The 71,137-nt window shown below is 43.0% G+C and overlaps 3 protein-coding genes across 3 annotated transcripts; 2 read left to right on the top strand and 1 right to left on the bottom strand.

The window, feature by feature from the left end:
- The first annotated feature begins 8,676 nt into the window (after positions 1–8,676).
- On the top strand, positions 8,677–16,177 carry Fga (fibrinogen alpha chain). Its single transcript, XM_021158178.3, has 6 exons — positions 8,677–8,819; positions 11,071–11,199; positions 11,844–12,027; positions 12,940–13,085; positions 13,571–14,705; positions 15,393–16,177. The coding sequence occupies exons 1-6, from the start codon at positions 8,766–8,768 to the stop codon at positions 16,100–16,102; spliced, it is 2,358 nt and encodes a 785-aa protein (XP_021013837.1). The 5' UTR covers positions 8,677–8,765; the 3' UTR covers positions 16,103–16,177.
- Positions 16,178–24,429: 8,252 nt separating this feature from the next.
- Fgb (fibrinogen beta chain) lies at positions 24,430–32,033 on the bottom strand. The gene is made up of 8 exons (XM_021158119.2): positions 31,882–32,033; positions 28,826–29,020; positions 28,175–28,358; positions 27,052–27,279; positions 26,397–26,510; positions 25,960–26,085; positions 25,415–25,700; positions 24,430–24,817 (listed from the first exon to the last, which is right to left on the bottom strand). The coding sequence occupies exons 1-8, from the start codon at positions 31,960–31,962 to the stop codon at positions 24,586–24,588; spliced, it is 1,446 nt and encodes a 481-aa protein (XP_021013778.1). The 5' UTR covers positions 31,963–32,033; the 3' UTR covers positions 24,430–24,585.
- Positions 32,034–37,744: 5,711 nt separating this feature from the next.
- Positions 37,745–54,412, top strand: Plrg1 (pleiotropic regulator 1). Its single transcript, XM_021157623.3, has 15 exons — positions 37,745–37,870; positions 38,986–39,092; positions 40,862–41,004; positions 41,531–41,584; positions 42,039–42,129; positions 43,209–43,296; positions 48,016–48,114; positions 48,818–48,910; positions 50,135–50,284; positions 50,392–50,493; positions 51,097–51,199; positions 51,860–51,968; positions 52,759–52,898; positions 53,305–53,498; positions 54,230–54,412. The coding sequence occupies exons 1-15, from the start codon at positions 37,862–37,864 to the stop codon at positions 54,287–54,289; spliced, it is 1,542 nt and encodes a 513-aa protein (XP_021013282.1). The 5' UTR covers positions 37,745–37,861; the 3' UTR covers positions 54,290–54,412.
- The last annotated feature ends 16,725 nt before the right edge of the window (positions 54,413–71,137 follow it).

Raw genomic sequence — 71,137 nt, 5'->3', positions numbered from 1 at the left:
CCACAATTTCTTTTCAAACTCCCTCATTTCCTGATTCTTATGACCCCTCATTTAAAAATAAAAATTTCTGTAGAGACATCACTGCAATGCTTGACTCACTAAAATGAGTTCATATTCATTTTATCATTCATTTTGAAACCCATTGAGTTACAAAAAGTGGGTCAACTTCCAATGTATACTTGTTTGGTTATTAACTTCTACAGGTAAATCTTGAAAGTTACAGCTTCAGAAATAAGGCATAAGAAATACTTCTAGATACAGTTAGACCACGTCTCTGTAAGTAATAGACAAGATTAAACACTTTTCTCGATAAATCAACAAAGCTTTTGAAGAGGAGCTCAGAGCTTGGGACCCTCTACAGATGTGCCGGTTCCCTCGCTGGCTCAGAATCACTGGCAGTTATTGCTCTGCTGTCTCATTTATTGTGCTGGACACTGGAAAGCTTCAAAATAGAAAGGCTAAATGCCAATTGTGCACCCAAGGTTCCACCCCTTAGCTACAGCGGGAAGCTTCCAAAAAGGAAAGTAGACTACATACAGGACAGTGATGGAACTCTCAGTAGCCTGTATGACAACCTGGGCTCATTCCCCAGCACCCCACCCACCAAAAGAAGTTCTAGTTTCATGACCTCAAGTCATACAACTGTAAGGAAGATGTCTTGCATTCACGGGCAAGAATAGTGACTTATTGACCAAATGGGAGAGTTTTGAATATACCTCTGAGATGCTGTACCATTTGCCAGTCCCTTAATGTGACTGTAATTTATGGGCAGTTTCAGGACTGTGCATGTGAACTGAAAAGTTATAACTAGCCAGGTGTGGTGACCCATATTTATAATCTTAGCACTTGGGGCGATGGGTCTAATACAAACAGATCATGAGTTCAAGACCAGACTAGGCTATAAGACAGAACAGTATCTCAAGGGAAGAAGGAATGGAGCGGGGGGGGGGAGAGAGAGAGAGAGAGAGAGAGAGAGAGAGAGAGAGAGAGAGAGAGAGAGAGAGAGAGAGAGAGAGAGAGTTTATTAGGACATATCTGTAGGGCTATGATGAGGTGAAAGGCACAGAAAGAAGAATCTCAGGATGCTCACTGCCCAGGCAGCCTGGAGTATGAGATTCTGTCTCAAATAATGTGGGAAGTGAGGATGAGAACCAGAGGTTGTCCTGTGATTGCCATACATACACCACAGCACATGAACATTACCCTCACTTATATGGCCTTATATGAAAGACAAAGACAGGAAGACAGACAGACAGAGACAAGAAGACAGACAGACAGACAGAAACAGATGACAGAAAGACAGAAACAAGAAGACAGACAGACAGACAGACAGACAGAAGCAGATGACAGACAGAAAGAGACAAGAAGACAGACAGACAGACAGAAACAGATGATAGACAGACAGAGACAGATGGAAAGACACAGACAGACAGAAAGGCACAGACAGAGACAGACAGATAGACAGACAGACAGAGACAGAAAGAGGAGAGAAACAGAAGAGCCAAGGATTTAAAAATAGAGGAGAGTGAAGTGACAAGGGTAAAGATAGTAAGATAGTTGAAGTAATGAGGAGCACTGAGTGAGAGGACTCCACTTCATTCCCCTCTTTCTAAAACATACTCTCACACTGTGTGAGGCAGAAGCTGAAGACACTTGCATCCCAAGCACACCATTCCATTTGGTCTATGCTGGGTCCATCTCTAGAATTACTGATTCTTACTTATTCAGATTCCCTTTTCCACCTTCCTCTTAATGAGCAGTCGTTATAGTAAGTTTAACAAATGATACATTATTTGCTTTTCTGCTTGTCATAAATTATATGTGTATATTGTTTTAAGTTAACAATGAAAATTTTCTATAAATCAGTGGTACTGAAGAGACTGGGCCTCAGCTTATCTGTTACTAGTCTGTATTAAATGCAAAAATTGAAGACTACCATTTTAAAACTTCTGTCTATATCATGTTTGTTTAGCTGAGATATATTGAAGTGAAACATTTTGTATTTTGAATCTAACAAAAATTGGGGCCTGTGTTTTATGTGGCTTGTTTGTTTGGTTGCTTGGTTGGTTGGTTGGTTGGTTTTTGTGTTTCGTTTGCTATTTGTTTGTTACAGACAGGGTTACTCTGTGTTGCGCTGGCTGTCCTGAAACTCACATCATAGACCAGGCTGGCCTCAAACTCAGAGATCCACCTGCCTCTGCCCACCGAGTGCTGGGATGTAAGGCATGTGCCACCACACCCAACTGTTTTGTGTAGTTTTGTTTTTAATTTTACTTATCTAGTAATTTATTTCACTGTATTTTATAAGACATCTATAACTGAGTAGAACTTTAATAAGAAATGGTTCTTCATCACAAACAGTTTGAGAGTCTCTGAGATTTTCATTTCTGATACTTTCCCTTTCCTCCCCCTGCCCTTTCTCTTCCCCTTTTCTATTTAGTGGTGTAATCATTCAGCCCAGGGCCTCACCCATTCTAAAAGAGCTCAAGCTTTTCCAGTAACTTTATCATTGTTTGAAGACTCTTCTCCAATTTGAAATCTTTATAATTTCCCTCTTTGTGTCTAAGAGTTATAACGTGGATGTTATTTATTTCCAAACATAATTTTTCAAATAGTTTAAATTTAATTGAGTATATAAATGCCACAGTATGATCTGAGAACATAGCCTTCATGATCTTGATTTGGAGGAAGGCAAAGTTCTGCAGATTCTTTTGGGGTGGGCACTGACACTGAATTAGTCTATCCCACAGAACGAGCACAGCTTGTAATCACTCTCCAGCATGGTCTATACAGCAGAGGCCTGTTGATTGCTATTTCCTTTAAGAAGGGCAGAAAACAGGCCAAATACAGATAAATACTTACTGGCTTTTTACCATGAGCTTTGGTTCAATGGTACTGCACCTATGATTGGATTGCTGTAGAATGTCATGGACCCACCCACCCATCGGAGCGATCAGGACAGCCTTCTGGGAAGGCTGCTGGCACAGGGTGAAACTTGCTCACCTAAGTTTCATTGGGAAACACCAAAGGCAGAGGGCGAGTTAAGTTCAGGCTTATGGCACTCACTCAAATCTAATTGGGTCACAGTTGTGTCTCTCAAAGCTAGACACCAGGTCTATGGCACTGGCTCCTACCCAGCAGGTCAACACTAGATTTTCTCTTACTGGCAAGTGGAGGGGACTCCTCATCAGTCTGGGTATTGACTCTCCTTAAATAAACATGGCAGGGCAGATTCCACTCTGGGAATGATCAGGACACATAGTTAAACTGTTACAAGAAAAAAAGAAGGGAGCTAACATTGGGGAGACTTTGGACTGGAACTATTTTTCTTCATGTTTGTTTTCTTTACATTGCAAAGCTGTGGTGAGGGTCACATGACATGAGAGAATGTAGAAAATTGTTCCAACAATGACAACAAAAATTGAGTTGATTCTTGCTGGGAAGACGAATAATCCTGCATAGCTTTGAATCTGATAGTCTGGAAGTATGAATTTAAAGCATTAAATTTTCTGAGTCATTTGCATATGATACTCATGTATCCTAGGCTGGCTTCAAACTTACTATGTGGCCAAGGATAACCAACTCTTCCCGCCTCCACCCTACCTGTGTGAGCCACCAGACCTGCGGATGGCATGGATGCCATAGGGCAGCACGCTTGCTTCTTCACTTTTGCTCTTCAGTCTTTAGACTTTTGTTTTTAATTTAGAGGAATCTATTTTTGTGCCCTGGCCAGGAATTTTAGAAAATGTCCTTCCATATGCATTCCTCTCTCTGTTGTTTTTCTCAGTGCTTTTGTTGCAGCTGCTAAATATTTATCTAAATACATCATTTTTACAGTGGTGAATCCAAGTCAAGTGGCCTTTAAAACTGGATCCCTGACCGGGGCCATATTTTCACAGTAGGACTTGTATTTTGAGTATGCTAAGCTGTCCCCAGTACCATTGAACAAGCAGAACTCGATGGACCTTGGCAACTAGCCACATTGCTCTCTCATGTAATTCCTTGCTTGAAAAATGCTAAGTGCCTTGTAGATATCAATTCTCCAAATTTCAATGGAACATGTTCACAGCGGGTAGACTTTCTGTGTTCATTTTTATCCCGGTGAAACTAGCAGAAGACTGTGCTGACAAGTAGACACTTAGGATAAGCGCTAAGAATGGAGCCATGTTGTCTGAATAAATACACCAATGTTCAGATGGGTGGCTGTACTTTTTATCTTTATTTTTATGTATATGATGTTTTGCATGAATTCAGTGTTCATGGAGGCCTTAAGAGGGCATCAGATCTTAGGGGACTAGAGTTTAAAACTCATGTGAACCACCATGGGAATGCTTGGAATCAAACCCAGGTCCTCTGGAGGAGCAACCAATGAGTGCTTTTAATCACTGGGCCATCTCTCCCGCTAGGTGGTTGTATTTATGCTTTCATACATATCAGGCGTAAAAGAGTGGTAATTCTGAAGAAAGCATATTATAGCTAAATATTTCATTAATAATGCAGTTAAACAAAAAACTCAGAGGCTCCATTTTTGCATATCCCCTCCAACCCCGTGTAGTACACACACACACACACACACACACACACACACACACACACACACTGTACTCATAACTACTCAGTGGGGAGTTTATTGAAAGTGTAAGAGACCATTGACAGTAGTCTGAGTGGAGTGTGTGTGAGAGGATATGAATGAATATTCATCAATGATGCAAATCTGTAAACCCATAGTTTCCCATTTAGGAAGGTTAATGCAGGAAGATCCTGAATTCAAGAGCAGCCCAAACCTAGGCTACACATTGAGAACCTGTCTCAAAATACCGAGCCAGAAGACACAGTCAACCAGGTGTGGTGACACACACCTTTGGTCTCAGCTCTCAGAAGGCAGAAAAGTAGATTCTCTATGAGTTCAAGGCCAGCCTGGTCTACATAGTGAAGTCCGGGACAATCAGGGCTACATAGACACTAACTCAAAAAAGCAAACAAAACAACAGCAAAAGCAAGTGAACCAAAGGCCTAGATTCAATCCACAGCAGCGCCCTCCTCCTCCTTCTTATGCTACTAAGTTCTAAAACCACCAAATATTATTCATGCCAACGCCCATTAATCTGGAGAAAGTTCCATTAAAAAATATAGTAGAGTTATTTCCTAATTAAGAATATTAAAAACAAATGTAGGGCAAGAGAATCTAGCAATATTATGACAAACAAGTGAAAACCACCCATTAGGTCCCCTCTCACTTTCCTAAGTGTGATTCATAATTATCTCTGTGGTTGAGAAAGCCCTACTTTCTCATTATAGTTGTAACTTCCAAGAAAATCATCAGAAGCCAGAGCACTGACAGATTCTAAAACAAATGTCTGGTTATCCCTCCTAAGGGGATCATCGTAACCTCATTGGCCTTCCTTAGTAAGTAGCTAGGCAAAAACTAAACATCTGTACTAGCTGGGGAATACAGGAGGCAGCGGGTCAAACAAAGACATGAAGCTAGGCACTGCTGACAGTGTAAATCCTTAAGCTAAATCCTTACCAGAGTGAATTTAAAGTGAATCCTTACTAGACACCAACCGCTATTGCAAAACTCAGGCAAAGGTCCTGTGATCTTAGTCACAAAGCCACAGTCTACTGTCTGTGGCCAGTCCAAAAATTAGAAAGTGTTTTGTACTTCCCAGTTGTGTGTTTGATTGTTGTTTTAACCAAGTATCTCCTGGTATAGTGCCAATGCTTATTATTAGGAACAAGTAAATGCACACGTTTATATAAGTTTTGTGATGCTGGATATAAACTCCTGCCAAATGTGTGAATTCTTGGTTGTGATTATTTTAACTGGTAGAATGATGTCAGTTGCCAAAGGACAATATCTAAGTCAAATATCCCCTTCAGAGCTAAGGAAAACGGTATACATTTCTAGGAGAAAAGCCATTAGTTGGCAAGTTATAAATTATGCCACAGAAAATTTCTTAACATTTTATTGATTTACACATTTGCTGTTGGAAAACCATCCTTTCTGTCATATACCCCTAGAAAGTGATGCTTATTGTGTTATTTGTAGCCTATGAGGCTTTATGGAATACAGAAAGTGTCTCAGGGTGAACGGGGACACACACACACACACACACACACACACACACCCCACCATTGGCACACAATAAAGAACCTGGTCAAGGATGCCTACCCAGGTGCTTATTTGAGGAATCCTAGCACTAGAAAGAAAATGGGGAGCTTTGGGTTACAGGCCATCTAGGACAATGAAAGGTGCCATTTCTGAGGATCCTGTTGTAACTGTCCTGGATCGCTCTCCCCTGCTGCTCTGTGGTCTAGTATGATAAAGTACCATGAAGAAAAGCAATGCAGGGCTGCTGATCTTAGGTGATGTGGTCATGAGAAGCCCTCATGGAGAAAGAGGAAAAGGAGGAGACAGAGGAGGAGGAGGAGGAGGAGGAAGAGGAGGAAGAGGAAGTGCTCCTTTTGGACAAATGCTGGGGTGAAATTAGGAAATAAAATAAATAGACACTCCAGGGAACAATGGAACAGCAAGGGCACAGTCCTCAGATGACGTCCCTGGAAATGATGGCTTTCAAATTATCTCTGTTAGCTAAATAACCTTCAGGGAGATTAAAGGTCCATTTACCCGAAGCCTACCTGGTTACTCTCTGGGAATGTCTTGGCTCTACCATGTTCAGTTCCTAAAATGAACTTCTTGTGGGCCTAGGAAAATATTTGAGGGGGTTTCCTGTCCATGCCTGGCATTTTGCTGATATAGCATCTGTGGGTGAATAGTTACCAGCTTCTCCAGGAGTCGCTGCAATCTGGACTCTCAGTGGACTCTAGGGTTTTCTCTGAGCTCTGAAGCTATTGTTAGAAAGCTGAGGAACCGGCCTCAATGAGCTTGGGTCTGTCTGCAGCAAGCTTCGAATGCCTGAGCTGCTCAGTTTGCCACAAAGGAGGATACTCATGCTAGCTCGTTCAATGAGGATCTGTTCCTTTTAGAGAGACTATAAAAACAAGTAAAATATTTCAATTTTTAGTTTCTTATCTAGTAGAAGAGACAGATAGTGCCCCATACAAACGATAAATGCCACAAGTGATACCTGATCTAAGACAGGACAGAGGAACAAGGGGCCACATTCATTTCAGGTATCAAACCAGGAACATGCAGAATGTCCAGCAAATATTTGGGTGCTCAGTAAGCACTCAGTAAAGGTTAGTAGTGACAGCTGTTACCAGGAGTGGTTTCACATAGGAAGCAGAATTACAAAGCAGGACTGGTTGCCAGCTAACAGAATACCCTGTTAAGTTTGAATTTCAAGTGTACAACTACATTCTAGTATAAGTATACTCCAAACATTGCAGAAGACATGCATACACTAAGATATATTGGTTGTCTGTCTGAGATTCAGATTTAACTGCTCATCCTCAGTTTCTATTACTAAACACAGCACACTTAAGTCAAAGGTGTTTTTTTATTATTTTATTGAATCGTGACTGATATGTAAAAGTTCTATATGTTTGATGTGAAATAACCACCCCTTTGAGCTCATTAGCATATGCATCACCTCATTTGATCATCTTTCCCTTTTCCTCTTTTTTTCTTCCTTTGTTTCCCTCATTTCACATCTCCTGGAGACCACTACTGTGTCCCAGTCTCTTGAGTTGCATGTTAAAGGTTTCACATGGAAGTGAAGTCACATCTTTTGCTTAGTGTGATATCCTCAAGGCTCCCATACCTTTCCCCAAATGCATGGATTTTTTCTTTTCACAGGCTGAACAATAATCTCTTGTATCCACCCCTTTTCTTTATCTCTTCATCCATTGATCCATTGTCTGAGGCTGCTTCCATAGTGTGGAATTGTGAACAATGAATATTCTGTTCAAAATCCAGCTGTTGTTTTTTTTGGGGGGAGGGATATTAGTGGGTGGGTGGGTCACACAGAAGTTTCACTGAGTCCAGAAGAATTGTACATGGAAATGAAGAGCAGATGAAGAGAGATCAAGCCCAAAGGCAGAAAGTACAGTAAATTTTCCATGCACTTCTCCAATCATGGCTAGCACTTCCTCCCAGGCCATGGTGACAACTCAGAAGGCCTTGAAATAATTTACCCATTTGTTTACTAACAGGTGTAGGATGTTGCCTTTGCCCCTGGTCTTTAAATGAAGAGACTGATTCCCAAGCATGAACAGTTGACCTTCATAAGTGCTCAGAGCCTGGAAGCTGGAGCTAGGATTGTGGATGCTGGCATTGGGCGCCAGCAGCTACTATCTTGACCTTTGGGTGGAGGAAAACAACCTGTTTAACTTAAGTTTATTGTACGTTTTCAGGTCATTCTGAAATTCAGATGAACTCTGAATCCTACACCCAGTCAAATGTCTCTGCTTCACAGAAGTGATAGCCAGAGTGCCCTGGCTGCTCTCTTACTTCCTTCAAGGTGTGGAACGAGTTCATCTTCCCAGCTTCAAAGGCCCCCATTTCCTGGAATGTAGAATCCCCCCACCCCTCAACTGCTGACTGCACAATCAAATGCTACCATTTGCAACAACTTATCGGAAACAAACAAGCTACAGCGAATTGAGCAAGAATTTCTGGGATACCTTGGTTATTATGGTCAGAGCAAAGGACACACTGTGAGCTTTGGCTGTTTGAGTGGGCCAAGGGTGATGATTAACCTAGCCTCCTGCCGGTTTAAGTAGGGTTGGAGCTGTGAGTGCAGTCAGTCCTCCTTCGCTTCAGCTCCAGTGCTCCTCATGAACCATCCCTAAACGCAGACACCATGCTGTCCCTGAGGGTCGCCTGCCTCGTCTTGAGCGTGGCCAGCACAGTCTGGGTAAGTGCTTTCTCTTCTCTCTGGTAGTTCTTCCGCAAGGAGTCCTGAGTTCAGAGTCTACAAGTCCTTTGTACTGAGCTTTATAAATGCCAGGCCAGGGAGGCAAATTCCTCGATGAGCCTGACAAGTGTATGGGGAAATGTGATGTCCAGAGGGAGGCCCTAGGGGAAGAGGGATCTTGACATCTGTTGTTCAGGCTGATTCAGATGCAGTCTTTAAAACTGCAGCTGTGTGTGTTAGGATACTCTCACGGTGCTGGGGATTGATCCAGCATAGAATTCCTCATGCTGCAACCCTTAGATGCAGTTCCTCATGTTGTGATGACCCGCAACCAGAAAATTGTTTTTTAGTTAATACTCCCTAACTTTAATTTTATTACTTTTCTGAATCGTAACATAAATATTTTTGGAAATAGAGGTTTGCCAAAGGAGTCATGACCCACAGGTTGAGAACCCCTGGGCATGACAGTAAACCTCTCTACAACTGAGCTACACTGCCAGCCTCCTGAATCCCTCCATATTTTTGTCCCTCTAAACTCTGGAGGCATCATTCTAACAGATCACAACACTGGGTAAGAACTGTTCTCCAGCTGGTAATTCCAGACGTTTGACTGAAACGAGCAGAAGGTTTGGGGTTTAGTATGGTTTAACCTCTAGTCTTTGTTTTATTGGTGATATTTGAGTTTTGTAATGTTGTCATGTTGAGGACTGCAGCAGAACCTTCTCTGTATGGACCAAGCAAGCATTCTACACCCGCAGCCCTAAGAAGAACTTCTTATATCTTTTTGAAGACATAAAAGGAAAAAGGGCAAATTAATTGCCTTTGAAAACATATAGCAAATCCTGAAGACATTGGTTATGAGGCAGTGGGCTCTTTGGAAGGATTCGTGCTCTTTTCAGATAACTTCTAAATACTGACATCTTCCCCAAATTAAGCTCCAAAGACAAACAAAAGAAAGAAACCTAAATCACTGGAGTTTCTGACACATTCTATCCAGTTTATAAAACATGTCAACTATGACCAAGGACCTAGGTGACATCCTAATTAGTTACCCAGGGTGTATATCATTTCAGTTGGTTTTGGTGGTGGTGGTGGTGGTGCTGGTGGTGGATTTTTTGGCTCACCATTCAAAAATCTTGATATCAGAGAGTAAAGAATAATACCTTTTGGAGGGAATTAAACTAAAATAACTAGCGGAGGCGATATTTCTGGGTAATTTGTACTTCTATTGTCTTCCTTGTCTCTTATTATTATGTGCACTTTCTGTCTGCTTCATTGTTGTGCTATTTTACTCATACAATTGAATTTACCATTATATTTCTTATTCAAAAGGACTCGTTCTTTTAAATGAGTTGTTCTTCGCTGCTTTAATTATGATAATTAGGATTATTTGAATTTTCACAAATGAGAATGAGACCATGTTGATTAATTATAAGGAAAAACTACCCCAAACTAACATAGTGACAGGAAGTCCCTTGTAAGTTGGCAGTGCTGAGCGGAGGCGATGAACTGCCTCGAAGCCATCTCCACCCGTTAGACTAGGAAGTCTTATGGGACAAAATGTTTTGTATTTCATTTGGTTTATAGCTGAGAACTTTTAGCTCTGGGTTTCTAATTATAAGGTGTTCCAAAAATTGCTGGTTGCTGACTACTGCTTCAACTGTTTATTATTTTCATTTCAAATGAAAATCTACAATTGCATGATTGTACTACAAAACATTGCCAAGTTTTAACTTCCCACATTTGTGTACTTGATAAGTGCTTGTCTGAATCATGGACCATCTCCAAGGGTTACCATAGAAACCTGAAGGAGAAAGGAGCATGGGTGCAACAGGGCATAGGTTTTTACATTCAGAAAGAGGACTTTAGGGAGGGAAAAAAAAAACCTAGAATGTTTCAGCTATCTTCTCATCTGTGGTCACAAAAGAAAGGATAAAGGTGAAATTTAACTGATGCTTTTAATACAGATCATTTTTCTTTTAAAACCCTTACCATCTAGCAGATGCTTACCTAGCATCAAATACAGTCTTACACATTCACACCCTTTGTCTCCTTTGCTTCTCATAATGACTCCGTGAAATAAGTAGAATTTCCTTTTGACTGTAAGAAACTGGCAGCCTGTGGAAGCCAGCAGTACTGGCTCCTAATGTCTGCCGTTTCTCCCTTGGGGCTAGTGAGCATGACAAAGTCTCTTCTGCTGGCTAACATTGTTGCCTCTGCTCCTTTTTGAATGTTTTGAAAACCCTTAAAGACTACAGATACCGAAGATAAAGGTGAATTCTTATCAGAAGGAGGAGGAGTGCGTGGCCCAAGAGTTGTGGAGAGACATCAGAGTCAATGCAAGGACTCAGACTGGCCCTTCTGCTCTGATGATGACTGGGTAAGGCGAGCACAAGGTGAACAAGGAGCCTTCCTTATGCTGTTCTCTCTCTCTCTCCCTCTCCCTCTCCCTCTCCCTCTCCCTCTCCCTCTCCCTCTCCCTCTCCCTCTCCCTCTCCCTCTCCCTCTCCCTCTCCCTCTCCCTCTCCCTCTCCCTCTCCCTCTCCCTCTCCCTCTCCCTCTCCCTCTCCCCCTCCCCCTCCCTCTGCCTCTCCCTCTCTCTCTCTCTCTCTCTCTCTCTATATATATATATATATATATATACATACACACATACACACACATACATATATATATATATATATGGCCCTAGAGACACTTCCCCACCAGAGATTATCTAACAGTAACATAGCGAGAAAAAATGGAAAGGAAACCAATCCAAGGATATTGTCTAGTTACATCAGGTTTCTGGTGGGATAAACATATGGGATGCCTGAGTAGTGGGACTACAAAATTCCCAGAGCATCATGCAAGACTAAGCAGACCGTTCATTTGAGAATTCACCTATGGCCTGTTAACTACTTTTGAGTCTGGGTTTACTTGGAAGAGCTGGGGAGGAGAAGCAGCAAAGACTGGGATAACATTCCCAACTTCTGGTAGATGAGAGACAGACCTTTTTCATCCAATCTCGCCCTCCGTTTTCAGAACCACAAATGCCCTTCGGGCTGCAGGATGAAAGGGTTGATTGACGAAGCCAATCAGGATTTTACAAACAGAATCAACAAGCTCAAAAACTCACTATTTGACTTTCAAAGGAACAACAAGGATTCTAACTCACTGACCAGGAATATCATGGAGTATTTGAGAGGGGACTTCGCGAATGCCAACAGTAAGTGAGACATATTTAGTGGTTGGACTTTCTAACAAGTATGGTAACAAAAGTCCCCAATGATGTCTTCTTGGAGACACTGTGGTTTTACTTCAAAGCACTCAGTGTGGAAATCACTGAAACTTAAGGAGATGGACGTCATTTTCACAAAGTTAGAAGTTTTTAAATAAAGAGAGGGGAACCTTTCAACTAGCTGTTCAGCTTCTGTCCTACAGACAGAGTCTCGGAGGTCAAGGGACTTCTCAGTGACACAAAATAGAAGTCAGCTATTTTGTGTCAATCACTGCACTGAGTTGATTATGTCTTCCCCATGGGGCTCACCAGGGCTCGGGCACACCGTGGTCGCTCTGGAGATGCAGAGCAAGTCTATTGAAGTCCCAGCTCTTGAGCTCTTGTTTGCCTTATTTTGTATCCCCCCTCCCCCAAGACCCTGAACAGTTTGTGTCAATGGTGCAGCACTAGTTGGCAGGTGAGGGATTCTGGTAACACCCAAAAAGCTTAGAAAGGATTTCAAAGTTCCAGGTAGAGAGAAAAACTCCTCCTCAAATGATATAAGCAATAATACATTCTGTTCCCATAAATGAAGTTACAATCAAGTAATCTGATGTGATTAAACTGTTTACCTCCTAGCCTCCCTTTTCCAAACCCTCAAGTCATTTCTGAATTTATTCGGATTCCTTGTCACGTTAGGACAGTGTGAATAATACCCGTGGATGACTCTCCTGTGGAACAATCTGATTAAACTGAAAACTTGCAGATTATACATCCAGAGAACAAACCATCACAGAGTAAAGAATAAAGTGTAGAAATACTTATAAGCGATTTCCATTTTCTTTTTTTATTTATTTGTTTTTAGATTTTAGAAGGAAATCAGTCTGCAGCTATTTGCATACCTTTCATTTCCCATTTCAGACTTTGATAACACTTACGGGCAAGTGTCAGAAGACCTGAGGCGTAGAATTGAGATCCTGAGGCGAAAAGTCATAGAGAAAGCACAACAGATTCAAGTTCTGCAGAACAACGTCCGGGCTCAGTTGATAGACATGAAGCGCCTGGAGGTAAGCCTGAGGCCCTGGCCCCAGTTTATCTCTAAGAAAGACAGAATAGCCGGCTGCGGCCGCCTGCGTAGTAACTACTAAATCTATTATCCATTCAGAATAGAAGTGTCTCCACCCTAGAGAAGACTTAAGTCCGGAAATGCGAAGGAAATTCTTGAAGGGTGAATAGATATTTGAAAAGAACTCTCTCTGTCTCGTTTGCCCTCCACTGGCGGAGACCTTGGCTTCAGCCAGAGCTTACAGGATTAGAGCCATTCTCCTTCCCCATTCAAATTCTAAAACGGATCCCAATAGTTTGGATCCTCCACACTTCCTTGTCCCTCCACAGCTTCCTTTGAGGACCGCCTGACTAGCTAAAGACAAAGGGTAGGATGGATTTTTCTGAGAGTCAAAGCAATAAAACCCATTCGCAAAATGTAAACCAACTACCAGGAACTCAATTAGTTCAATAGATATAATTCCTTTCTCTGTCTTCCTTTCTTTAGGTGGACGTTGATATCAAGATCCGTTCTTGCAAAGGGTCCTGCAGCAGGGCTGTAAACCGTGAGATAAATCTACAGGACTATGAAGGTCACCAAAAACAGCTTCAACAGGTCCTCACTAAAGAATTGCTTCCTACAAAAGACAGGCAGTACTTGCCAACACTAAAAATGTCTCCAGTTCCCGACTTGGTTCCCGGAAGTTTTAAGAGCCAGCTTCAGGAGGCCCCTCCAGAGTGGAAGGCATTAACAGAAATGCGGCAGATGAGAATGGAGCTGGAGAGGCCTGGGAAGGATGGGGGTTCGCGAGGAGATTCACCAGGAGACTCGCGCGGAGATTCTCGAGGGGACTTTGCAACACGTGGACCAGGGTCAAAGGCAGAAAACCCTACGAACCCTGGACCTGGTGGATCTGGGTATTGGCGTCCTGGGAACTCCGGGTCTGGAAGTGATGGAAATCGGAGCCCTGGGACCACGGGGTCTGATGGCACTGGAGACTGGGGTACCGGAAGCCCTAGACCTGGCACAGACTCTGGGAACTTTAGGCCTGCCAACCCTAACTGGGGTGTGTTTTCGGAGTTTGGAGAGAGTAGCAGCCCAGCGACAAGAAAAGAGTATCACTCAGGTAAAGCGGTCACTTCTAAAGGAGATAAAGAGCTCCTGATCGGAAACGAGAAAGTCACCTCTTCTGGCACAAGCACCACACATCGTTCATGCTCCAAAACCATTACCAAGACTGTCGCAGGTGCTGATGGTCGCCGAGAAGTGGTCAAAGAAGTGGTCACCTCGGATGATGGTTCAGACTGTGGTGATGCCATCGAGTTAGACATGACCCACAGTTTTAGCGGCAGTCTCGGCGAACTCTCTGAAAGGCATCCTGACCTTTCTGGGTTTTTTGACAACCACTTTGGTTTAATCTCACCTAACTTCAAAGAATTTGGCAGTAAGACCCATTCTGATTCCGACATTGAGGACCCCAGCTCCCATGTACCTGAGTTTTCTTCCAGTAGTAAAACCTCAACTGTCAAAAAACAAGTAACCAAGGTCTATAAAATGGCAGACGAGGCAGGAAGCGAAGCTCACCAGGAAGGAGAAACTCGGAACACTAAGAGGGGCCGTGCCAGAGCTCGCACAATGAGAGGTATCAACACTTAACTTTCGGGAGATTCCCCTGGCCCCCTAGATTAAGTTAACCATTTCTGCGAAGTGCTTACCAGGCATGCTGCACCCGTTTCCTAACCTCCTTTAGTGTTTTGTTGGAATCTCTCTCTCTTTTTTTTTTTTGGTCAATTTTTCATGCTAGACTGTACGTTCCTTGGGGGCAGGGACTTGGCCATGTGTCTATTTCTGTAATTCCCAAATGCCTAACAGTGCAGTCATTTCTCAATAAATACATTTTAAATAAATGAACAAATTCTGCTGAAACTCAATTCTGAGTCTGTTTAACCGAATTCATTCAAAACGTGTGCGATTGTAATACCCAACCCACTAGCCTTAAATTTAGTGTATGTTTCAGTTGACATTTCGATCAGGTTAAAAATTGTGTTCCATTAGTATGGACTGATGAATGCTTAGCTATCTTTAAACTATCATTTGATATTAGCATGGGCAAGTAAGATTTCAAATCCATTTGAAGAGAGTTTGCTAAAGGTTGAGTATCCTTTACCTGCTAAAAATTACATCTCATTGTCGTGCATCCTTTTCCTATGGGAGGAGGGAAGGAAGGGAGGAAGACAGGCAGGCAGTAGCTACTTCCATCTGGGTGATGCCTATCTTTGCATATTTAAATGAGAGTAACTTCCTCCAACCAGCTTAATTTTTTTTTTAGACTGTGATGATGTCCTCCAAACACAAACTTCAGGTGCCCAAAATGGCATTTTCAGTATCAAGCCACCTGGATCCAGTAAGGTTTTTTCTGTTTATTGCGATCAAGAGACCAGTTTGGGAGGATGGCTTTTGATCCAGCAGAGAATGGATGGATCGCTGAATTTTAACCGGACCTGGCAAGACTACAAGAGAGGTTTCGGCAGCCTGAATGACAAAGGGGAAGGAGAATTCTGGCTAGGCAATGATTACCTCCACTTACTCACTCTGAGGGGCTCGGTCCTCAGGGTTGAATTAGAGGACTGGGCTGGAAAAGAGGCTTATGCGGAGTACCACTTCCGGGTAGGCTCTGAGGCGGAGGGCTACGCGCTGCAGGTCTCCTCCTACCGGGGCACTGCCGGAGATGCTCTGGTGCAGGGCTCTGTGGAGGAGGGGACAGAATACACCTCACACCGCAACATGCAGTTCAGTACCTTTGACAGAGATGCCGACCAATGGGACGAGAACTGTGCAGAGGTCTATGGGGGAGGCTGGTGGTACAACAGCTGTCAGGCCGCCAATCTCAATGGCATTTACTACGTCGGGGGCACCTACGATCCCAGGAACAACAGCCCCTATGAGATAGAGAACGGGGTGGTCTGGGTTCCCTTCAGAGGAGCAGATTATTCCCTCAGGGCCGTTCGGATGAAAATCAGACCGCTGGTGGGACAGTAGCTGAAGGGTTAGAAAGTGGGGGCTCTGTTTTCTTTGCTTGGTTATCCGAGAAGAAAGACAAAATGGAAGATGAAGGTGTCACGGATCTTGTGAACTTTTTAAAAATTTCAAGGTGCTATTCCATTGTTCTTTGTACTGTAGCTAAATGTAACTGAGATGAGTTACTGCTTTGAAAAAAATAAAGTTTTACATTTTTTTTCATCCTTAAAAAAAAAAAAAAACAAACCCTATGAGTTTTAAAGCATTTGCAAGGAGATGCCAAGGGATATTCATTCCATCAGGAAGAGGGAGTCAGACTTGAGCTCTTCTTAAGGGTGGCTACTTCTTTTCTCAGACCCACCCCACCCCCAGTCATAAGCCCACTGCAAGTACAGAAGCTAATTTACCCAGGAGATAGTGTGGGTTCTAAGCTGATGTTCTGGGCCGACTAACTTTGCTTCTGTGCTTGCTCTACTGTATGCTTTGAGACAGAGTCTCACAGAACCGGGAGTGGACTTTCCAGTTTCTCGAGACTGGCTGGCCAGGGAGCCCCATGGGTTCTCTGATTGCTGGCATCCCCAGGGCCTTGTCACTTCCCCTGGCTGCTTGTGTGGTTGTTGGGGAGCTCTCCGAGTGCTCTCATGGAGGAGTTTGTTTGAAGAAAATCACCACCCCTCCCCCTTAATCCTCTTAAAATCCTCCCCTACTTGAATGTTTATGGATTTATTAAAAAAAATCAGTTCAGTTTAGTTTATTATATTCATAATTATCAGCTTTATGATATAATAACTCCAAATTTCACTCTTGGCTTGCTTGTAAGAAAACATTTTAACCTTTACCAAGAATAAGTACTGAATTTGAGGATTGAACTAGGCAGAGAGTTCGGGAGAGTAATCACTGTTGAGTCCCTTCTCAAATCTCACCTACTGCTCTTTAGAGCTCCAGGATTATAGCTCACACTTCTTAGTGGAGGAAACTCCATTACTTTCCCCTCGAGGAGCTGATAGGGAACCGACCCGAGAAGTAGCACATTGTTTTAGGAGGCAAGAAAACCCTCACCACAGAGGTTAGAAATTATCCTCTGGGCCCCTTGCCTGGTTCTAATCTGATCAAGAAGAGCTACTGGGTGTAGCCAGTTAAGAGACACGGGAAGGCAGAGCTACCCTTCCCATCTCGGAGAGGAAGAAAAACTGAGGAATTTCAACATAAATCAAGCCAGCATAGCGCTGAAACCTGTGCTCTAAGGTGGCCTAGCAGAGCTAACCTATGCTATGGGGGTAACATAGCAGAGCTAACCTTTGCTGTGGTGGTAACATGGCAAACCAAACCTATGCTATGGGGGTTAATATAGCAGAATTAACCCAAGCTATGGAGATAACCTAGAAGGGCTAACCTATGCTGCTACAGAGGTAACCTAGCGCAGCTAACCTTTGCCATAGCGGTAAACTGGTAGAGGATTCAAAAAAGCATGACTATGCCCTTCAAAGGCGATGCCACCCACCCTGTCCCAAGCACCAAAAAATGAGAATTAAAATGTTATTGCTACTTCTCTAAATGCACACTGGACACCCAGGAGAAATCTGTCCAAGGAAGGTGCCATTGGCCAGTCAGTCCAGGCTGGCAGCCATGATGCATTCTAACATCATACTAAACCTGACTAGTAAGTCCCACGTCAGGCTGAGTCATAAGTATCTCCACGACCTGAGGGCAAGTCTAGAACACTTTAAATCCTCCATAAGCTGGGAATAAGTGGATGGCTGTCATTTCAGCACTCAGGGGAATCCATGCATGTTCCAGGCCAGCCTGGACTACACACCAACTTCCATGTCAATAGATGGATGAGAGATCTTAATGAATGAAAGGTTCAAGAAACAAAGGTGTTTCAGAGACTTGATCACTTAGGACAAAGACACAGAGCTTCCTGCCTACTGAGAACAGAGAATGTGTGTTTAAGTCTAAGCTTTTGTCTCCAAGATGACCTCAAACATAAAGCCCACTAAAACGTACGTGAGGAATAGAACACACAATCACCTCTAATGTGTACGTATGTGTATGTATATATGCATATATAGTTATCATCCCCAGGGCTTGCAGTGCACACTGTATTAAACACCCACCCACACATATCAAATATAATAAAGTCTCTTCTCCATCTCTATGAAATACAGGCTCAGAAAAGCCCAGTGTTGAAGGAACTTAATGCTCTAAGCACCTGAAGGTGGCCGTGCCTCTGGGACATTGACAGGCCTTTCATGAAGATCACAGCACTTGATGGTGCTGGTGGTGGCTGAGGAGCTCACTAAAGGGAGAGAGGTCTGCTTGATACTCTGCCCCCACATTGATAAGTGTAACCCAACCATGTCAGCAATAGTCCAGCCATACGCCTCCTGTATTTCTCATCATGCACTAAAGCTCCTTATTGATTCTTAAGCACATAGGGAAACAATAACATGACTGTCTGAAACTGGTATCTTTTATTATAAAAATCAATGTTAATTTGATTTTAATGTTCCTTAATCAGGCCCATGAGACGGCTCAGTAGGTAAAGGTGCTTGCTGCTGAGCCTGATGATCTGAGTTCAATCAGGGGACAAAAATGGCAAGGGAGAACAGAATCACCCAGCTTGTCTCGGACTTCTGTACGTGCACTCAGACGTCCACTACAAATACACAATAGCTTTTTAAAAAAAAAAAAAAAAGAACATTCTACAAATTGTCTTAGAAAGCTGAGCGACTGTGACAGCTTGCCACAAAAACAAGCTGATGGCCTGAGTTTGATCCCAGGAACCCACGCTTGTAATCCCAGCACTTGTACTGTGAGATCAAGAGACTCACTCACAGCCTCCTGGCCTAGCTAGTCCAGACTAAGCAGTGTGGCAGAAATGAGAGAGACCCCGAAGATCTCTCAAGGCAGATGGAAAGAGTTTACTCAGACTTTCCACACAAGCAATGGCATACTCATGCCCTTATCCACCCCACCCCCACCCCCGTCTCTGTGTGTGTGTGCCTGTCTGTCTGTCTCTCTCTTTCTCACACACACACATATGCACAGACTATAAAAAGTCTTAAAACCCAGAAGAAATTATTCCCTAAATACTCCTTTGAGAAAAAATTAAGCTGTCATAAATTATATATATTAAATATAAATATATTATAAATATTATAATATATAATATTTAGTATATTGAGAAAATAAATCTAGATTAAAAGACAGGAAAACCACAAAAATTAAATGTCACTGGCGTCATAAAACTTTATTATTAGCATCATAAGGCTCTTAATCCTCCCTTCAATTCTTGGTATCCAAAGTGGTCGAAGAAATCTAATTAGCTGCTTTCCTAAGGCTTGTGAAAGGACTTCACAGGACTGTTTTGCTGTAGATGGTGTCTTCAGTTCCTTGAAGTCTCCGTTGTCTCTTGCTTCTAGATAGGATGAGCAGTCCCAGTGTGACAGACCAACTAAGAAGCAAGAGTGATAGTACAGAGCACCATCCTCTCCATGGTGTGGTCAGTGAAGAATGCAGCAGGGAAATAGTCTCCTAGGCTGGGGTGCTGCTGGGCATCGAGGAGGTCATGTGGTGTGGCAAGGCTCCATGTGGGAAGGCAGGGAGATACACTCCACATTGTGTCTGTAGGGAAGATGAAAATGGTCTGACACATAACGTGAGATCTCAATGCACATTTATAGCATAAAAAATTCAATGCACCATTCCCATAAAGGAAAATTATCAGCCTTTTGTAGCCGAATTTCACATTAACTGAAGCTCATTTGCTTGGAAACTACCTGTCAACTTGAAAATAAATCTACTTCTTTCTCCTTATCCCCAAAGCAGGAAGTAGTCAGATAATCACCCACCCTGCCAGCCAATCACACACACACACACACACACACACACACACACATACACACACATGCACACGCATGTACATGTATGCACATACAAAGCAATATAAAACAAAATACAAAAATCAACAAGTTTGGATGGCCTCATTTGTTCTAAGTTGCTTAAAATATATAGATCAAGATAAACATACCACTGTCTACAAGTCTGTTTGAAGTGACAAGTGATAAAATAAAAAAGAAAAGCTACACTGCCACTGAAGTCAGATAACCCCCATTCCCTGAACATCCTCCACTATCTAGATCAGGTTGGCCTATAGGGGGTTATCTTTATTACACTAATTGATATGAGAAGATGGAGCCCACAGTGGGTGACACCATTCCCTAGATTTGGGTTCTGGACTGTCTAAGAGAGAAGGGAGTGAGCTAAATACTAGAAGCATCCAACTTCCTCTGCTCTTGACTGTGCTTGTGATGTGACTGTTTAAAATTGACTCCCCTCTTGTGATGGGCTATAACCAGAAACTATGGGGTCCCTATAAATTGCTTTTCATCAGCACAACAAACAGAAAGAAACTAGGGCATTTAGAAACTGCTTGGGATTATTAATGTTAACTTTTGGTGGACATGGTAATAATACAAGCTCTTTGTAGGCGATGGACTTTACACAAAAACAATTTCTGAGATATACTTCATTTATTCATTTGTTTACTCATCAGCTAGCTCATTGATGACTTGAAGATTTTGTTTGTTCGTTTGCTTGCTTTGAGACAGAATCTTGAGATGCCTCTGGATATCCTGAGAAACTCACTACATAGGCCAGCTTGATTCACCTTCTTTGGCCTCCAGAGTTTCTGGGACAAAACTCAGGCGTGGGCTACCACATCCAGCTTGATGGCTTGTTTTTAACTGGATGTTTTTATAAATCTCACACATAAATATCTGAAATTAACTAAAGGCAAGGGCAAAGAGGGTCTTAGAAATCACAGAGGATACTGTAGGTATAGCCCTGGCTGTCCTGGAACTCACTTTGTAGACCAGGCTGGCCTTGAATTCAGAAATCTGCCTGCCTCCCGAGTGCTGAGATTAAAGGCATCTGCCATCACGCCCGGATGGGAAATCATTTTCTTACAGGAAAGCTGGACACTGTGTCTTTCTCTCCCATGTGGTAAAGGCGAGTAAATGTAAATGAACGGGCAGGTTTCCATTAATAACGGCTGAGTAGAGGTCTCGTCCGTCAGCTCATTGCTGAAGGGGGGTGACTGTGATTACAACAGAATAGTCTGGAAAACATTTGCTAAACTCACCTTTGACTGAGCCACAGAGGTCCCTGACCTCAAGGTTGCACACCTACACAAGTGGTTGCACAATTGTGCTATGTGTCTCCTTTGGGGAGAGTCAGCAAACATAGCAAACAGTTGCTGGGGACGGGTGAAGGACACAGGGGTACTCATTAAACTGTTCCTGAAATTGGTTTTATGTCTGAGCCTTTCAAAATAAAATGTTAAGGCAAGAAATAAATATAATATGGACAGCAAAACAGGGACTGGGTAAAAAAACAGCAACATGCCACCCTTGGATTACATCTGCCTGAGAAGAGAAGAAGGGTGTGGTTGTTTTAGATTTGTAGATAACTGATGGGTACTTTTCAAAGGAACTAAACTTTGGAATGAGGGAAGCACCTGAGCCTGACAGGTGAAGTGAATTTTACCTGATTTTAACCTTTAGAGACATGCTAAGCCCAAGTCCCCCTTATGGCGACTTCAAGGATGTCTGTGAGCACCACAGCGCTTCTTGGTCACCATCAGCATCAAAACTGCACCAGATCAGAGAAGAATCTCTAAATAAATACAAGCAACAGTGATTCCAAAATCTAGCTGGGGAGCAGAAACTCTTGAGGGTGTTTATTGAAAATCAGAGGATCTTTATAATAGATTCAGGTTAGCACTGAGAAATTCCTGTTTCTAAAAAGCCTGTAGGTTAAGGTGGGCATGGTGGCATGGGCCTTTAATCTCTGCACTGCTTGCTAGGTAGATTTGCACATGGCAGATTGATGGTCCAGGATCCACCTACTCCTGCTATTTGAGCACTAAGAACTGACCATCAGATCAGGTGTCTGCTTTAGTGAGATAACTGTGGCTTTACTTTAGACTCTGGGGACTCGTACCCCACTCTGTGTTTGCTAAGGGATAGAGCAAAGGTTGGAAGACTATGCTTTTCTACCTGCATTAACTCATGGAACTTTTGTACTTTCAAAATTCCACCAACAAGTATTGGGCATGTTGAATGTCCCTGGGGGGGGGGTGATTAGGGAGGTGGGGGTATCTTTATTAGAAAAACAACCTATATAAAGTATATATCGAAAAACAACATATAGAAAGTGGAGATATCGAAGGCATTGGCAATTCTTTGAGTTTATTCATTCAATGTTTAGAAATTACAAGCTTCTCAGGCTGAAATAAAAGTTGAAAAAAAATGCTTCTTAGGGAAGCAAAACAGATGGTTGGCTAGTATTCATTGTCAAAATGTGAGCAATTTCCTTAGGCTTTTAGAAAGTTCTAGGAGTGAACAGTTGAAGGGGGTGGGAGGCTGGGGATATTCAAAATCGACAGCACTTTGTCAGTTTGTGTAGGGGAAACATACTGCTTGGCCTGGCCATTGAGGTGAACACAGGAATGCAGATGGCTCCTTAAGACCTTAACTTCACGTGTTTGGGCAGGGTTTTTCAGGAATGAGATGGTTGGATCACCAAGTCAGTTCTGTTTTTCATTTTCTAAGGAAGCTATGTTTTGTACAGTGGTCTCTTTATTTTATATTTTCACTAGCAACAAGATGATAGCAAGTGTGGGATGGAGTAGGGGAGGAGGGGAAATGTTCATGTGTGTGATGTTATAGTACTGAGGGAGTTCTAGTGATCCCCTGTAGACAGGAGTGCAGGACTTGTGCCCTTAAAAATGACCTCGTGGCAAATGTTGGTACCGTAAGACAATGAAACAAGCAAATAAACAAAGGGGCACTAGAGAGTTTAGGAGGTGATGGATGTAACAAGGCCATGTGGGTAAGGGGCATGTTTGTTCATGCCTGTGAGCTTATGCGCAGTGTAGAGATTTGGGTTTAGTGTGATTAATACAAACACATGGAGACAATTATTTTGTTTGTTTTGGTGTGTGTGTGTGTGTGTGTGTGTGTGTGTGTGTTGTAGTACTGAAAATCAAACTTGATGCTTTTTTTTTTTTAAATTTTTGGTTTTTTGAGACAGGGTTTCTCTGTAGCCCTGGCTGTCCTAGAACTCACTTTGTAGACCAGGCTGACCTTGAACTCAGAAATCTGCCTGCCTCTGCCTCCCAAGTGCTAGAATTAAAGGTGTGTGCCACCACGTCCGGCAAACTTGATACTTTTTATATAAGTTATAATTCAATGAATCCATTGAAAAATAAGATTTAAAGGAATAATTTGTACTGGAATGATGGGAAGCCCAGTTTGTGTGGTATAGACTGTCCACTAGACAGAATCCATGGCTACAAGGCCAGGCAAAATTAAAGGAGCAAGGCTGTAAGGGAAAGCATTTCCAAGAAGCAAATTAATCTTCACTTAAGTGAATGTTGAGAATCTGGGACTCAGGACACTGTGCAGTGCACACAGGCAGCCATGACAACAGCAGGCCAAGAACACTGACTGAGCTGGGGCTCGCCGAAGAAGTAAGGGTTCCCAAAGGTGCCATTGGGAGAGGTAGAAAGGACAGAAAAACCTACTTCCGCGTTAGCAATAGCTCCTGTATAACTATCTAAAAGAACAATCTATTTGAGGGCAATGGGCAGGCTTGGCCTCCTAGTTCACCATTTCCCCCAGGAAGCACATGACAAGGGCTTCATCTAATGGCTTGCTTGGACTTTGGCCTTGTGGCCTTCTTGGAAGGTAGAGCAGTTGCTTTCCCGTGGAACAGCAGGACATTTGACACTTCAAATAGCTCACTAGACATTTGAAATTGTAAATACCTTCCTGCCCCACAAATTTAAACCCTAACAGCCTGGATCATAAAATAAGAGAACAGTAATTTACAATGGCAGAGATGGGTTTATGTAATAAGTCTGTTAGAAAGACTTTTAGCGAGAAACCTTACACAAGAAGTAGGATTTTGAAACCAGACTTATAAACATCAACTTTCATCTGTGTAACACTTTCATATAGCAGGATGGGGAGGGGGTGCTTAGCCTAAAATGCTCCACATTCAGATGGAATCAACCAACTATTTATTACCATCCTTTTTGTTAGTTCTCTGCAGGAAACGTAAATGAAGAATATGATGTTTAAGGAGATGAAACCTGACTTCCCTTCCCTGCAACCGCATCGGGAGGCTCACCAGCACTGTCACCCCAGCTCTGGAAAAATCTGACCCCTCTGGTTTCTGCAGGCTCCTGCACTTGTGTGCATGGACCCACACGTGCTCACATAATTAAAAGTAATAAAAATAAAAATTTTGAAATGAAAAGAATACAAAGGAAATCTATGTGCTGTTTTCAATGTCTTTATCCTATATCGTTCCAAAAGAGACACACTCAACCATTGTTTTGAGCTTTAGTGGATATAATGTATCAAAGAAAATTCCAATAACATAATGTAAAAAAATGTCAGACATAGAAGAATGAAAGTCTGTGCTTGGGGGGACTATTGCTGTGGGAAGAAGGGCCTGATCTTCATAGACATCCTCCTCATTGAGTACCACGATCCCTTCCAGTTCATCCACACCACACCATCATCTGTGCCGTGCTTGGACATGTCCCAGCTGTAAAGGCCACCCCAATAGTATCTGCCATTTGGATTGGCCGCATGGCATCTGTTATACCACCAGCCACCACCATCTTCTTTGGAGCACTGTTTTCTTGGATCCGTAGTTACCCTGAAAGGAGATGAGTGTGAGTTATGATCCATATAAGTACCACCATTAATTCAGTCCGTTGGGGAGTACCCGCATGAAAGTACTGTACTCAACTGTGTGTGGGCCTCTTTCCCTGGAATCCTGTATGTAAAGCCCAAATACAGCAAAGTTCTTCTCTGCCCCATAGCATGAAAGGGAAACAGCTGGGTCTATCTGAGCTGATCATGAAGGGACTGAATTCTTTTACTGATACTGTAGTATGAGAGACGCTGAGCTATGGAACGACGGCTTCGGTAGATACGTTAGTGAATGAAAACACAGATGTGTATACAGAGACACAAAACTCAGAGTTGTGCTATAGATACAGGTCTATCTTTGGGTAGCTGTCTTAGGGTAAATTCGTATCTCTAAACTTCATCTGAAAGATGAAACTAGCCATGTCTGTCTTATAGCTGGGATGCTTCCCGTTGATACATAAGGAGTTCAGGATGGGGGCTGCCTGATACACTTGAAGTGTCCAAGTCTGGGCATTTGTTTAGAACATTCGGGACCCCCACAGTGTTAGACAATCGCATTCGTGGGGTCATTCAAGACAGGAGCTAAGACCTTGGTGCTTACCAGCCGTCGTTGTCCCTGTCGTACGTGCTGAAGAACATGCCGTTGTGGATGGTCATGGTCCTGTTCTCCCCCACCAGTTGAGAGGCCCCGTCCATGAGGGCGTTGCCAGCTGTCCCTTTGTATTTGTTCACTGAGACTTGGTATTTGCTGGCCTCATTCTGTACCGTGAAGCCTCCATAATGTGCCTTCACCTTGTCTCCTTTCCAGTCCTCCATTTCAATGAGAAGTTCTGTGGGTCCCATCCTGGTGAGCTGGCTAATCTTATCATTGCCAAGCCAATATTCACCTACAGAGAATGGATATAAGCCATCAGCAAAAGTAAAGCCTAGGGAAGCCGGGCACAGCTTCCCCCCAGATCCTTAGCTGCCACATTTAAACACTTTTACATTTATTTAGTGTGCGTATGTGTGTATGTGCGTGTGTGTAGTTAAAGTCTTCCTAGCATCCTAAAATTCTAAAAAGAGAATCCCATCCTTGATGTTTTTGACTGAGAAAAAAAAACTCACTAAAATAGAAGGATTTGATTTTTCACTCGAAGTCTTTACCTGGCAGGCCACAGTACTTCTTCGCGTCTTCATTGGTGGCGATATTTCCGAATCCTTTTTTGTATGGGTCCCATTTCCTGCCAAAGTCGACGCTGCCATCCTGACGGTTCTGTATGACTGTCCATCCTTTAGTTGAGAGAAATAAAATTAGCCTAAGGTAATCACAAATACCATTACTCTGAAAGTCTTATTGCCAATTTGTTTTATCTTATGCCTCCTTATGGTTTCTTCTCCAAGTGGATGTGATAAGGAAATAAGCATGAAGGGAGGACTCTTAAAGTATTTGGAAATCTCAAGTGCTGCATGACACCTTCATGCATGCATCGAGGTTCTTTCAAATCAAGTGGTCCCTTGCCATCTGAATTGGAGGTGAACCTTGTTTCCCCGGCACCCAGGATGCTTACAGAATGACAGGTCAGCCACTGAGCATCACTTACCTCCGTTTTCTGTTTTCATGTCACAGTATACTCTGTACGGCTTGATGGAGGTGTCAGGCTGGATGAGATACATTTCGGATGTCTCACCTCCCTTCCTAATGATCTCCTCACACTCTGCAAGAATACGATGACACATTATGTTTGGGGACAGTAACAGAGCCTGCAGCTATTCCTTCTTGAACATAACTGATTGTTCCACTGGGTACAGAAGACCATTTTATCACAAACATCTGAGCATAATATTCTAGGAGTTGGACCTTCTTTTTACTGAAAATCAGACTAAGCTTTGAGGAATTCTATCACGTGAACTACAGATCTCCTTTTATCTCCTGTTCCTACAAATAGAGCACACAGGATGAAGAAACTTCTCCATCTTTCCTTTCCATGGCCTTGCCATCTGTTCACACAAGCACACGCATACACACATTAGAGACCCCTGAAATGCCCACCCTCATTACATTATAATCTGCTCAGCAGAACTGGGTGGAGTTGTTAGTCAAGGCAGAATATGACATGCCCAGGATATAGCCATGATATACTAGAATATTATTACATTCTGTTGGGGAAAAGCTACTCTGCCCCCTTTTTAGTCCCTATGTTTAAAGGAGGTTAGATCTTCAGGAACTCTATGGAAATGTATTCACTAACTAGTTACCTTTCCCAGACACCACTGGAATGTTGCAGCTGACAGTGCATGGAGTGCGGCAGTATTCCATTTGAGCTGAGATGTCAGACTCTAGTTTTTGTATTTTGCTTCTCAGGTCCTCCAGGATTGAGCGGAGCACACGAAGATTAAGGGGGATATTATCATTCACAGTCTCATCAATATATAATCTCTGATCTTCCAGGATGGAGGAATACTCATTTATGACATTTTCATTCTCTGGAAAGCCAAAATGATACAGGAGTGGTCAGCATATTTGCCTATAAAAGGATATCTAACTCCATAAATATGATTTTGATTCTCTGAGAATAAACTTAAATACTTTGGGGTGCCACTAAGCAATCGTGACTGCTGAACTTTAGAGGCATATTTTTGTTTGTTTGTTTGTTTGTTGTTTCATGGCATGTATAAATTGGCATGCAGTTCACCTACTTACTACTCCAGTGATTTGTCGTAGGTACACACAAGTCATGTCTTACTTTGGGAGCAGTACTGAAGGCTCCATCTCAACACAGAGCATTGCAGAGAAGAGGCAGTTGGCACTCGCACACCCCATGAGTACTGCAAAGCCTTAGGATTTACAAGAACGCTTCTGAATTCATTTGATGCCTAAATGTCTACCCTTGAGTGAGCTGCTCTCTGAAAAGCCTGTGCCATGTGACACCCCGACTGATTCCCACCCACCAGGCCTGTAGCCCTCAAGATTTGCATGCCAGATATCACCGCTTATAGATTAATATCACACTGATGGTTCTCATAGTCAGTACTCTCAGGTATTGAATACCTTACAAATACTAAGTTTTTATCCCATGCATATTATCTTCCGAGTCACAAATGTTTAATAGACTGACAGTAAGAACCCAGAGTGACATTTCTCAAAGAAAGTCATTGTAGTGAAAGTGGCACCAAGGCTAACACTTGAGGAGTGCTTGTCTGGCAAACTGCACATGAGTGTGCCTGAGGGAGGACCCAGGAGAAGCAGGGACACACAGAAATCAGAGCAAGTGCTGGTTAACCCTGGATGGTTTAACTGCGAGAGACTGTGTATACACAGTTAACAGTCTCAATTTTATAAAAGAGTTAGGTAGAATGCCCCCCGCCCCCGGAAGCCTACCTTTAACTTGAGCTTGCTTCTTTTTCCACATGTCCTTTAGCAGAGTCAGGTACTGAAAGGTGACTGAGGAGGTATCGGAAACAGACTGTATGTTGTTATTTAACTCGGCAATACTACTCTTGATTGGCCTTTCCTGGTTTATCAACGTTTGTTGCAATGTACATCCCGTAGGACACAACACTCCCTGTCAACAAAGAAAATAGCAGGCATTAGAGTGGTTCTTAAAAAATGTACACTAGAGAGACTTTCGTGATCTTGTGAGTCAACCAAAAAAGTTGATATTTCACTTTCTTCATGGAAGATCAAAACGTTGGAATTGTCAGTGAATGCTTATAAAGAACAAAAATGGTCTTTACCATGGTGGGAGAAGAGGGATGGAATCAGGCTATGAAAATTTTACCTACTCAGTGCAGGAAGTAGGCAAAATACAAAAGTAAAGGCGGTGCTCAAATACCCTAGTTGGTTATCTAGGGTCCAGACTCAAAAGCCCAACACAGGAAGGGTAAGTACAAAAATGGGACTCTATGGAGTTCATATGTTGAATTTTAATTCTTAAATATGCAAACTAGTAATATAGAGATGTTGGTCCATGAAATATTAAGTTTTTTCTGCACTGGAGACCCACCCTACAAAAACCACGAATGCCCCTACCATGTCTGCATCAGCATGAAGACAGCCTCCTGCATCGGGGGGTCTCCGTTCTACTTTCTTCTGGTTGGCAGTAGCCTTGGCTGGACGGGCTCGATAGCCCCCTCCACTGATAGGAGGAGGGGCAGGTCTTAGGCTAGGAGGCTCTTCCTTTCTCCTGTCATAAGGTCGATGACCACGAACATCCAAGCTATCCATCTGGAATCGGGCAAGATCGCAGTGCAAGGTTAGAGAAGCAGTGAGAGGCAACCATTCCACACTCATGCTTTGTAGCTGAGGTAATGCAAGCCTGACAGTACGCTACAGGACTCTCCATTGGCTCCATCAGGTCATTTGTGTCTCCTCAAGCAGATGGAGGATCGAAGACACACAAAGCTACTGCATAAAGCTAAGGAAGTTTTATAAGGAAGGGGTGGGCACAGGGCTAAGACAAATCGACTCTAGATTGTGAAATTTAAGCTTTGCTGTACACAGAACTGTCAGGAATCTAGACAATCAGAAAGAATGAATATTCTCATCCCACCTGGGTAAGTAAAATCCTCCAGTTGGTAATCATTTCCCCAATTTTAACTTTTATAAATTGATGATCAGGCTGATTCTTATATAGTCATATTTGGGACAAGATGGTCTACTAAAAGAAAAACTATTAGAAATAGGACTATATTTGACCCTAACAGGTTACTGAGAATTGAGATGGTATGGAGTAAGGCACTGCTTGGGCTCCAGTCTTGTCATGAACTTTGGCGAAGTTACTTTACCCATGACTGAGTTTTCTCATTCAGAAAATAAGAACAACCATGGCTTGTATCTACCTTATGAGATATTGTAAAGATTTTTTTTAACCTGTGATACCTTCAGAACTGAACTTGCTGGAGAGATGGATCAGCAGTTAAGAGCACTGACTGCTCTTCTGAAGGTCCTGGGTTCAAATCCCAGCCATCTGTAATGAGATCTGACTCTCTCTTCTGGAGTATCTGAAGACAGCTACAGTGTACTTACATATAATAAATAAATAAATCTTAAAAAAAAAGAACTGAACTTGGTTCAAGTTCTTATTGCTATTTTCATTGTGGCCATAGTTCAAGATACGTCTCTGATGTTTCAATTTTCAACAAAATTATTTGTTAAGCTATTCTCTTAAAACCCCCTTCAATCTTTATCAGACATAATGCATATTCCCACACTTCAAATAATTTTCAGAGTTTAGAGACTGCATTAAAGATTATTTGCTAATTTAAAACTCCTTAAAAGGATGGTCAAGTGGAAAAAGTATAATCCGATATGAAGGCTGGCATGGATTAAATATGTTAACCAGTGTTTCAGTAGTTTGCTCTGAGGGTTGTATTTGCAGATGAAGACACAAAAAAACCTGGCACAGCAGCCGAGCTCTTGTGCAATTGTGCGCATCTAAGCACAAGCTACATTCTACTCTCATCTGTTCATTAAGTCATTATATTATTTTACATTCGGGGGTGAGGAGGTGAGGAGATTGAAACCCTGATAGTCTGGCTGCAATCCCTTTCTTAATTACTAATTAATTTCTCCCCTCCCGTGTGTGTGTGTGTTGGTAAAGGTGTATATACTCCTATATTTTTAATGGGTGAACATTCATGAACATACACATATTTCATATTAAAGCCATGGTCTTCATCAGAGCTTGTCTGCTCTAACACAAACTTAATGAATGTGATTTTGTTCACTGCAAATACAATTTTGAAAGAGAAGACTACTGGCTTGTTTGCTTTAGAATGCTGTTGAGGTTATCTGGCTTCACTAGAGAAAATAAATGGCAAATACTGAAAGAACCAATGGGGACAAACAGGAAAGCTCTTACAGAAATAATGAAAGCCAAAAAACCCACGCGGGAGCTTAATCTAAAGGATTAATTAGTAAGACTATGAAAGCACTTTTGAAGTAATGTCTGAAAGTGTACCTAAACATGTCCTTTACCCCTTTCTTACCAAACTCAGGTACTTTTCTTCTTATTTGTATGGTCGGATCATCCGAAAGCTTACACAGCCTTCAGGCTAAGTGGTCCACAGTAAATCAGCTCACTGCAATGCTAATGTGTATTCTGATTTCTACTGCACATAATACACTACAGTTTCATCCGGATACATTCAGTAATAGAATTGGAACTATTTTCTTAAATATTTTCTAATTTTTTATGACATCAAAATAATGCTCACAATAGGTTGGTAAAGAGAACACTAGGACTGAGTATGGCAGCTCAGGTCTGCATTATGAGCACCGACAAGGCTGAGACAAGCCAGGTAGCCCATGTCTTTAATCCGAACACTAGGGGATTAGAAGCAGGCAGATCACTGTGAGTTGGAGGCCAGTCTGGTCTTACATAGACAGTTTCAGGACAGCCAGAGCTACACAGTGAGACCCTGTCTCAAACAAACAAACAATTTGAGGCAGGAGGATTGGCACAAATTTGAGGCCAATTGGAGCTACAGAGTGAAACACTGTCTCAAAAAAAAAAAAATAGACAAATAACATGAAGAAAACCACTTCTTCATGTGAGAAGGTTATGCTATATATCAACAACAACAAATACTGCCTCTGTTATAATTTTTTAACCTGCAAACACCCAAATCTCATTTTCTGATTTTAATGTTATAATTATTACCCATATTAAATAATCTCACGAGTTATGTATTATCTTACTCAGCAAAGCGCAAACAATCTACCTCGGTTTTTTGTCTTTCAAAATTCTAATCTATTGCCAGTATAGAACCTATAGATTTAAAAAAAAATCATTATAATTGTAATAATGTACTGAAACAATTAAATGACAGTGGATAAAATTAGAATAACAAGACAAAAAACACATCTCACATTAGCTAAGCCATTCTCACCCTGGAGAAATGAAGGTGAATCAACTAGAAAATAACATATGACTTTGCTTTCATACTTACAGGTTTATGAAACTATATATATATGTATATATATGTATGTATATAACATATGATATATATTATATATAATATATATTGCACAATTTTACATTAATAATATTAGTAGCACTATGATATCTGTAAAAAAAAAATCACCGGTTCATCGTAGTCATCATCGGCAGCTTGAGTATGAACTGAGAAAACACACAATAGCAGCAGCAGCCATAGATGTCTCATGGTTTCAGAGTTTCCGAAATTCCAAGCAGTTGCCCTTTGCCTGTAGACTTAGCTGGGAGACTGTCGATCCTATATATAGTGGGTCCTCTCCCAGGCATGACTTCAGGAATGGTTACCTCCCTTTAGTTAATATTTTACATTTTGGTTCACTTGTTGGCTGAACTGCTTTATCATTTGAGCAACATCTTCCCAGCAAGCCTTATTTACCTATCAGACAGCTCTTCCTCACTGCTGGCCTCATGTGGACACAGGGGGTTCCTCGAATCATTGAGTCAGAGCAAATGATGGGAAACAGGGACATCCTGTAAAGAGCCCTGTCTCAGAGGTCTCGGAGGTCTCATATGGTTGTAAATGCTACACGAGTTCACAAAGGATGTGTAAGGAAAAGGTTTAATTCAAACATAACTGTTGGTCCTACTCAGAAGGGGCTCCGTGAAACGATAACCTCAGTAAAGAGATCCACGCAGGCCCAGGCTTTGTGGCAGCCACATGGGCACTTCTGAAAGAGGCTGTTGAAGAGTTAGTGTATCATCATGGTCTGTCCTTTCTTGTAGATGTTAATCAGGATTATAAAGTAGCCATTTTCCTCTGCTGTGATAGACAAACATCCTAGAAAAGAAAAGAAAAGAAAAGAAAAGAAAAGAAAAGAAAAGAAAAGAAAAGAAAAGAAAAGAAAGCCCAGGGTTCTGAGTTTCTGCCCTGCCTGCCTTTTGTACTTTGTCCTTTATTCAGTGGTTAAATTTTTAAATAAAATTTAAACACTATTATGATATCAATAAGTTATAGATCCCCAAATCAAGATTATCATTATAATAATGGAATACACAGCTAACACTTCATTTTGTTATTATTTTATATGGTTTATTTTGTGTTATATTTATGTGAGACGATATCATTTTAACGAATGTGAAGTCTCCGTATGTCTCTTTCAGTTAGTATGGTGTACAGTAAACATGGCCTGTTTTCTTTCGTCACTTCTCATAAGCCACTGCTTCTGTCTCATCTGTTCATTTCTCTGCAGTAGTAAGAATCGAGCCCTCCTCCGCCTACACAAATCAAGAGGAGATCCAAAGTCAACAAGTGCATTTGCTCAAAAATATTTCTGAGCTTTGTATGGAAAGTAAACATTCTTATAAACTGAGGTTGGGTCATGAGAACATTTTAAACAATGTTGTAAAACAGACACACTGAGTTTCTTCTCTTGATAGTACAGTACATCAAATCCTTTTTTTGTTTGTTTTTAGTTTTTTTGTTTGTTTGTTTTTTTCGAGACAGGGTTTCTCTGTATAGCCCTGGCTGTCCTGGAACTCACATCAAATCCTTTTAACTTACACTGTCCAAACAAAGGCTGACCTTAGATACAGGAAAACAATGATTTCTTTCCAAATCTGTGCTTCATTTGTCAGGATGAATAAGCATACACCGAGTTTCTTTATTTTTCCTTAGAGAAATATATAATCTGACAGTAAAAGTAAGTAAGATATGAGGATATACCTTCAAAATATAATTGATTTTTAAAAATCAACTCATCCCAATGATCTGGGCAGGATTTCATCACTGTGATATTTAAATTGTTGCTGATGTTAAAAGAACTATGTTGAAGAAGTTCAATAATTTTTTGAGATGTATGGTATTACTATATTTCCAGTCTCTGACAGGTCATCTCCTAGTGAGAGTGCTAGGTATTGTGTAAGTCTGTGCGTTTTTAGTGTCTCTGCATACATAAGGCAGATCTTGTTTAACATGCAAGTTCCTTCAGCCACCTCTTCAAGCTGCTTGGACTGGCATTCTGAGCTTTAACAGTCATTCCCCACACAGTGCCTGTGGGCCTCCAAAGGGACAGGTGATGTGGGAAGGGCTGGGAATACACTTAGGAACAAAGCTTTCAAAACATTAATCACGGATTAAACTTGTGAACTGACCCTCATGGATATGTGCCTAGCCAATGTTCATTTAGCCTATTTAATTCTTAAAACAACTACTTTGTGTAGATAATAAAACTGAGGATCAGAGGTTAACTACTTACAGGCACAGAGGTGGCAAATGCTGGTACCAGACTTGAGCAAGTCTAACTCAACAGGCCATGTTTTGTGCCCACTAAATTATGGTGCCCAATGGAATGTCTGTGCGAGGTATAGAATTTTGCCTGTATTTTCTGTTTGCTGTTGCTGCTGTTTGGGACTAGCTCATCTATGGTTATTACAGTGTCTCTGGTAGGCACTCTCATTTTTGCTTATTCATTTCTTTCATTCATAGTTTTCAGCCAGGCATATAGGATATACGTGGATGTTCCCATGTGTCAGATGTAGGTGATAGCTTGTAACTTTTTTTTTTGTAATCTCTAGAGTTATAGCCAATGAAACAGCACTCTGAGGTGTCTAATGGCCCCAAGCAGACGATTCCATTCAAGGAGAAGAAATATACTAAAATACTTAAGTGCTTTTGCACTCCGCTGTCATTGGTGGAGAGTGAAGGGAGTGCTGTTTGCTAAGTCAATAATGGGGTGTTCCTCACACGGGGTGATCTTCTTTTGTAAGTCAAGGGCAGTCAATCGGTGACAGAGAAAACAGATGACCCATCTTGCCCAACTGCTTCCTGGCACCAAAGACAAAGGCTTGTGCCCCCCCCCCTCCCCCCAGTTATCAAGACACTTCTTCTTGTGACTTTTTTTCAGTTCATGTGAGGCCCAGACTACACTGCACAAGGCAATTTGAACTAGGCAGCCATTTTGAGTTCCTCCTTTGTGCAGGGCGGGATAGTTCAGTGAACAAAGGAGACGAGGGCCATGAGTTTATGGGGAAAGACAGGAAATAGAAGTTAGCCACAGCAACCCAGGCTGAATCGGACAGAGTGAGAGGAGGCTTTTGCACCGTGACTTGGGTACCAACCTTCGGAGGGAAATGGACGTTAAAATGAAAAGGGCTTCTGAACTTGCAAGTAGGGGCTGAGTAGCAATGAGTGCTTGCATCACACACCTTGCACCTGGCGTATTTCAAATCTATCCGTTGAGTGAGTTTATGAGTGTATGCGTGGATAAACAGATAAGACCTATCAGTGACTCTGCTTGTTTACACGGGCATGCGATTGCAAACGTTACAGTCATTAGTCTTTTTAGCATGCTTCTCTTAACTACAACTGAAGAATAAGAGTTGAAGGCCAAGCTGAACTTCTGGCACAAACATCAGAACAGCGTGGAGGTAGGAGAAGGTCTGTGGCAGACATAAAGAGTAGGAGGTCGCCGGGCGGTGGTGGCACATGCCTTTAATCCCAGCACTTGGGAGGCAGAGGCAGAGGCAGGCAGATTTCTGGGTTTGAGGCCAGCCTGGTTTACAGAGTGAATTCCAGGACAGCCAGGGCTGCACAGAGAAACCCTGTCTCGAAAACAAAACAAAACAAAAACCCCAAAAAACAAAAACCAAAAGAGTAGGAGGTCACTGTCTCTGCTGACAGCTTCCTTTGTTGATCCCTCTGTTGATCTTTGTGTGTAGCTGATAAGGCGCCTAGGGGGCAGGGACAAGAGGACATTCTCTTATCTGACCAGATATAGATCACAGGAGCAATAGCAAGAAAAGGCTGCTCCTCTGCTTCTGTTGAGACCAACCACCACAAGCTTTAGGGATGTCGTCCTTGGAGTTCAGGAGTGGTTCTACAGTGGTCCTGTCAGTATGCTGGACGAGACAGGTGACCAAGAGTGGGTGTGCTAGCCCTACCTCACGTTAGCCCTATCAGAGTCTCTTAAGCAGATTGGAATCTGTAAAGGAAGTAAGCGGAGAATCAGGTCCACTGACTTGGTTTCTCATTCACAGCAGGACTGCAGAGGGAAGACTCAGCTACTGCAGTTCTCTGCTTAGACTTTCGACTCTTCAGTTTAAACCTGTCAGGCCTTCTGCTTGTCCCAGTTGTACCAGGCCACACTCTACCTCACTGACCATTGCTCAACAGGCAAGGGTGCACGAATTGAAGGAGACTGAAAGGATTTGTATTACTGAATGAAAAAAATCCATCTTTGTTAATGAAAAAAATGCTTTCCTTAAAATCTGCACAATTGTTTTCACACATACAAACGCAGCATTCATATTTATATTCATAAATAATTTGTCATGTTTGCTTAAAGAAAAAAAAAAATCCTCTGCACACTTATGAAGAGCCATAGTGACCTCTACTGTCCAGCGAAGGCAGCTCGCAAGGTTAGCCAGAGCAGGTTTTTACTTACTTTTAAAGACATGTACATCTTATTCTTTTCGTTTGTTTTGGTTTTATTCTCTGTGTAGTTCTGGCCCTGGCTATCCTGGAACTCAGAGATCCGACTGCCTCTGCCTCCTCAGTACTGGGATTAAAGGTGTGTGCCAACACCTCTGAACTGGGACTCCTAACCAGCCAAAGATCCTGGATCCCTTCAAAAACAAGAAAATAGGAGGGAGGCCATAGCAAACAGAAAAACCCAGGTTCCAATATGAACAGGAGACCTGCCTATGATATGTGTGATTTGTGGGTCTCATAACTAGATAATAGGATCACCCAAGCTATTAATCTAAGAAGGAAATTTTCACATGGGTGACTTAATTCAAGAGCTGTAAGAAGGGTAAAACCTAGTGTAGTTTACCTCAGTAGATTGCCCTTCTGAGCCTTGCATAAGCTGTGTTCAGAATGACAAAGTATCTCACAAGTTTAATGAGAGTTGTCTAGTAGTTATATTAACATAGATACATTAAGGTCTTTCTTACATTTCCTTAGTGTTTTGTGATTTAAAATGTTCTTTTCTATGGCTATTACTATTTCCTTGCAACGTGTACAAACATTAGCCACTTTTACAGAAAATAAGATCCTTTGGCTAAACTCACATTCACATTTAGAAATGACTACTTGCAGGCTACAAAGATGGCACTGACGTTAAGGCTCAAAACTAAAAAGACTAGAAATGTCCATTTTCAGGTTAAAAACACGACCTTCATGTTTTTAATGAATTAAAATATAAATTGAGCGAGAGCACTGATTCACATTGCTGTATCTGCGCTACATTTCATCCTTCTCAAAGCATTTGCAGTATTCTGAGGATGGTATCAGTGAACTTAACCATAATTCAGGAAGACGCACAATCTGTGAAAACGCCTTAAGATCGCAAATAGCAACTACATCAATACAGAAAACATTTGAAAACGATCGATCATATAAGCCACAGATTTTTTTTTTTTAAACCTGGGTAAATCACAAAACCTCAACACTTTAGCGTCAGGTCAAATAAAATAAAAACAACTTAAGTTCTCAACCTTTTTTTAAAAAAAAAAAAATTGCTTGCTTAAACTGGACAGTGGCGGTGGCGCACGCCTTTAATCCCAGCACTTGGGAGGCAGAAGCAGGAGGATTTCTGAGTTCGAGGCCAGCCTGGTCAGAGTGAGTTCCAGGACAGCCAGGGCTACATAGAGAAACCCTGTCTCGAAAAAAAGAAAAGAAAAGAAAAAATTGCTTGCTTAAAACCTCCAAGTAAGGAGCACTAAGCTTCTGGAAGCAGGTACGGCCCCTAAACGGGGCTTTAAGGCTGGCGCGCTCCCTTAGCTCCGCCCTCAGGCAGGAGACTCCGCCCAGCTCCGCCGAGACCCGCCCCTCTGCCTGGAGACATCGTTCATCCCCGCCCAAACCCCGCCCCAGTCCCGCCCAGCGGCTGCCGAGATCCCGCTCTCTTCCAAGAGGCTCCGCGCAACTCCGCCTAGCTTCCGCCCTCCACCGCTAGACTCCGCCCCTCGACCCCTGCGCGGCGGGTTGCCAATACGCATGTGCGGTTTGCGTCACGTCCGGCGACGGGCCCCAATCTCCGGAAAGAGCTGCCGAATAGTGGCGGCGTTTTCTGCGGCGATTATTTGAGTTCCTTCGCTGCTGGAAGGGTAGACTGAACGGCGGCGACATGGTGGAGGTAAAGTGATGCTCGGGTACTCGGGAGTCGTTTGTCCCTGGAGCTTTGCTTTGCCCACGGAAGTGTAGGATGAAAGTGGTGGGAATCTGGGGAAAGGAACTGTAGTCAAAGCTGGTGGTCTCCGCACGTCGGGGTGGGAGGAAGGCCGATGACATCCCAAGTCTGAGCTTCAGTCGGCGGAAAGCCTGAGGGAATCCTGCAGTCTGTGTGTTGTCGTAGGTACCTGGCCGTCTCCTGGGAGGCGGGGCTTCTGTTGTTCCCACCGTGGCTGGGATGCTAGTCCGTGCTGTCTTGTCAGTTCCACTGTTATTTCATCTCTACCGCAGTAGAGGCGTGCGGTTCTTGATTTTGGTTGTTTGTTTGTTCTTGCGTATCCCAAACGTTTCTTAATCCCACCCACTGCGTTCCAGGTCCACTGCAGTCCTCCGAGTCTAGCCTAACATCTTTTGCCCGGACTCATTCAATAGCTTCCAGCTGGTCTAAGTGCATAGGATTAACGAACTACATTGCAGGAATGTAGTTCAGTGCTGCTTTCTGTCCCAGTGTTATAGAGTAAAAATGTTGGTGGTGGCAGAGGTCTAAACCTCACTGACCCTGGAAACCCACACTCCCGCAGCATTCAACTGCTGCAGTTCTGAATTATCTGGACATCTTTGCAGTGGGATTTCCCACACTTTCACTGCTTGTACCTCTATTCCGTGTAAGGCTGTCTCCCTCTCTTCCTATCACCTGAGAGAAACCTTTCTTGATTATACCTACCAATTCTCCCCCCACCAAGTCATCCCATTGCCTATTTCATAGAACCCTCCAAAATGTGGAATTATTTTGCTCATTTTCGTCTGTTGTCTCTTGAGTACACTGCATGCCGCATACAGTGCTAGCTCAGTAAATACCTACTGAACACATTGTAGGCATTATTCAGTTACTTTTCTAAGAGCTCTGGCAGATAGGAGCTTTCTCATCTTTGTTGTTGATTGCTGTAGTTTGTTATAGTTATTGAGGAGTGTATATCCTCCTTCATATTTAGCATGCAAAGTGCATAATGACTCTCATGTCGATTAGGGTGTATGGGTCTCTTGTAGTTAGATGTGTGATTTTTGGCTGTCTCTTTACAGGAGGTACAGAAGCATTCTGTACACACACTGGTGTTCAGGTCATTGAAGAGGACCCATGACATGTTTGTGGCTGATAATGGAAAACCTGTGCCTTTGGATGAAGAGAGGTAAGCTTTTTTCCTTTTCAATTGCTAAAGTATTTAATATTGATAGAAGGGTGCAGAGAGAGGGGAGGAGGGGACTTTGAAAGGTCTTAAAAGTGCATACTCACAGGATACTTGGGCAATAGCAAGTGGCTTTCTAGTATAATGTAAGTGATGGTAACTCATTTTTCTATTGTCTTCTGCAGTAAAAACATCATTACCTAATTATAGTTTACAGACACCCAGTGTGATGATTTGAAAAAGAATGGCCTTCATAGGCTCATGCATTTAAATGCTTGCTTGGTCTCTTGTTGGTGGAACTGTTTTGGAAGTATTAGGAGGTGTGGCCTCATTAGAGGAGGTGTGGCCTTGGGGAGAAGCTGTGAGATTTCAAAAGCCTACACTATTCCCAGTTAGCTCCCCTATTGCTTGTCTACTCCCTCCCTCTTGTCCAGTTCCCCCACCCCCACCCCACACATCATGCTTGCCAATCAGATGTAAGCTCTTGGCCTCTGCTCCAGCACCGTGCTTGCCTGCCTGCTCTAATGCTCTCTACTCTGATGGCCAAGGACTCTAGCCTCTTGAGCCATGACCCCCTAGTTAAATACTGTATTTTCTAAGTTGCCTCCAGGATGGTGTTTGCCACAGCAATAGAAAAGTAACCAGTACTCAGTAATTAGGGGCGTCCTTGCTGTCATCTTATTTGTAGTGAATCACTTTGTGTGTGTTTTTAGCTTCTGCTCTCAGACTCTTTTTGTTTTGTTTTGTTTTGTTTTTTTCAAGACAGGGTTTGTCTGTGCATCCTTGACTGTCCTGGAACTCACTCTGTAGACCTGGCTGGCCTCGAACTCAGAAATCCGCCTGCCTCTGCCTCCCAAGTGCTGGGATTAAAGGCGTGCGCCACCACTGCCCGGCTTCTGCTCTCAGACTCTTGTTGTACTCCCATCTTTGCTCCGTGGTGTAGTGAAGAGTTTTGAGTGGCATATTTTTGCTTCTCGCCAGCCCTAGTCTGGGAATTGTGTTATGTGCAGTGCCTTTCTTTGCCCTTTGCTTTTTTTTTTTTTTTTTTAATAATCTACTTAATTCCCCTCATTTGCATTCATATTTAATTTATAAGGTAGATTATTTTTTTAAGTAATATAATTACATTTCTCTTTAAAATGCTGAGCTAACCAGGCAGTGGTGGTGCACACCTTTAATCCCAGCACTTGAGAGGCAGAGGCAGGCGGATTTCTGAGTTCGAGGCCAGTCTGCTCTACAGAGTTGAGTTCCAGGACAGCCAGAGCTACACAGAGAAACCCTGTCTCGAAAAACCAAAAAGTAAAAATAAATTAAAAAATATAAATAAAATGCTGAGCTGAGCTGAGCTAATTTAGTGCTTTCATTGGGTCTGACTTTTTAGACTACTAGTAAAGTTATCTATACAATTTAACTATATTCAGACATTTAAAGTTTAAGATATATTAGTTTGTGTATGTCTTTAATTCACTTGGACCCTTGAGGTCTCATCAAAAAAGGTTTTGTGTTTATTGGGCTGCAAACTAAGGTCCTACTTTGCTTTGAATGAATACTGTATGACAGATTGTGAGATAAAGTAAACACATGTGGTATGGAAATGCATTTTAGAATTTTGTAGTTGTTAAAATACTATGTAACTTGAGAAACCTCCTGCATCTGCGACATGGAGTACCGTGTCTGCTTCTGTGCTTCTCCTCTGGTTAGCTGACTCTTTTCATTGGTGAGTATGTTTCCAGTACTTACGGGTGCATTTCATCTTTATGATCTTTACATAGTCACAAGCGGAAAATGGCAATCAAGCTTCGCAATGAGTATGGTCCTGTGCTGCATATGCCTACTTCAAAAGAGAACCTTAAGGAGAAGGGACCTCAGAACGCAACAGACTCATATCCTCATAAGCAGTATCCCGCCAACCAAGGTGAAAACCATCAGGTTTACAAGTGAAGTTTTAAAATAGGAGAAAATGTCTCCTTAGAGCTTCTCTGGGGGGCGCTGCTTAGTTGTTGCTGTGATGGTGGCCATTTTGATGAGCTCGTCAGAGTAGTAATTAAGATGCTTAGGTGAGGACTTTCAGAATGTATGATTATGACTCTCTTAGGAGGTAGACAAGATTACAGTGGCGTCTACAGGGAAAAACTCAAGTTGATTCCTAGCCTGTGGGGAGACCATCTGTGAGTTCTTTATTTTGAAAAGATGAAATTATAGTTACAAAGAATCTACTATTCCATGTGAAACTATTTACTGTGAAGAACAGCTGGAGCAGGTCGTCAGAGGGAGGGGGTGCCTTGACTTCTTAGCAGCTTACAGGCAGAACCATCAACTCCCTGCCTTTCTGAGGCTTCTGTAGAGTTGGAAAAGAAAACTTAATATTTATAATACCTTTTAAAAGGCAGTACTTGAATAAAGGCAAATTCACTGGTAATGAATTTATTATTTTTTTTTAGGACAAGATGTTGAGTATTTGGTGACAGGCACCCATCCATACCCACCAGGACCTGGTAAGTAACAGTAAGGCTGCACAGATGTGTAGACACTGTGTCTACACAGATGTAGTATCTGTTGGCTTGGACAGTTGTCAGGTACCTAAATTATATAGATGAGGACGTATGGCTGAGATGTACGGCATGCCTGGGTATAGACAGGCTGGCATGAGGGAAGCATATATGCTTGGACAGAGGACAAAAAGCCGTATGTTTGTAGTACACATGGGCATTGTGTGCTTTTGTTAGTCACTTCATTTACTCTTGGAAGTAGTCTGTTAATATTTGCATGACTACTATTTGCTAATGACTGTACTGTCTGAATTACTAGGAAATTAACTTTATTGTATTGTGTTCTCTTAATACCAAGCTGCTTGTGTTCAGTCAAATTTGATCTGTGTATTAGCCTGTATTTATTATAAGGAATTAAAAGCCAAGTCAAGCTGAGTGTAACGAAGGTTGTTGTGAACAGGTGTTGCCTTGACTGCTGATACTAAGATCCAGAGAATGCCAAGTGAGTCAGCTGCACAGTCCCTAGCTGTGGCGTTACCGTCCCAGACCAGGTATGACTGACGCTCTACTTACATAGATTCTCAGCGTTTGCAGGCTTTGGGTTTTGTTTTTTTTTTCTTGTTAACATGTGAAATGTGGAATCCAGATGCTATCTTTTTTTTTTTTTTTTTTTTTTTTTTTTTTTTTTTTTTTTGGTTTTTCGAGACAGGGTTTCTCTGTGTAGCCCTAGCTGTCCTGGAACTCACTATGTAGACCTGGCTGGCCTCAAACTCAGAAATCCGCCTGCCTCTGCCTCCCAAGTGCTGGGATTAAAGGCATGTGCCACCATGCCCGGCTCCAGATGCAATCTATCCACCTAAAAAAACCAAAACTGTGTGTTTGTGTGTGTGCACTCTTGGGCACCTCACAGCCCTCATGTGTAAATAAAAAGGCAGCTTTTGAGAATTGGTTCTCTTTCTGTTGTAAGTTCAGTGATTGAACTCATAGCACATACCTGTGATGGTTTGTATATGCTTGGGCCATGGAGTGGCACTGTTAGATGTGGCCTTGTTGGAGTGGGTGTGTCACTGTGGGTATGGGCTTAAGACCCTCATCCTAGCTGCCTGCAAGGGAGTATTCTGCTAGCAGCCTTCGGATGAAGATGTAGAAATCTCAGGTCCTCCTGCACCATGCCTGCCTGGAGCTGCCATGTTCTTGCCATGATGATAATGGTCTGAACCTCTGAACCTGTAAGACAGCCCCAATTAAATGTCCTTATAAGAGCTGCCTTGGTCATGGTGTCAATTCACAGCAGTAAAAGCCTAACTAAGACAATACCTTTGCCCACACTGTACCATTTCAGCATTCCCACCTTTTTCTATTTAGAGTCTCTCACTGCTGGGCCTTGGGCATGTGCCTGAATTGTCTCCAGTACTAGGATTACCAGCATGTGTCACCATGCCTTTTTCCTTTTCTTTTTTTTTTTTTTCTTTCTTTCAAACAAAGGTTCTGGGAGTTGAACTCCTCATGCTTGGAACAGCAAGCACGTTATCAACTGAGCTGTCTCCCAGAATTCCTAAAAGAAAGTTCTGTGGCGAATACATAACTAGGGATGTGCTGAGTGATTATTCTTGATCTCTCTATTCTGCAGAGTTGATGCAAATCGTACTGGGCCTGCTGGAAGTGAGTACCGACACCCAGGGGCTTCTGACCGTTCCCAGCCCACAGCAATGAATTCTGTAAGTCTCCTGGGTCAAAGAGCGCAGATTTCTAGCTCTCGGAACGATTCCTCTTTTATCCTAAAAGTCTTATATAGATACTGAAATCAATACTGTCCTGAGCTCTGTTAATACAAATAGCAGCCTGGGTTAGTCCTTAGCATTTCATAGCCCTAAACACATGGTTTTGGTAAGTTGCTTTTTTGTTTTGTTTTGTTTTAAAGAATCCCACGATATACATAGTCGGTTTGTAAATGGCTAATGCTGTGATCATGATAGTTGCTCCTCACTCTTAGAAGAACAAGCGTTGGGGCTGGGAGCTAGTTGATTTAGTTAAGAGCACATGTTGTGCAAATACAAGGACCAAGGGCAATACCAGCACCACAGGAAAGCTGTGTGTGGCTGTGGGTAACACCAGCATTTGGGGTGGGCCAGTCAAAGTAGGGGTGGCAGAGGGGCTCTGGCACTCAGTGGCCAGCCAGCTTAACCAGAAAGTGAAATCCTTAGCTTCAGGTTCAATGAGAGTCCCGTTTTCAAAGTGTCAGTAGAGTGGGGATAGAACAGAAAACCTGTCATATTCTGGCATTCACATGCACACACCTGTACGTGCATTTACCACATGAATGCGCTTGCACACACAGAATAATTTTAAGGAAACCATCTTTATAGTACTAAGGTATTTTTCATCTTGGGCAGGCCCTGCCCCTAGGTTCTTATATTGCTTTTATTTCTGCCAGTGAATCAGTTTATTTTTCGAAGCTACTTTTCCTTACTACAGTTACTAGGAAAATGCTGCACTAGTAATAGCATCCAACACACGCACACACACACACACACACACACAAACAAACACACACACGCACACACACACGCATTCACGCACACACTGAACCTGGGGTGGGTGTGGGTTTGTGTTATTTCGGACATGTACTGATGTTGTGAGTTGGTGAATGGCTGCAGTTGAGTGCTACAGGTTTGGTGACATTGATGCGCTGTGCAGCCCCTTGGGTAAGTTGTGGCTTTACTTGCGCAGGGATGGAGCTCATTTGGCGGTCACTACCCACATCACATTTCAGAGCGGCTCTCTGTTTAGGCTTTCTGCTTCCTTAGGATGTAATTTAAGTTTCTTCAGGATAGGGTCTCATGTAGCCTTGCACTTTCGGTATCTGAGCTAACCTTGAACTTCTGATCCTGCTGCCTCCACCTCCTGATTGCTTAAATTGCAGGCTGGAGATAAACCCAGATCTCCATGACGTCAGGCCAGCAGCCCACCCACTGAGCTACATGCCCTGGCCCAGCTCACACCTACTAAGGGGAGAATTTCGTAGTTTCAGTATAGTTTTGGATTAATGAAATAATGTTAATGGTAGATTCTTCAGTTGAGTGTTCTTTATTTAAAGTGCTCAGGACTATAGGTGTTTTTAGATTAGATTTTAGATTTTTTTTTTGCATGGAATATTGACATACACGTTTTAAAATTAATTACATGTCTTCTTTGACATTTCATACATGTTAAAAAAAATGCATTCTGGTTATTCTTACCTTTCACCCTCAGTCTTCCCTCCTTTCTACAAATCCCTTTTTCATGTCCAGGTCTGTTTTGGTTTTGTTTAGTGGCCCATTTGGTTTAAGTAGGCTGTATATAGACAGTGGGTTTAGGACTAACCATTTGAACTTAGTGGGCTCAGTAGCACACACACGAAGACAATGACCCTTTCTCTCCCAAAACCTCAGGAGTCAGTAGTTGTGCAGGTAGGGGTCAGCCCCACCTACCCCTCCCCTCCCAATCCACATCTTAGTTGATGGGGTTAGTCTTGTGTAGGCCTAATGCAGGTTCCTGCAGCTGCTATGAATTCAAGATTATACTTGTGTTAGGCTAAAAAAATGGTATCTGTCTGTTCTTCCTCCTTTCACGTCCTCTTCTGCAGCACTCACTGAGCCTTAGAGGAGCTGCTGTGAGTGTCTTGTCTAGTGCTGAGCACTCAACTCTTGCTTGTTTCTGCACCATAGATCTCCAAAGAGAAATGCCACCATTAAGTCCAGGAGTAGCATTTCTCTGTGGGCATAAAGATAGGCATTTAGAAGACTTCTAGCCATATGTTCTTGACCAGGTTTATAGTACCGTGTGTGGCTTCCCTCCTGTGGAGCAGGCCTCAAATCCAAGCACAGAGCAGTTGAATTATGCCTGTGAGAGTCATGCCACTATTGTACAAAGGGGTCTTGCCTAACTAGTTGGTATTGAAGTTTATAGAGGTTGAAGCTGGGTAGGCCCACTGATGCCTTTTCTGCACTGAGAGCCTGTGCAGCGCCTTCCTGCTCTGTGAAGGCTGGCTGACAGGGAGTTTGCCCTCTCTTCCAGCTCTCTTTCTCTGTAGCTTGCAACCCAGCGGAGTGGTGTCTTCAGCAATAGGGTCTTAACATATAGTTCTGGTAGGCAGTCGATTATATTTGCTGTTGTGCACTAAGTCTGAAATCTAGGCTTGGCTGTTGGAGCGTGTGGAAGTTTAAATGTGTGGGTTAAAGATGCTCAAGCCTATATCAGCTAGTAGATATTTTAAAATAATGTTTCATTATTCTGTTAGAAGAATGAGAGAGATAGGGAGGTTACCAAGTTGTTGCCTAAAGTTGGTCAGGTAGTGGTTGGCTCAGTTGGGTTTTGAACTCCAGAGTGATATCTGCTCAAAGTGCAGTACCCTGTCTGCCTCGGGGGTTCTTAATTTCTTTTTTTTTTTAAATTAATTATTTACATTCCAAAAGTTGCCCCCTTTCCTGGCCCTCCTTCCAGAGTTCTTAACCCCCTCACTTGTGAGAGGGTGTTCTCCTCCACCAGCATCCACCCCACTTGTGAGAGGGTGTTCTCCAGCAGCATCCCTCCCCCCACTTGTGAGAGGGTGTTCTCCTCCAGCAGCATCCCTCCTCCCCCTTGTGAGAGGGTGTTCTCCTCCACCAGCATCCCTCCCCCCACTTGTGAGAGGGTGTTCTCCTCTACCAGCATCCCTCCCCCCACTTGTGAGAGGGTGTTCTCCTCCACCAGCATCCCTCCTCCCTGGGGCATCAAGCTTCCACAGGATTACATTTATCCTCTCCCACTGAGGCCGGACAGGCAGTCCACTGCTTCACGAGTGCCTGGGTCCTCAGATCAGCCCATGTATGCTCCTTGGTTTTTGGCCTAGTCTCTGGGAACTCTGAGTGGTCCATATTAGTTGGTACTGTTGTTCTTCCTATGGGGTTGCAATCTCCTTCAGATCCTTCAGTCCTTCCCCTGACTACTCCATATGGGTCCCCAATCTCAGTCCAGTGGATTGCTGTAAGCATCTGCATTTGATTCAGTCAGCTGCTGGTAGAGCCTCTCAGAGGACAGCCATGCTAGGCTCCTGTCTACAAGTGCAACCTGTCCTCAGCAATAGTGGCAGGGTTTGGTGTACGTGCATGGGATGGGTCCCAAGTTGGGCCAGTCACTGGGTGGCCTTTCCTTCAGTCTCTGTTCCCCTGCATTTTTTTTAGACAGGAATAATTCTGGGTTAAAAATTTTGAAGATGGGTGGGTAGCCTGCTGCCTTAGTGGAGGGCCATGTCTGTCTACTGAAGGTGGTTTCTTTAGGCTCCATGTCTCCCCTCTTGGACATTTCGGTTAATGTCATCCCAATTGAGTCCTGGAAGCCTTTCATATCTCAGGTCTCCTGGGCTTTCCAGAGTTCTTCCCCGCACCCCCCCCCCCCCCGCCGCCTCCTGCTGCATATTTCGATTCTCTCCTGTCTCACCACACATCTGATCCTGCCCACTCCCTTCTCCTTCCCCCTTATCTCTTCTACCCAGGTTCCTCTCCCTTCCTCTGCCTCCCATGATTATTTTGTTCCCCTTCTAAGTGGGTTTAAGGTATCCATACTTGGGCCCTCCTTGTTAGGCTTCATATGTTCTGTGGACTGTATCCTGGGTATTCTGTACTTTTCTTGGCTAATATCCACTGTTACTGAGTACATACCATGCATGTCCTTTTGGGTCTGAGTTACCTCACTCAGGATGATATTTCCTAGTTCCATCTATTTGCTTGCAAAATTCATGATGTCCTCATTTTTAATAGCTGAATAGTATTCTATTGTGTAATGAGCCATATATTTTATATCCATTCATCGGTTGAGGTACATCTGGGTTGTTTCCAGCTTCTGGCTATTACAAATAAGGCTGCTATGAACATAGTGGAGCATGTGTGTCCTTGTGGTATGGTGGAGCATCTTTTAGGTATATACCCAGGAGTGGTATAGCTGGGTCTTCAGGTAGAACTATTTCCAGTCTTTTGAGTAACCTCCAGACTGATGTCCAGAGTGGTTGTACCAGCTAGCAGTCCCACCACCAGCAGTGGAGCAGTGGTCCCCTTTCTCTACATCCTCACCAACCTGTGTTGTCACCTGAGGTTTTGATCTTAGTCATTCTGATTGGTGTAAGGTGGAATCTCAGGGCTGTTTTAATTTGCGTTTCCCTAATGACTAAGGATGTTGAACATTTCTTTAAGTGCTTCTCAGCCATTCAAGATTCCTCTGTTGGGAATTCTCTCAGAACACGGAGTTCTGATGAAGCATTACATTTTTTTCAAGTTAAAAGGTATCTTAGCTGTCTTCCTCTTCAGTTAATGAAAAAAAAAAAAGGCTTTCATAAATCCTCTTTCAATTTGTATTTTTGAATGAATGGCTTGAATCCTTCAATTTGATGGCCGTAATGGTTGCGTAATCTCTCCCATGTCTAGATTATGGAGACCGGCAACACTAAGAACTCTGCACTAATGGCTAAAAAAGCCCCTACAATGCCCAAACCCCAGTGGCACCCACCGTGGAAACTCTACAGGGTGAGTAGATCTGTGTTCCCTTCCGTCAGCCAGGAGTGGGGTTGAGAACTTTGGGGTGGCCTGGGGTGAGTGGGCTCAGCGCTGTGCTGGGGTGTCTGGAGGGCTTTCCTAGCGCAGCCACATGGTGTCTTGTTTTTAAGTAAAGCACAGGATACAGAGGAAGGCGTGCATATGGAGAGCAGGTGACTAAGAAAGTTCTTCACTGTGGCGGTGGGTGAAGTAGGAACAGGAGAGCCTGCCCGATTGTTTTCCGTGTGAGGGTACAGTAAGACACTGCCGTTCATACCTGCTGTGTGGGGCTGATGGATTTTAATAGACACAGCTCTCAGTACCCACTGCGGAATCATGACGTCACCTCATTCCTGTCTTACACTCTTCCCTCCTGGCGACCGCTCATCTGAGTTCTGCCGTGACACGCAGAGTGGATAGTAGATGTTTCTGGAGATGTTTCTGGTGTCTCACGTAATGATTTTGAGATAAGGTGCATTCCTTTTCTTGATTAGTAATATTCGGTTGTCTAGATGCACCTCACTCTCAGTGTTCATTCACTGAAGATAAGCTGATGTTTCTCACTCTAAAAGAGAATTGTCAAACTACAACTGTTTTTGAAGATGATGTGATTCAAGTCCTGGCTGTGGTTAAAATTGAGTGCATGTTAAACAATGTATGGATCAATGTACTCACCGCACTTTTTGTTGCACAGGTTATCAGTGGGCATCTTGGCTGGGTTCGGTGTATCGCTGTGGAACCTGGAAATCAGTGGTTCGTTACAGGATCCGCCGACAGAACCATAAAGGTAATAAGGAGAATGTTGGGTGTCTTCCATAAGTTACTTCCTAGGGAGGTATTGCAGCAAATTTACCATCAAAACTAGCAACAATGCCTGTTTGCAAAGTGGGATTCAAACTTGTTTTGTAAACATGTTAACTGCCTACTGTTAGTTCTGTGTAGCTTACTGAAGGAAGTTTTCATTCTGTGGTTATAGGATGGAAGCATAGTTCTCTGTAGAGGTGCGGTGGAAAGTTGTCTAAGAGCTAGACTGGTGCAGTCCTACCGTAGTTAGAGCTTCAGGCGGACTCAGAACATCTGTGTTGAAGTGCTGGCCCTTTCTCTGTGTGTCCAGGGATTTATTGTTTAAGAGTCAGCTTTAAATTGCTTTACATGTGCTTGCAGGTGATCCTCTACCGAGCTACATCTCTAGTAACTTAATTTTTTTCTGGAGACAAGGTCTCACTGTACTTGTAGCTGGACTGAACTTGCTGTACAGACCAGGCTAGTTTTAAATTCACCTGCCTCTGGAGTGCTGGGATTAAGGTGGTGTGCACTACCATACCTGGAAGAAATCCCTAGTTTTTATTTTGAATCTTGTTTTTCTCATATAGCATCATCTTGAAGACCTACTATGAAAAGCTCAGTGTTTTACATGAATAGAATGTACAGATAATTCTGTAGCTTGTTTCCCTGTTGTTCAACATGAAAGGTTTTAGTTTATTTTTCATTGTGATTTACAGAGCCTGCTCTCTGTGTGTTGTGTTTTGTACAAGTGCCAGGACAAAAGTCTTCGACCTGGTACAGAAAGTACAACTTTCTCCCCACAGTTAGTGAGCTGCTGCTCGGTCCACTGTGCTGACCATGTAGCTTTTAGATAAGTGCAGGGATGTGACCACTGGGAATGGATAGATGTCTAACTGTAAACAGACACACAGACAGGCAGTGAGGTGAACATGGTCATTCTTAGTACTTCTCTGGATTAAGTTGCCACTCTCTCTGGTACAGTTAATGGCGTGCTGTTGGTATTTTCATCATGGTAAATCCTTTTATGAGTTGGGAGCATTAACCTTGTCACATTCTGCAAACACTCACCCAGCTTCCATGTGCCTTCCCCTGCTTTTATCTGGAGACGAATCACTTTAAAGAGTTCAGATTCCCCAGTGTGTACAGTTACTGTTACTTCAGTGTTCTAAAGGAGTTTTGGTGGGAGAAGTAACCAGGATAAAGCAAAACAATTACTTGGTTTCAGATTTGGGACTTGGCTAGTGGCAAATTAAAGCTGTCATTGACTGGCCACATCAGTACAGTGCGTGGTGTGATCGTGAGCACGAGGAGCCCTTATTTATTCTCTTGTGGAGAAGACAAACAAGTGAAGTGCTGGGATCTTGAATATAACAAGGTAAGCGCGGAGCCAGTGCCAGCTCTTTGCCTTGGAGCTGCATTCCTGGGCCCCACTGTTGATCTTTGTGGTGTTAGAAAGTGTAACCCTTCTGCCTTTATCTTTAGGTGATACGGCACTATCATGGCCATCTAAGTGCAGTGTATGGTCTGGATTTGCACCCAACATTGGATGTCCTGGTGACTTGTAGTCGGGATTCCACTGCTCGGGTAAATGAAAAGTGGCTGTGTGGTCTTTTAGGTGTCCCTGTGTCTTCTCTTATGCAAGCGTGGTATTAGTGGGCTTTTGTTTTGTTTTCCTTTTCGTATAGGAGACTAGATTGCTGACCCATCACTAACCTGGTCCCTCTGGATTCGTGACTTCTGTGTTTGTTTGCTCTCACCCTTTCACAGGGGTTGCCTAAGACCATCAGAAAACACAGATATTTGTGTTACGATTCATAACAGTAGCACAATTGCCAGTTATGAAGTAGCAATGAAAATAACTTTATGGTTGGGGGCCACCACTACATGAGGAACTGCATTAAAGGATCGAAGCACTAGAAAGGCTGAGAGCCAGTGGTCTAGACTGTCACAGTGGTTGCCCATTGGCTGTTTAAGTCTCTAGTCCCATCATGGGACTAAGCTGACAGATTAGTATCCTGATCTTTAAAGTTTCTTTCTTCCTTGGCCACTGTCTCCTGGTCGCACATGGGTCATTGTCCTCCATTAATGTGTCCCCTTCACCATGTTCAGACATGTTGGCTTGGCAAACTTAGAGCTTTGAAATACAGACACCTGTCCTTTTCCTATCATGCTAACTTTACTTTACAGATCTGGGACGTGAGAACTAAAGCCAGTGTACACACTTTGTCTGGACACACAAATGCAGTTGCTACCGTGAGATGCCAGGCTGCAGAGCCACAGATCATTACAGGTACGATCTGCTGCTCCCCTAACGCCGCACCAGAGGCACAGCCGGCCATTCTGCAGCCACCGCGAGCGCCTCCACCTCCGACCGACTCGTGTTCTAGTTTCTCTTTGGATTTTAATCATGGGCATTTGAAATTTAGGGTTGCCAGGTGTTTTCTAGGGTTTGTTTGTTTGTTTATATTTTTATCTTGTGGTTTTTTATGTATCATTACATAAAAAGGTTAGGCATTGTAAAAGCTGTTTAGAAAAATGCTATAAAATACAATCAAGAGTCACTCTAGAATCTCATGACTATCACTCTAGTATGAATCTTCCTTGAATGACAGTGGATCTTAACTGTGACTGGAAAGTCATTCTTTCACTTGTTTGTTTTGTTAACTACAGATTTTAAGATAAAAAGATTCATTTTTTTCCCCTTCCCTGCCATTGGAGGTTAAAATTACATATTTGTTTTTATTTGCTCTTTATACTTAGCCACTCTCTACTGCCTCAGGCAAAAAGTTAAAAAGAACTAAATATAGAATAACTACAGTTTTAGGACTTTGAGGAAATGATTCACAGTGATAGGACTTTCATTTAGTGTATACAGATGTACAGACAAGTACATTGTGTTTAATGGGTTTTAACTTGTGGATTCTGTCCGGTCTCTGTCTTTTCACTACAGGAAGTCACGATACCACGATACGATTATGGGATCTAGTGGCTGGAAAGACACGAGTGACACTGACAAACCATAAGAAATCAGTGAGGGCTGTGGTCTTACATCCGCTACTGTAAGTGTGCTGTGCTGATAGCTTGCCTTTCTCCGCATCTCAGTGACACTGAGGCCAGGAGGGCCTGCTGTACCTCTGTGCCTGTGCTGCTTAGGCCTTTCAGTTCCCATCTGCTGCTGTTGCCTCGTGCTCTGTGGAATGAAGGCCATAGCCCCTCTATAGAGTGACAAATAAGGCCAAGTTGTGGTTAAAGCTGAATGTCAGAGTAGGCGGGAGTAGTGTCTGGACATACAGGGTACTGGACCCACTTTGACCTGTCCAGATTGTTTCACATATGGTGTCCTGTCAGAGACAGACAGAGCAGAGTTAGATTCCTAAGGGAGAAGTAAGTGTGCAGGAAATGGAGGGAGAGGCATCAGCACTGGAGAAGGCAGGCCACTCCTGACACTCAGCTCATCCCCCAGCCCTCCCCCCACTGCTCCCTGCTTCTTCCCTTTCTTGTCCCCTTTCCTTCCTTTCCTACCTTTTCTCTTTCTCTTGTCATCCCTCTCTTTCTTTCCTTCTTTCCCTTTCAAGATTTTTTTGCCCTGTGTGTGTGCACTTTTTTGGGCTAATTAGCGTGTAGCACACTGAAGAAACCAAAACACTGCTCTGGGATCTAAAGTGCATCTCAGCAGCCGGACAAGGCTGGTGGGACTTGGAGCGAGGATAGTGATGATTCTGTACTGTGGTGAACAGTTACATTTTACTGAGGCTGTCTGGAGCAGTGAGCACACAGGGCTTTTTCAAAGCTGCGAGTTTCTTTGATACAGTGTACTTTCCCATTAATTCCTGTCAATCTTTGTTCTAGTTACACATTTGCGTCTGGTTCTCCAGATAACATAAAGCAGTGGAAATTCCCCGATGGAGGCTTCATTCAAAATCTCTCTGGTCACAATGCAATCATTAACACGCTGGCGGTCAATGCTGATGGAGTGCTTGTGTCTGGAGGTAACGCAAGGTTTCTATGGTGTGTTGAGTGTGCCCTTCTGTTGATGTGAGTGAGTTAGTATCTAAAGCATCACACTGTTATAGTGACTCACCTGACTAGGGTGTATGTGCCTGCCGTCGTGCTCAGTGGTGTTCCATGCAGCATGTTGCATAGTTTAGGCATGTTTGCATTCCCATGTGATGAAGGTAGGGATTTATGCTAGGAACTGCCTGATGTTTGGTTGGATTTTAAATGGTATGGTGTCTATAATTCTGAATTAAACTCAAATGAGAGTAGACAAAACCATATTAGGGAATTTGAGAGAGAGAGAGAGAGAGAGAGAGAGTGTTGCTGGTATAATGTTCAGCTCCTGGGTCATCTGAGCTGTTGAGGGGATAGAAGTAGAACTGTGTGTTTCCCTTGCAGCTGACAATGGCACCATGCACCTTTGGGACTGGAGAACTGGCTATAATTTTCAGCGTGTCCATGCAGCTGTACAACCTGGGTCTTTGGACAGTGAGTCAGGAATCTTCGCTTGTGCTTTCGATCGGTCAGAAAGTCGGTTACTAACAGCTGAAGCTGATAAAACCATTAAAGTTTACAGAGAGGATGAGACTGCGGTAAGTTCTTAGTGTCCACCTCTCTGTCTGTCTGTCTGTCTGTCTTCCTATCTTCCTTCCTTTTTAGTTTAATTTAATTTTATATTTTATATTTAGAGACAAGGTATCACATGGTACCTCTGGTTGGCCTGGAACTCACTTTGTAGCTCAAGTTGATTTTAAACTTGAAACTGTCTTCCTGCCTCTGCTTCTCCGATGCTGGGATTTTGGGCCTGAGCCAGCACACCCAACTTTCACATGCATTTTAAAGTAAAAGAATTGCATGTCAATTTGACAAGGACTGCTCATTTGAGTACAAAAAGAAACAGACTCACTATAGTACCATCAACTTCATCCTCTGGATAGCGATCTGACCGGCTCAGGGCTTCTGTGTGGTTTCATGGATGCAGACACATCAGTGATACAGCATTGCTTTCTAAGTACAGTTCTACCTCGTACAGTTCCTGGGAAGGAAATGGTACCTTAACCGTGGCAGACAGGAGACTGCTGAGGAAAGGAGTGTAGAGTTAGACGCTGGTATTGCTGTAATAGCTAAATGGAAATCCAACCAAACCCACTTACCCCTTGTTAAACTTGGATAATGCCAGAAGTTTGTCAGCTGTTTCTAAAATTCTTCAAGATCCACTCAGCACGGCCTGCCAAGCAAGTACTATGATTTAGCAGAGACAGATCTTTTCATTGAAAGGAAACAAACTAATAAAATCACACTTTGTTTACTGTTCTGTTTTTAGACAGAAGAAACTCACCCAGTCAGCTGGAAACCAGAAATTATCAAGAGAAAGCGATTTTAGTGTCTTCATGGCTGTCCTGTTCGTGCTTGGTGTTGATGAGGATATCCAGTCATTCATGAAAGCTCACTTGCAGAAAACATTGCTGCTTTGTATTTTACAATAAACTGCTCCCCATGCCCCTCACCTGTGTTTTATTTCTGAAATAAACAGTTTCTAGTTTTAGAAGTAAACGGTAAATATAAAGAATTCAGGCATATTGAGGATTGTTGTTCCTAACACTATTTTGACTGGGTTTTTTTTTTTTTTTTTTTTTTTTTTTTTGGTTTTGGTTTTTATTTTACATGTATTTGTGTACAACATGCGTGCCTGGTGCCGATGAAGGCCAGAAGAAGTTGTCAGATCCCTGAGAATGGAGTTAGAGATTGTTGTGAGCCACCATGGATGTGCTGGGAGTGGAACCTGGGTCCTCTGCGAGCAGCCAGTGCCCTTCACCATTTCTCAAATCCCTATTTTGATAGTTTTGTTTGAAAAATCCTAGTGGATGTTCCAAGAGGAATTTTTTAAACAGTACTTTGAAGATTTAAAACAATAGCTGATGACTTGGGACTAAAAGATTGAGGATTCTTTCTGGGCATGGTAGTGGGTGCCTGCTTTTAATTCCAGCACTAAGGAAGCAGAATTAGGTGGTTCTCTGTCAGTTTGAGATAGCCTGGTCTATGAAGTGAGTTCCGGGTTAGACTAGGCGCCCTAGACTCCGTTGTTGATGGGGATGGTGCTGGTGGTAGTGGTGAATAAGCTTTTAGTCTGACTTAGTCCAAAAACAGCTTTACCTGTTCTCCCAAGCTTTCAAATGTGTTCTGGTCCAGAAAGCATAAGACGTATGCATTCTCTGAGACTTGCAGTCTTAGCTTGCTGTGAAAACGCTGTGACCAGGTCAGTGGTTCTGAGGGAGCTCGGAGGCACAGCTGTTCATAATTCTTGGGAGGCATCAGAACGGTTTCTAGCAAGAAGTATTTGAGCTGACCTTAAAGTGGTCAGGTTCTATTTGGTTGGGTTGGTTGGTTTGCCATAGTGCAGATCAAACCAGGGCCTTACAAGAGTTGAGCAAATGTTGTGCTACAAGTCCCTAGCAGAGGTACTTTCTAAGATAAACTGGAGGACTCTGTGTGGGAACACGGGTGATGTAGTTTCCAGGACTCTCCAGCAGATGCTGGTGTGTCGGAAGGTTGAGTGTTGTGTGGGTTGTGGTCTCCAATAGTAAGATACCAGTGAAGCCGGGAAGACAACTGGTGGATTAGTGCTGTTGGAGCTTGTAGCAAAGTCTGCAGACCTGGGAGGACTTTCCAGAGGAGGGATGGAGTTTTCTCATGCCTGAGCCTCTGGGCAGATGAGTTGTAGACCTTACTCCTTTTAGCTCCCAGCTCCCTACCAGTCAAGACTCCAAGCTTCGCCACTGGTCAGGAGACGATTCCCAGTTAAGCCGCACTGAGATTCAGTCCCGTCCCGCATGCTTCAGTTGAGGTGTGACCCTTACAGCTTTTCTTTCAAAGAACAGTTTTCTACAGCTGATCCAAACTGTGAATCCTTTCTCCTGTTACATTTCTAGGAAACTGCTTTCCAGAAATAACCTGATACATACACTCAGACAGTGCACGGCACATTTGATCTTTAATCCTTAAAGCTAACCCAAATGTCCAGTCCATACAGGACTCGTTTATTTAATGAATTGTGACATTTCAACATTTCCTAGTACTCTCTGGAAGGAAACACTGGATCGTCAGGGCAAGGTTACCAAATACGGCTTATGTAAAACTGTACGAGCGTCTTTGCAAACTAACGGATACTCAATGAAGTCACATCAAATTGATGACAGTGACTTTGTGAGTTGAGGTAGCAGAATTATGGAGAGAGCATTCAGTCTGCTTTATGTATTAATATTTTCACCTTATGCATGCTATTTTATAAAGCAGTACTAGGAAGGAAACCAGTGTCCTGGAGAGATGAACAAATCTTAAGCAAAAATAGGCCATACTTCGTCTCTAGGTTTCAGTGCTGTGACGAAACATCATGACCAAAAACCAAAGGTTGGGAGGAAGAGGAAGAGGCCTACACCTCCGTACCACTGCCCATTGAAGGAAGTCAGAGCAGGAACCTGGAGGCAGGAGCTGAAGCAGAGACCATGGAAGAGTGCTGCTGACTGGCTTGCTCCTCATAGCCTTCTCAGGACTGCCATCCCAGGAATGATACCACCCACAATAGGCTGGGCCCTCCCTCCTTCAGTCATTAATTTAAAAAATACCCTACATCCTGATCTTAACACTGAAGCATTTTCTCAATTGCGGTTCCCTCCTTTCAGAAGATAACTCTTGTATTCATTTGACATAAAACTAGCCTGCACGGTCCCCAAAGGACATACATACAAGGAGATGGGTGAGTCCCTACTATCCTACAAACTCAAGCTTCACTCACGTGTCCAGCCCAGGTGTCAGCTGGAGGAGCAGTTTGTAAAGTGTGCCTTGTGCTGTCCTGAATTATGTAGCAGAAGTCTTCACAAACATTTGTCTGTTATATATGATCATGAGCCTTACAAAGATTCAGCAATGGCTGTCACAAGCTGGAAGGTGGAATGAGGGGAGCAACCAAAACAATGCATTAGGATTAGGTCTTCCACATAAAACACAAATTAGCAGCTTAATAACTAGTTTTTGTTTTTCAAGACATGGTTTCTCTGTGCAGCCTGGACTGTCCTAGAACTGGGCTAGCCTTGAACTCAGAAAGCTGCCTGCCTCTGCCTCCCAAGTGCTAGGATTAAACCACCACTGATCACCCAGCTGCTTAATAATTTTTTATAGTTCAATTTTTTTTTTGCACAAGACACTGTAAAATGCATTCATTATTTATTGGGATTTATGATGGTTCATTTTGATTTTCAACTTGGGCTCTGTGGACACCTAGCAGACATGGCTCTGCATGGGTCTGTGAGGCATCTCCTAGAAGGATTAAGAGGAATGCAACACCTTCTGGGGGTGGCCCAGATCTAAAGAGGTCTAAGGAGTAGTGCTATTTTTTCCTAACTACTTCTAACTCTTTGCAGGTAAGTGCACCCACCCTTATGTTGTTTCTGCTGCTGCTGCTATGGGGACTCAGACCCCTTGGCTTTCCACTGTAGATTCAGGATCCATGGCTCTTCAGGCATCCTCCAGGCTTCACCTCGAGATTGGGGCTCCTGAGGTATCCAACCTCATGGGCGGAGACTCTTCAGCACACCAACAGCTGTTATTGGACTTCTCAGTCCCTGTTGTGTAAGCCAGTCTAGTAAATCTCCATTTGTGAAATTTGTTCACTTCACTGAGAAGTTTCTCCAGAGAACCATCATGGAGACAGATGTTCTACATCCCACTTGCTTAATCTTAATGCCCTTGGAATAGGAACTGCTGCCAGGGTTCAACTCTTAAAAGAAAAGTCATAGGCTTATTTAAAGAAGAGGGAGAAGAGGGAGACGGAGATGGAGAGGGGGAGGAAGAGGGAGAGAGGGGGAGAGAGGGAGGGACAGACAGACAGACAGACAGACAGACAGACACCTGTGCAGGGTCCTGGGAAGGGTCTGTTTGTTGTTGAACTCTCAGCTATCAGTCACATCACAGAGCAGAGTGGGTTTAGGACAGACAACAGCTAAGTAGGCAGTATTCTTTCCTATAGAGTTATAGCCTAACATGAGTCTGGATTGATTTAGGTTATCTATTTGGCATTCATATGTTGAATACATGTTCCCATGTGTCTCTACATGATCTAATGGTGCCCAATGCCATGTAAACGTTCCATACACAGTTGTTATCCTTTATTATTTAGAGAGTGATGGCAAGAGGAAAGCTGCAATACTTGGTGGAGATACAGTTTTGGGTTTTTTTGTTTTTTTCTTCTTTTTCTTTTTTGGGTTTTTTGAGACAGGGTTTCTCTGTATAGCCCTGGTTGTCCTGGAACTCACTCTGTAGACCAGGCTGGTCTTGAACTTGGCAATCCACCTGCCTCTGCCTCCCAAGTGCTGGGATTAAAGGCGTGTGCCACCATGACCGGCAACAGATGCAGTTTTTAATCTCGGGTTGGTTGCATATATGATTATGGAACTGGACACAAAGCTAACTGTACTGCAAACACTGCCTGTTTTACATAAGGGGTCTGTGATGGTTTGTGTATGCTCTGCCTAGGGAGTGGCACTATTAGAAGATGTGGCCCTGTTGGAGTAGGTGTGTCACTGTGGGCATGGGCTTTAAGACCCTCATCCTAGATGCCTGAAAGTCAGTATTCCACTAGTAGCTTTCAGATGAAGATGTAGAACTCTCAGCTCCTCCACCATGCCTGCCTGGATGTGTGTGCCATGTTCCCACCTTGATGATAATGGACTGAACCTCTGAACCTGTAAGCCAGCCCCAAGTAAATGTTTGCCTTTATAAGAGCTGCCTTGGTCGTGTTGTCTGTTCACAGCAGTAAAACCCTAACTAAGACAGGGCCCAGCCGTCCTAGAACCTTGGTGGAGTTGGAGCTAGAGGCAGCCCCTCGGTAGGACAAAGATGGCAGTATAAAGCAGAAGGCCTCAGCCTTGTAACACCCCAGGCTGCTGCAATCCCACTCCAGGAGTTTTTACCAGCTGCAGTAAAAATCTGGCCAAAGCCTGCTGGCCAACATCCATTCCTTTGATAGCTCTCTCACACAGAGCCTCCCCCTCCGCAGGGGGAGGGGAATTTTTCTCTCCTTCACAGCCTCTGTCACAATCCTCAAAGTGTTCTGTTTGTCAAATATATTAATGCCATGCTCTTACTCTATATAGGTAAAATGTTATATTTTGTGAATAAGGTCTTGTGGTTCTGTGCCTCTCTCTCCTCTCTCTCTCTCTCTCTCTCCCTCTCTCTCTCTCTCTCTCTCTCTCTCTCTCTCTCTCTCTCTCTCTCTCTGTGTGTGTGTGTGTGTGTCTTCCTGGACATTTCTTCATGGACTGTTTCTTTTGTTCCTGTGTTTTTCACAAACATCAATTACCTTGATCCTGTATTGTTTCCAAAAGACAATAGCTGATGCACAATTGTAGAGTCAACATGCGCAGCCACACCATTTACCATGTCCCGTGCAACCAAAGCGCACCAGACTCTTCTTGAATTTACTTACACTACTTCCATTCTGTAATTCCTCTGAAACAGGTTCCATTATGTAAATGAATTGAGAGGTAAAAATCCCATTTCACCCAAGGGGCTGTGTGGGACATCCTTGATGTCTGATGATAGGAAAATCAATTGGGCAAATACCCAGCAATGTGATGACATTAAAAACAAACAAGCAAACAAACAAACAAACAAAAACCAGCTCAGCTCAGAAAACAGGAAAGCTTAATTTGAGGATTTTCTTTAAATTTTACAATTTATTTTTAGATTATCCAATGTTTGGTAATACTTTTGGTTGGCAAATATCACACTGACCATACCTGCTCTGTAAGGTTGTTTAAAATAAAATAGACTTTCTTTCTTTCCTCAAAAATACTTTTATTTTGTTTGTTAAATTAGGGCTTTTTGGCTGTGGTATCTCCACATGACCTACATGAAATTGGGCCCCAAAGCATCTAAGTAAGACGGGGGAGCTTTTGTGTGCCTCCCTCCATGACTGATGCTAGGAGTCTAGGACGGGGAGTGAGAATTCCTTCAGCAGTGCAGCCACTGCTCAGCGACCTCTGCCCCTGTAGACAGCTCCCCTTCCATAACCATGCCTAGTTAAACGCACTGGGTTATCCACAAAGATAGAACGAGGGGATCTTTAATAAGAAAGCGGGGGATCGTATGAGAAGTAATGAGAAGAGGAAAAAAAAACAACTAAAAATTCATTATATACATGTGTGAAAAAAGAAGACCATAAAATAATTAAAATATAACATCATTGAGATACTCACATAGAGTTCAGCCCACCCTCTTCCGACGTACAATTCTGTAGATTTTAGTTCACAGAGTTATGCTACCATCACCACAATCAGTTATGGGACGTCTGAAAAATATTTATTTACTATTTTTATTGTGCCACAAACTGCAGGTTGTGTCTGGAGGGCAGAGGACACCTTTGTGGAGTTGGTTCTTTCTTCTCATCTCTATGCAGTCTGCCAGAACTCTCATTGCCTGGGCTTGGGTGGCAAGTACCTTCCCCTGCTGAGCCATTTCCCCAGCCTGGTGGGCATTTTTAGCACCATTCAAAGAAACTCCCTGTGGAGGTTTGGTGTGTTGCTATGACTTTTAGTGCTAATTTCTGTGTCCCAAGGTCTAGTTGCCTCAAGAGGAGTGAATTCTCACCCACACCAGCTTCTTTATGCAAACCGTACTCCATAATTTAAAACTAGCGTTTGAGTAAAAATGGCTACAGCCAGTTACTGGAGGGAATAGAGGTTGGCAGGTTTTCAGTTACCTGATGGGGGCACTGGGGTAGGGAGGAGAAAGGGAAAGGTCAGCAGAGGAGGAGGAAGCCTAGATGAGGGGGGATGGACCATGAGCACATGGCCAGGAGAAACAGCGAGTGTTTGGGGATCACAGCTGGGGAGGCAGCCAGGCCAGCAGTTAGAAAAGAAGATTAGGGGTGATACCTCAGTAATGGTCAAAGCCAAATAAAATAATGTTGTAAGCTCATTCATTTGTAAGCTAGTCGGGGGGTAAGCTTGAATTGGTTCAACTACAACTCCATGCTTATCAGCTGTCGGTCCCACGCTGCCTTGCTCTCTACCTTGATCAGCTACTAATCTGTCTGGCACCCATGGATTTGGTGTTCCTGGACATTTCCTTTGTGTGTACTCACCAATATAGTCTTTAGCCACTGATTTCTTCCTCTTAAACAGTGTTTTTGAGGAGTGCTCCTTTTTGCTGCTAAGTACCGTTCCCTTGTGTGCCTCTCCAACCATTATTTGTTAGATGTTGACTGAATGGGACTTGTATATGTTAGAATAAACCTGCTAGATGGTTTCTTCTTTTTTTTTTTTTTAAGATTTATTTATTTATTATATGTAAGTACACTGTAGCTGTCTTCAGACACTCCAGAAGAGGGCGCCAGATCTTGTTACGGATGGTTGTGAGCCACCATGTGGTTGCTGGGATTTGAACTCTGGACCTTCGGAAGAGCAGTCGGGTGCTCTTACCCACTGAGCCATCTCACCAGCCCGCTAGATGGTTTCTGATGTATTTAGAGGAGAGACCCTAAGTTATTCAGTACTCCTAATTTGTTAAGCAAGTCAATTACCCATTAGCTCTAGTCTTGAGCCATTCTGATGTTTCTTTGTTGTGAATTACAGGTATTTTTCCCCACAGTTTTTCAGAAATTAAAAAACAAAGTTGTCAAATAAGTAATACATTTTTTTAGAAAACGGGCAAAAGCTTGGGTTTACATAAAGGGCATATTGTATCCATTCATGAACTACACGTAAGTAGGAGCTATTCATGTAAACCACCTCTTAACATTTCTGTTGTAGCTGATGTCTTTGGAAGCAATGTGCAGACTTGTTTTGCCTTTCTAAATACATTAGTCATGATAATAATGGTCAAAATGAATGCTCACAAAACACTTGCTGTATGCCTGGCATGACCCCCAGTGAGGGTACATAGATTAGCACATAATACTTAAAACTAAAACCAGTTACATAATTTACATGGCTCAGAGCAAAATGAAAATTCAAGGCCTGCTGTTTACAGATGAGACAGAAGGTGCCATTAGCAGTAGGCACTTCAGCAGAAAGCTTTGCCCCTTTTCTCCTGATACGGTTTTCGTGTGTGTGAGTGTGCTACTTAAAATTTTAAATAAAAATAAATAAATAAATAAATATTAGCATGCATCTTAACATTTATTTTTCCATCATGCAGTGTTCATTTAGATGCAAATATAAGCCCTTCATTCACATGCAAACTCACCACACTTACAATTTGTATTTCATAGCTCATATCTGCCTATGCGTTTTGGTGCTAACCGGAACAGTGGGAAATGCACTGAACTTAATTGTTTCTAGCCGAACCTTTTCAGGACTGCAAGGACCGTACCTGTGAGCGGCTCTTCCTACCCACGCTGCCGCTGCCTTTCTTTATGGTGCTGGGTCACCAGGGAACATGAAGAATGGAAAGACAACAATGGAGATTCACTTTTCCTTTTTCCTTTTATGTTGTCATGTTGTCAGTTTTTCAACTGAATCGGTTGGTTACTCTGGGATGTAATATTTATTTAAAAAAATATTATGTGTGTCTACATGTCTGTGTGTGGGCTTGTGTGAGTGTAGGTGCCAGAGGAAGCCAGAGGTGTGAAGTCCACCAGCAGCTGGAGCTACAGATGGGTGTGAGCTGCCTGATACGAGTGCTCAGGACCAAACTGTTGTCCACTGCAAGAGCAAGATGACCCCCTAACCACTGAGCCGTCCTTCCATTCTCTAGGAAGCAACTTCAACTTCCCATCCTCCCAAAAAAACCCGTCAGATCTTTAATAATTGCTTTCAAATGTATGGATGCCTTCCATGTAACAGATTGCCAAGTTTTTGAGTTTTTTTTTTTTCTTCCTCTCTCTTGACTTTGTTCTTTCATGTATGTTCTCAGCTCTGTTTGTAGAAATGTCAAGTGCTGAGCAATTCTGGCATGTGCAGTTTGTTGCCAAGTATGAAATTACCCCTTTCAGTTTCGCTGATAGGCGTGTACACAAGTGCTCTGAAGTCCTTGGAAGGGCCGCCTAATGGGAACTGGGGGAGGGGCTTGCCCAAGGTGTCAGGATGAGAAAGCCCCGGGGCTGTACGTGCTCACATTGTGAGTGCTAGGAATCGCGTACTGAAGTCGCCTGAGAACGGATCTTCGGATCTTCGCAGTTCTCACCACACACATAGTGACTAGGGGCCGGAGAGATGGCTCAGAGATTAAGAGTACCTGGTTCCTCTTCCGCAAGAGCTGGATCAGCTCACAAGCTTCTCTAACTCTAATTCCAGGGGATATGTCGTCCTCTTCTGGCCTCTGTGGGTACTGCATGTACATGGTGCACAGGTGAAGGCAGGGAAAACACCCATATACATAAAACATACACTAGAAGAACATCTCTCAGGTGATGGAAATAGTAATTATACTGATAACTTCACAGTGTATATGCACCAAATCCCATACACGTTCAATGCGCACATTTTGTCAATTGCCCGTCAGTACAGCTGTCCTTAGACAAGTGATTAAGCAGTGTGCTTAAGTTCCTTTGCAAGTCTGTAATATTAATGAACAGATCTGTTTTGCAAGATATATTGGAACTTGGTTATCTAATGATTTTAATGTACCAAATAGAGATATTTGTAAGAACTGCCTATTTGGGCTTAATTTAGTAAAAAAATAGAACTTTAAAATTCTCTTTCTTAGTTGAAGGAATGGCAGAAAGCAAACGTTTTACCCGTTTTAAAATCAGAATCTTCTCACTCCAAGCATATAACACCCCCAAACAACTCCTTAGTTCTGCTTCATTTTTCTCCAGGATTACTGTGTATGTGCATGTGTGTGTGTGTGTGTGAGTATGAGTGTGTGGGGTGTGTGTTCATATGTGAGTGTGTGTTTGTGTATATGTTCACGTGTGTGTGTGTGTGCATTCGTAAGTTTGTGTGTGAATGTGAGTGGATATTTCTGTGTTAGTGTGTGTGTGTGTGTGTGTGTGTTGTGGCCCAGGCTGAATTCAAGTCAAAGATGACTTGGAATGTATGATCCTCCTGCCTATCTTCCAAATGCTGGAATTACAAGTGTCCTGTTTTATGAGTCCTTGGGATTGATCTATGCATACTAGGAAAGCACTCCCAGACACACTCTCAGGCCTGTTATATCATTCTTATTTTACAGATTTATTTTTTTATTGTCTGTTTCCCTGACACATTCGTTATTGTTTCTTGTCGCTGTGATCAAACCTCTACCAAGAAGCAACGTAAGGGAGGGAGGATCTGAGCCTGCAGTGTAGAGATCTCCAGATTGTTATGGTAGGAAAGACGTGGAGGCAGGGACATGAGGTGGATGACCTCATTGCATTCACAAGGGGCAGAGAGAGGTGAAGGTTGCGACTCAACTTCTATTCTCCGCTATATTTAGTCTGGGACCCCAGCCCGAGGCACGGTGCTACCCTCATTCAATGGAGTTCTTCCTGATCCCTTAACATTTCTGGAAAAGCCTTTATGACATGCCTAGAGGTGTGTTTCAAAAACCCATTTAAATCAACACCCATTTAATATATTCTAGATAGGAGCTGGGTGTGGTGGTTTGAATGTGCTTGGCCCAGGGAGTGGCACTCTTTGAAGATATGGCCTTGTTGGAGTAGGTGTGGCCTTGCTAGAGGAAGTGTGTCACTTTGTGGGTGAGCTTTGAAAGCCGTGTCCTAGCTGCCTGGAAGCCAGCCTTCTCCTCTTTGCCTTTGGAACAAGATGTAGACCTCTCTGCTCCTCCAGCACCATGCTTGCCACCATGATGATGATGGACTGAACCTTAGAACCTGAAAGGCAACCCCAGTTAAGTGTTGTCCTTAATAAGAGTTGCCTTAGTCACTGTGTCTCTTCACAGCAATGGAAATCCTAAGACACAGGGCTACACCATTCGTAAACATATTCTGTACACAGAACAGTGTTGGATAAACGATAGGTACTTTGTCAGATCATTAAAAGTTAGAGATTCCAGTCACTGATGAATTGTGAGAATCACTTTCCAGTGTTCTGATTTGGACTTTAAGAAATCATAATGAAGGTAAATTACTGAACAAATCATTAAATGTTAAGCATAGGGGGCACTGGAGGTAATTTTAATAAGGTTAATTTATACCTTGATGAATTTCAAATGTAATCAACAGTTAGCAGCAAACACATCCATTCTGAAAACACGTGATCAAATCAAGCGGAATCCGAAGGTGAGAGTGTGGCTCTCCATCTTCATTCCCAGAGTTTCCCAACCACCTTTGGCTGCTCTTATTTTGACCTCCTGAACCTGCTACTGCCCTTTGTAGTTAGAGCTTATGGCTAGAGGCTCCCATAAGGACAGAAGATTGAGAGTTTTGACCCCAGGTGTAATCTCTATAGTGTCTGTATTATTGAAGAATTCAACTCCGAAGGGGAGAAAGAAAACCTAATGGACTTGCCTTATGCCCTTGCTGACTTTTTTACTTGAATTGAGGAATTTAAATAAGAGAGGAAAGCCTGAATGTCACTTAGTAAAAATATTCTAATAGTTTGAACACAGAACTGTTGTCTGCAACCAGATATTGAATTGAGAGAGTCCCTGGGGATAAACATACTTGGCCTTTATGGATCAGTACTCCTCACCATTGATGAGAGGGGAGGGTTCAGATCCCAGCAACAGCGGTAGGTAACAACTTACTACACATTTTGAATCCACTGGGAGGAAGCTCATTCTCAGCTGCCTCTCTACCAACACTTGGAATGGTGCCTCCCTTATTTAGGCCAGATCTTTCCACTTTGTTAATCTAATCTGGAAACTCCCTCCCAGAAAAACAGAAAACAAAACAAAAACAAAAAAAACAAAAAACAAAAAACAAACAAAACCCAAAATCCCCAGGGTTTTGTTTCTATGGTGATACTAAATCTCATCAAGGTGGCAACCAAGTTTAAACACTTGGGTGTGTCAAGGGGATAGACATTCATCCAGTCAGGATTGTGCCATCCAAGAGTAAGGTGGTCCTGGTGGAGGCAATAGGAAGTGTTCTTGAGCAGCTCGCTGTTACCTCCCTGCTTACTCTCATCACCCCAGTTTTGTCCACTGTGTTTACCTTTTATAACTGCCCAGAGCTATCCATGGAGTTCTCTCCTGCCTGCTTCTGTCTAGGTCCAGTGATGGTTCCACATGCTAGAATACCATTACCTCAGGTCTTCCGCTAAAGCAAGTCCTTTTATAAAATGTTCCATTGGGGTGTCTCTGGACAGTATAATGCAGTTTGGGGGTGAGTACCATGTTGAGGACTCACGGGATAAATGACCGCCACCTTTGTAGGTGGAGTTAAACACTGAAGAAAAATCATTTTCAGGAAGCAGGTTCTGGCTAGGATGTAACATTCGTCATTACTATTATTACAGTTATTTTGGTGCAGAGGAACCATAGTGTGTGAAAAAAAACCTTGATTTTCAAACGTGCCAAAGAACTAATTTCCAGCTTTATTCCTTTGTGATTATTATTGATTTTGCTAGCTTATTTAATCAATCTTAGATTACATTATGCAAATGCAGATAGACTTTTCTATGAATCAGTCCATTCTTGTTGATAAGAACTTATTTGATCAAGTAAGTAATGCAAGATACACTGGTAAAAGACCAACCAAACAAACAAACAAAATGCCCATGGAAAATGATTGAAGACTTGAACACAATTGTACATTTATGTTGAGTTATAAACTTGGCCTTGGGTACGTACATTGTCATTTCGGTGTATAGTCCATAACTTCACATCTATGAATAACTCAGGATACAGAAGAACTTTCACATTTAAACTGTTTTAAAATTGTTTATTGGTGCTGGTAAGATGGTTCAATGGTTAAGAGCACTGACTGCTCTTCCGAAGGTCCTGGGTTCAGATCCCAGCACATGGTGGCTCACAATCATCCGTAATGAGTATGATGCCCTCTTCTGGTGTGTCTGAAGACAGCTACAGTGTACTTATGTATAATAAATAAATAAATCTTTGAAAAAACTTTAAAAAATTGTTTATTACCAAGATGTAATATAGTCTCTACAATAAAATGGCATTATCGACAGATATGCACACCGAAAGGTAAATGGATGCTTACGTGTCTCCCCGTCCTCTCCCTGAATCAAGGGAAGAACTGTCCAGGCCATCCCTTGAAGAACTTTCTGTCAAAATGCCTTTCAAATGAGACTTGGATTTAAGAGGCCAGTAATCTAATGTAACCTCATGGATTAGCAAACATCTCAGTTTGAGCCTCCCAAATTGGCCAGACATGGTGGGTGCGTTCCTGGTATCCAGGTAGTTGGGAGACAGAAACAGGGCAACTGTGACAAGTTCAAGGCCCAGTCTGTGCATTGAGTTCCACTCGAAAAATCCAGATGAATCAGTCAATAATCTATGAGATCTACATGTATTGCCAGTGACAAATTAGTCCCTAATGGTCCATGCCCTGGAGGCAGTGTCCCTGTCCACCACACCGTTGCAATATGCTGGGTCCTTTATGAAGTAGAGCATGGTGAAAGAAAGAGAAGTGTTGAGGTTTGAACTTTTGCTATGTGTTGTAATGATAAATACTGGTCTCATGGCCTGCTTGCTCCCAGGAGGAGAGAATCCCCACAATGTGACCCTGCTCCTTAATTTAAAACTATTGGTTAAATAAAGATGTCAACAGCCAATAGTAGGACAGAAGAAAAATAGGCGGGGTTTGGGGTTCCTGGAGGTTGGGTCTAAGGAGACCACCAGGAGGGAGAAGAAGGTAGAGAGAGAGGAGAAGGCCATTGTGGGGTAAGTAAGTCATAAAAATATGGCCATGAGGGCTGGCCAGTTGGAGTTAAGAGCTGCCCAGATGGAACTTGGCAAATTATACGATGAGGTTAATGATGGGGAAATAGAGTCTAATAACATAGAGGGTGGATATCTGCCCAGCTCTAGTGCTGACTTAGGCTTATCATAAATATAAAGGTTTGTGGGTCTTTTATTCGGTAACTGATTAATCAAAGGTGAGGTAGAAGCCCTGATTGAGGTTAACTATTTCTACCACAGGGAAAGGGAAACTCAGACCCTCCCTTCACACTTCTCTCTCTTTCCATTGCAACCACTATGGAATGAACAGGTTCCCTACACCCTGTATTCCCTTCATGATCCATTCTCTGCTGTAGGTCCCGAAGAGGTGATACCAACTGGCAGAGGTGATACCAACTGGCAATGGGCTGAGTTGTCCCAAACTGGGAACCAAAGCAAACCATCCCTCTTGGAAGCTGACTTAGGCATTTGCTACAGTAACAGAAATATGACTAATGCAATAAGAATAGTGGTAAACAAAGACAAATATCCATACCTTCAGTCACTGATCCATCCCCTAACCTTTAAGCTTGAGCCATAGGGCAGAAGATATTTGTTGTGTTGCTTCTCCTGGGGAGATGTAAAGAAATGTTTATTCTCCCTCAGACAGAGCAATGACTGACCAAAGAAATGACTCAGCCTGTCTGTCTGTTCACCTGCCTCTCTCTCTCTCTCTCTCTCTCTCTCTCTCTCTCTCTCTCTCTCTCTCTCTCTCTCTCTCTGTGTGTGTGTGTGTGTGTGTGTGTGTTTTGTTCCACCACAGCACAGGGTATGACTCACAAAGCCTGTTGGGGTCCCACCTTTTGTTAACCTTCCTCTCCTGGTACAGGAGTGTGTGCATGGCTGGAACCTTAAATAACCCTCCCTTCTCTCCTTATAATGGGTAGGGCATGTTACTAGTGTCATTACAAGGACCTTTCTAGACACTGTCGTGTGAATCTTTGTGGAATGAGCACTCTCTCACCAATGAGAGTGCATGGAAAGAGACATCCCTAGTGGACTGAAGCCTGGAAGCACCTGAGAGACTTCCCTCCCAGGTCCCGTTTGCATTCTCATTTTATGCTTTAAAACCACAAGATGGGGCAGGCACATAAGCAAGGTTTTACAGAGCACACACGGCAGTCAACAGGTTGTTAAGGGAATGACCCATTGTCTCAGCTATTTCTCCAGGTCATTCTGTTCCAGGTGGCAAGTCAAGTCATGCTTGGCAAATAGGCAGAATAAGCAGTGTTTTAATCAAATCAATCAATAAATCTTCCTTGCTGGACAAAGCAGACACCAGATAGTTCTCTTTCCAGGGAAAGTTGCAACACACAGCAGTGTCTTGGCATCTCCTGGTCCAGTGGATACATAGCTTCATAGCAGATCCACCTGGGTCAGGTTTCTGGGCCACAGCACTCCACCTGCTCATACTTATCCAGCACCCACATGTACTCTCTTCCATCAAAGACTAGGATGCAGGAGGGAAATCTAACTTCCTTTGGTTTAATCAGTTCATCTCAAATGAGGAGACAAATTCCATAAACAAGAACATCTGCCTGCTTTAATTCTGTTAAACAACCAAGATGTGGCCTTTGAAACCATTGCAAACAAAAATGCATGCTAACTTATAATAGGTAGAAAGGCCCGGAGAAGTGAACTATATCTAAATCAAAGGCTGATACTTTGCTTGGCTTCTTCAAAAGTCCAAGCTTAGTGTTGAGTAACTGTAACTGGAATTTCAGTGATATACCTTGAGGCCTGGCCTTTAGTTCTAACCAGGTGGGCTAAGCTCCCATCTATATAAGCCATGCAAGGAAAGAAGAAGCTATGGGGGAAAGAGCAAGGAACTTTATTCAATGTATCACAATGGAAAGAGGCACAGAGAGATCCTTGTGATCATACGTCTATCTTTGTGGTATGGACATATGCTTAAATAAAGGAACAACTGAGGGAGGGAGGGAGGTCTTCATATTTAACTGTTTGGTTAAGGTGTGGTCTGGATGCTCTTTGCCTCAGTTCTGGTCTGGCTAGGTGGTCCAAAGAGTCAGAATGGCTGTCATCACTTGAGCCAGTACACAGAATTTTTCAGGAACATTAGCTCCCAAGTAACTGTTCCAGAAGCAGACATTTCAAGAATACTCTTTGCACAAGACTGTGGAAACAAGATATTCATTTGGGAAGAAGCCTGACTAGCTTAGAGGTTTGGAATGAAGTAATAATTGCTCAGTGTTTGGCTTTAGGAAAATTTAATAAAAAAGAAAACAAAACTTTAAATGTCTTTCATCACTCACCTTGCCTGGTCCCTTCCTCTCCCCTTTTCTTGATATTCAGCATGGTTGACCTTCCCAGGGTCTGGCCACTGGTCCTTCTTAGCATGTTCTTCTCTCGCCTCCTTGTTTCTTCCTACATCAGCTGTTATTTTTCAAGAATCAAAATTTAAATGTCAGGCTGATAGGTAGAGTTTATGCTTGGAAAGCCAGCAAGATGGGGAAAGACCCGGGGATCCAAGCTTTCATTCCTTGTTCTTGGGATGCAATCAAGTCTGAGCCCCACGGTGGGAAATACTTACAGGCTGTGAATATTTCTAGATAGAGTTGGCTTAGTCCACACAGTCAAGATCCTGCTAAGAATTTCTCCCATACTTGATGCTGATAACCTTGAGACGTTTTTAGTAATTAAGGCTTCCTGTCCATTGGACATCTAAATTTCCTTCCTGGCTTTCTATGAAACCCTTTACATTTTACATAGGATGTGTGCATCATGATACATGGGCCTTGTGGAGATCGGGGGATAACTCCAGGGAGTCCATTCCATTCTGGTCTCAGGTATGTCCCAGGGATTGAATTCAGGTGGTCAGATTTGGTGGCAAGCATCCTTACTCATTGAGCCATCTCCCTGGCCTAGTAGTGTCTATTTTAGCTTTAGTTTATACTTTTCCTTTTGGGGAATGAGAATCTGAGCATCATTCACAAATCTACCTTAAGATGTATCATTATGACAAATCCTTTCCTGTCCATGCCAGCACTGGGTAACCTTGGGCGTGGAGTCCCTAGAGGACAGCTTCTGAGGCAGACCCCGTTTCGGGCTCCAGACATCTGGGTACCTTCCCTGCCAGAGGACAGGTGTCCTCCCTGCCCAGGAGGGCTTTGCTGGAGCACCTGGGGGTGCCATCTTGGTTCCCGGATTCCTCTGAGACTATTCTGCCCAGGTGAGAGTGTGGACTACAGAAGCTAACAGCTTCTGGGACAGGCCCTGTTTGCAGCCTTCATCTTCTGCCAGGAGGCAGGTCTGAACACCAGATATCTGTGCACCTTCCTTGTAAGAGGAGAGCTTGCCTGCAGAGAGTGCTCTGACCACTGAAACTCAGAGGAGAGAGCTAGTCTCCCAGGTCTGCTGACAGAGG

The sequence above is a fragment of the Mus caroli genome, unplaced genomic scaffold (genome assembly GCF_978045245.1).
Source record: "Mus caroli unplaced genomic scaffold, Mus_caroli_1 scaffold_3, whole genome shotgun sequence".
Taxonomy (NCBI): domain Eukaryota; kingdom Metazoa; phylum Chordata; class Mammalia; order Rodentia; family Muridae; genus Mus; species Mus caroli.
The sequence above is the reverse complement of the archived record's forward strand: the minus strand, read 5'-3'. Positions and strand labels throughout refer to the sequence as shown.

Bases quoted from the DNA above. Each gene is read 5' to 3' on its own strand.
- Fgb (XM_021158119.2), bottom strand. From the start codon at position 31,962: ATGAGACATCTATGGCTGCTGCTGCTATTGTGTGTTTTCTCAGTTCAT. The intron at 28,359-28,825 runs GTAGGGGCATTC...CTTTGTTGACAG, and splicing joins TTCATGCTGATGCAGACATG to GGAGTGTTGTGTCCTACGGG. The intron at 26,511-27,051 runs GTAACTAGTTAG...GTATTCTTGCAG, and splicing joins TCCAGTGGTGTCTGGGAAAG to AGTGTGAGGAGATCATTAGG.
- Fga (XM_021158178.3), top strand. From the start codon at position 8,766: ATGCTGTCCCTGAGGGTCGCCTGCCTCGTCTTGAGCGTGGCCAGCACA. The intron at 11,200-11,843 runs GTAAGGCGAGCA...CTCCGTTTTCAG, and splicing joins TCTGCTCTGATGATGACTGG to AACCACAAATGCCCTTCGGG. The intron at 14,706-15,392 runs GTATCAACACTT...TTTTTTTTTTAG, and splicing joins CAGAGCTCGCACAATGAGAG to ACTGTGATGATGTCCTCCAA.
- Plrg1 (XM_021157623.3), top strand. The intron at 43,297-48,015 runs GTAAGTCTCCTG...TCCCATGTCTAG, and splicing joins AGCCCACAGCAATGAATTCT to ATTATGGAGACCGGCAACAC. The intron at 48,115-48,817 runs GTGAGTAGATCT...TTTGTTGCACAG, and splicing joins CACCGTGGAAACTCTACAGG to GTTATCAGTGGGCATCTTGG.